This window comes from Primulina tabacum, chromosome 17 (genome assembly GCF_025594145.1).
Source record: "Primulina tabacum isolate GXHZ01 chromosome 17, ASM2559414v2, whole genome shotgun sequence".
Taxonomy (NCBI): Eukaryota; Viridiplantae; Streptophyta; class Magnoliopsida; order Lamiales; family Gesneriaceae; genus Primulina; species Primulina tabacum.
In genome coordinates, this window is record NC_134566.1 from 30,985,528 (window position 1) to 31,047,237 (window position 61,710).

General features: G+C 39.3%; 8 protein-coding genes across 10 annotated transcripts; 4 read left to right on the forward strand and 4 right to left on the reverse strand.

Annotated features, from left to right (window-relative positions):
- The first annotated feature begins 1,180 nt into the window (after window positions 1–1,180).
- On the forward strand, window positions 1,181–8,351 carry LOC142530392 (uncharacterized). The gene is made up of 12 exons (XM_075636216.1): window positions 1,181–1,655; window positions 1,898–2,101; window positions 2,307–2,452; window positions 2,574–2,842; window positions 3,333–3,421; window positions 4,683–4,830; window positions 4,904–5,343; window positions 5,503–6,014; window positions 6,095–6,155; window positions 6,239–6,511; window positions 7,353–7,614; window positions 7,794–8,351. The coding sequence occupies exons 1-12, from the start codon at window positions 1,269–1,271 to the stop codon at window positions 8,132–8,134; spliced, it is 3,132 nt and encodes a 1,043-aa protein (XP_075492331.1). The 5' UTR covers window positions 1,181–1,268; the 3' UTR covers window positions 8,135–8,351.
- A 637-nt stretch (window positions 8,352–8,988) lies between these two features.
- LOC142530393 (14-3-3-like protein 16R) lies at window positions 8,989–10,903 on the forward strand. Its single transcript, XM_075636217.1, has 4 exons — window positions 8,989–9,565; window positions 10,011–10,133; window positions 10,369–10,485; window positions 10,571–10,903. The coding sequence occupies exons 1-4, from the start codon at window positions 9,089–9,091 to the stop codon at window positions 10,619–10,621; spliced, it is 768 nt and encodes a 255-aa protein (XP_075492332.1). The 5' UTR covers window positions 8,989–9,088; the 3' UTR covers window positions 10,622–10,903.
- Window positions 10,904–12,051: 1,148 nt separating this feature from the next.
- Window positions 12,052–14,247, reverse strand: LOC142531549 (histone H3.3). The gene is made up of 5 exons (XM_075637725.1): window positions 14,119–14,247; window positions 13,490–13,561; window positions 13,312–13,388; window positions 13,142–13,232; window positions 12,052–12,458 (listed from the first exon to the last, which is right to left on the reverse strand). Exons 2-5 carry the CDS (start codon window positions 13,559–13,561, stop codon window positions 12,288–12,290), a joined length of 411 nt encoding a protein of 136 aa, XP_075493840.1. The 5' UTR covers window positions 14,119–14,247; the 3' UTR covers window positions 12,052–12,287.
- A 1,203-nt stretch (window positions 14,248–15,450) lies between these two features.
- LOC142531548 (mechanosensitive ion channel protein 2, chloroplastic-like) lies at window positions 15,451–22,537 on the reverse strand. Of its 3 annotated transcripts, none has more exons than XM_075637723.1 (13): window positions 22,387–22,535; window positions 22,225–22,284; window positions 21,650–21,807; window positions 20,517–20,640; window positions 20,265–20,362; window positions 20,074–20,187; window positions 19,224–19,281; window positions 18,664–18,813; window positions 18,424–18,534; window positions 17,997–18,164; window positions 17,764–17,877; window positions 17,130–17,186; window positions 15,451–16,554 (listed from the first exon to the last, which is right to left on the reverse strand). In XM_075637723.1, exons 1-13 carry the CDS (start codon window positions 22,519–22,521, stop codon window positions 15,763–15,765), a joined length of 2,139 nt encoding a protein of 712 aa, XP_075493838.1. In that variant the 5' UTR covers window positions 22,522–22,535; the 3' UTR covers window positions 15,451–15,762. The 3 variants fall into 3 exon arrangements, with proteins under 3 accessions (XP_075493838.1, XP_075493837.1, XP_075493839.1); XM_075637722.1 differs by having other exon boundaries at window positions 22,225–22,290; window positions 22,387–22,530; XM_075637724.1 differs by lacking the exon at window positions 22,225–22,284 and having other exon boundaries at window positions 22,387–22,537.
- A 5,815-nt stretch (window positions 22,538–28,352) lies between these two features.
- Window positions 28,353–33,653, forward strand: LOC142531430 (MLO-like protein 8). The gene is made up of 15 exons (XM_075637541.1): window positions 28,353–28,861; window positions 29,850–29,907; window positions 29,994–30,178; window positions 30,390–30,506; window positions 30,649–30,709; window positions 30,810–30,898; window positions 30,998–31,072; window positions 31,157–31,245; window positions 31,348–31,397; window positions 31,495–31,535; window positions 31,613–31,786; window positions 31,895–31,930; window positions 32,022–32,098; window positions 32,195–32,255; window positions 33,057–33,653. The coding sequence occupies exons 1-15, from the start codon at window positions 28,736–28,738 to the stop codon at window positions 33,465–33,467; spliced, it is 1,650 nt and encodes a 549-aa protein (XP_075493656.1). The 5' UTR covers window positions 28,353–28,735; the 3' UTR covers window positions 33,468–33,653.
- Window positions 33,654–34,041: 388 nt separating this feature from the next.
- Window positions 34,042–37,811, forward strand: LOC142530769 (kinase-interacting protein 1-like). Its single transcript, XM_075636583.1, has 2 exons — window positions 34,042–34,436; window positions 34,958–37,811. Exons 1-2 carry the CDS (start codon window positions 34,343–34,345, stop codon window positions 37,576–37,578), a joined length of 2,715 nt encoding a protein of 904 aa, XP_075492698.1. The 5' UTR covers window positions 34,042–34,342; the 3' UTR covers window positions 37,579–37,811.
- A 348-nt stretch (window positions 37,812–38,159) lies between these two features.
- Window positions 38,160–41,694, reverse strand: LOC142530770 (protein ecdysoneless homolog). Its single transcript, XM_075636584.1, has 5 exons — window positions 40,476–41,694; window positions 39,930–40,262; window positions 39,179–39,312; window positions 38,839–38,990; window positions 38,160–38,594 (listed from the first exon to the last, which is right to left on the reverse strand). Exons 1-5 carry the CDS (start codon window positions 41,588–41,590, stop codon window positions 38,421–38,423), a joined length of 1,908 nt encoding a protein of 635 aa, XP_075492699.1. The 5' UTR covers window positions 41,591–41,694; the 3' UTR covers window positions 38,160–38,420.
- Window positions 41,695–53,094: 11,400 nt separating this feature from the next.
- Window positions 53,095–54,651, reverse strand: LOC142530690 (uncharacterized). The gene has a single exon (XM_075636505.1). The coding sequence runs from the start codon at window positions 54,649–54,651 to the stop codon at window positions 53,095–53,097; it is 1,557 nt and encodes a 518-aa protein (XP_075492620.1).
- Between the last annotated feature and the right edge of the window lie 7,059 nt (window positions 54,652–61,710).

Consider the following 61,710-nt stretch of genomic DNA (forward strand, 5'->3'; position numbering starts at 1 on the left):
GCAGAGAAGAACTTGAGTTCTAGACTCAATGTTGTAAAAATCTTACTCCAAAAATAAAAAGAAAAAATTGATGTAATTTGGAGACTCGAAGAAATTACTATCAAGATTTCATAATCAATAATATAGTATAGACAATATAGATATTAAATTAAATGAATTATTTTTAAATTATTATCTAGTTGATTAATATATACCACTTAGCATGAATTAGATCAAAATATCAATTGCAATCGTCATATAGGATGTTTAAAAAATAGTAATTAAAAAGTTAGAGATCAATGTTATTTTACAATAATAATAACATAAAAACTCTCATGAGACCGTATCAGGGCCAATTTTGTGTAACACATCTCCGACTCGACCCAAATTTTATGCAAAAAATATTTTTTTTCATGAAAATTTTAGGATCCGGTCGACCCATATATTCGTGAGACCATATAATAATAGATATACTAAAAAACTTTGGGAAGAGTTTATATGGATGGTTTAAAACGCTGACTAAAGAGATATTATTATTTGTTTGCTTTTAAGTGTGTACTATCCCTCATACAACTTGATCAATTTTGAAGGTATGAGGTTGTATGTATAATATGTGGCTCCTGAGAGATTGTTAGATGAAAGGAATATGGATGAACTCATCTCACATCGGAATTAAGAGATTCTAAAACTATTTAAACATGAAGAATGTAGAGTTGAGAATATCTTAAAAAGATTTGATAGATCATACTATGAGATAATTATGGCATAAGTGACCGCTGGAGTTTCTGAGGATGGTTGACTTGAGATAATTATAAGATAAGTGATCCATAATAAGTTTTTCAAGATGCGTGCGAGTGAAAACATAAACTCATTGGAATTATCTGTCATGGTACAATAAGAACAATCGTCAAATCGGACCGTCCTTCAAGCTTCATTGCTGTTGAAAAAACAAATTCAGTATACAAAAACAGTTTCTGAATTTATTCTCTCCCAAATTTAAAAAATATTATATAATTCATTTACATTACTTTTTTCCTTTATTACAGAAAACAAATAAATACCATCAAGATTTTGAGTTAAAAATCTAGTAAAAAATTAAGCCCCAAAACACCTGAATGGGCCTGGATTCACAGGAAGCCTGCTTGTGCTTGGTCCAGGATAAATCTAAATTCACGGCCCAATTATTCCCGCTTCAAAAAACCATTTCAAATACAATAATATCATCTTCCGCGCAGAAACTTATTTCAACGGAAATCCAAATCTATACAACAGAAAATCTCCACAAAAAGATGCCATTGGTAAGGGAAGAATCTGAAGATCAGCTGCAGCAGTGTAAATTATCGTTAAAAATTGCTAAGGTTTTGGATGAGGCTCGGATTTCACAAGCCACGCACACCCGTAAGCTCAGAGAAATTGCAGATCTCCGATCCTCAAGCCCGTCGATTGAGTTATTCGCCGCATTTTCCAAAGCAATAACCCCTCTTTTCAATTTTCACCGCCGCACAGCATCTGCAGACCGTATCATAAAGTTCGTCGCCGTTTTTGCTTGCTCGCGTAGCGCGAAAGATGCGGCCAGCTGTGATGTATTTCTGGAGAATTTTCTGCGGTTTCTGATTGTGGCTTCTGGCGCGGCTAATAAGACAGCCAGGTTTAGGGCTTGCCAGATTGTCTCCGAGGTTGTGCTTTATGCTTTTGGTGTTGTGCCTTTTCTTATTTTTGGTGCATGTTGAGGAATATGAGTGTTGTATGGGTTTTTACTTCTTTTTGGTTTTGGAAAAGATCCGATTGTTTCAGGAAAATTGGGAAATTTTTGTTTCGGGAAGTACAAAGATATATGGAACTGGGATTTAACAGTCGATTTTGCTATTTACAGTTTACTTCGAAAAGAGGATAATTTTGCGTAGTTATTCCTTTCTAGATCATTATGCGGTTGCCGGATGATGCAGAAGTTAGCAACGAACTTTGGGATGAGGTGATCGAATGCATTAAATCACGTGTGGCTGACAAAGTATCAGCAGTTCGAACATTTGCTGTCAGGGCTCTTTCACGCTTCGCAAATGATTCAGAAAATAGAGACATTCTTGATTTGTTCCTTGAGAAACTTCCTCTGGAGCAAAATGCTGTCAGTTATTTTCCTTGTTTTTGTTTTTACTCACCTGACTGATGCACTTCTCTTCACATTTTGGAGGTTCACTCATCTAGTTAGGACATCCTGTTGAACCTAAAGTTATATTATCATTATTATTTAAGAAAATTCTATTAGGCAAATTAGCCAATTTCTGTTCAAATTAGTTGCTTTAACGGTCCTTTTTGTTGCATTTGCTCAGGACGTTCGTAAGACTTTTGTGTTGTCTCTACCACCTTCAGGCGACACTTTGACGAAGATAATTGATTGCACTTTGGATGTGAATGAGACAGTAAGAAAGGCGGCTTACTGTGTTCTAGGTAGTAAATTCCCCCTGCAGAGCCTCAGGTGAATCAATGGTTTACTCTTTATAGTATCTTATTCTTTTGTTTTTGCTCTTAGAGTGAAAAAAAATAATAATATGTCAATGCCACATTACTTTAACTATGATTTTATAATTTTTTTACAGCATCAAGCTCAGAACTGTTATTCTACAGAGGGGTCTTTCTGATCGCTCTCCAGCTGTTGCAAAGGAATGTTTGAAGTTGATGAAAGATGAGTGGCTTGAGAAATGTTGTAATGGAGACCCTATAGAACTACTTAAATATCTTGATGTAGAAACCTATGAATCAGTTGGGGAGTCTGTAATGGTTGTACTGCTGAAAGAAGAATTGATAAAGTTGCAAGATGGGCAAACTATTCGCAAATTCTTAGCATCAGTGGATGAAGGAGCAGAAGGTTTGTGCGGCCTATATTTTGGCTTAAGTTTGAGTCCTATGCGGAACTTGGAACCCAAAAAGCCTTAACAATCCCTTGTTCTTATTTGGTTACTTATAAATTCATTGTGAATCAAACTTCTGCTTTAGCAATCTTAACCTCCAAAAGAAACGGATACCTTCTAAATTTGTTTTTCATTTTATTTAGGTGACAAAGTTCTTAAACATAATACTGTGGGTCTTTGATGAAGTACCAGGAGCACAAGTTTGAAATTGGCTTTAATTCAAATTGAGTAGTGTTTCAGATGAGTATGTGACTGAAATTGCTAACCCTTGTAGCTTGCAAATTAAAACATATGTGAATTGTCTGTGACAGTTCAATGGACAAAAGTTAAATTTAGGAGTTTTTTTTTCTATGTTTTTACTTACTAATTCCACATTAATGCAAATATAGCTGAAAGTTAATTCCATTTATGAACTTCAGCTTTTAAGGTTTTCTATTTGAAAAGCAGGACAACATCAACAATCTATTGAGCTAATGGATTCTGAGGTTGCTCTGTTTTGGAAAATGGTCTGTAAGCACCTACAGGTGGAAGCACACGTAAGTAGTTTCCCCAAGTTATTTGCTCAAAATCATAATTTTTTAAACTTTTATGACTGCAAATTATTGGCCTAGGCTTAGGAAATTCTAAGTTTGTAAATGTAAGTTAACCTTATCTTTTCCATTTTGTTTTATTACATTTTGATCTATGTTCTCTTGTTGTAATGCATAGTTGTATTTCCCTGAAACCACCTTAACAATAGCGGAATTTAAAATTTTTAGACTAGCGTCTTGAGAACAATCAATTTGCTTTTAACTTAGGCAAATAATATAAGCAACGTGCATCGTTCCATGCGTGAAAAGAATTATACCTTACAATGTCTGTCATGGATGGAATGCCAGTCTAGTCTTCTTTTTTCCAACCAACTGCTGAGCTTTGCACACGAACTTAAAGAATCCACCTGGAAAATAGAGGCACCAGACAATATATGTATTTTAATGAAAAAGGATATTCGACCTCGCGTAAAAAATATATGATACTGTGCATGACACCAAAAATGAGATTGAATTTTGTTAAAATCTTTCTTGAAAAATGCAAGTTTCTGTGGCTAGGACTCTGGTTTTTGAGGCCGAAAATATTCACTATATTTTTTTAATACTTTTTTAATATTTATGTCTTCTATTGGGTATATCTAGTGTATCCCATTTGTTTGAAATGTGACTCACCCTTAATTAGAGTTTAATTGGAAAATGTTATAGAATATTCTCTGATCTAATGGCATATCTTTCTGGCTTCTGAGTGCCATTGCTGGAATCTTGTTTCTCATGATGCTACCACTAAATTTTTTTGTTTTGTCATCTAACTGATTTCACATGGACGATGAAAAAGGTTACAAATTATGTGTTTAATAGCCTAAAAATAACACGTTTTGTGTGTAAATGTAGCTGGTTGTTGACAACCATAAACTGCATGCTGGAGGTTAAAACTAAAGCTAAATGTTCCTCCTCCAATTGCATTATATTTATTTTTGGAGGCACGGGAACTTGCTTCATCGGCCGGTCAGTCTACGAAATCATATGGCCAAATGCTGTGACATGGCATAAGTTCTTTATAGTAGTTGATTATATTCTGGCAGCAATTTGTTGGGATGTTGTTCGTATACAATGGATTGTTTGAGCAAATAAATTGGTTTTGAGAAGGTGATGCTCTTTTTTACTAACTGTACGCCAATGTGGTTAAACTGTCGCTATTTTTAATAAATTGTTTTGAAGATCTTCGTCTGTCAATATTGTATCAAGATTTCTGTTGATGTTCAATCAGACTAAAGGTTCTGATGCTGCAATGACGATGGGCACAGAATCAGCAGTATATGCATCCGAAGCTTCAGATTACAATGACCTCCTGGACAGGATTCTTCCTCCTTCCATTTCTGAGTATGTTCAGTTGGTTAAAGCACACATTTCAGCTGGTGGGTGAAACATACAATTGCTTGAATTCCATTGAATTTGTGCCATATTTTTTATGTAACCCGATCCTTACAGGTTCAAATTATAGATTTGCATCCCGGCAGCTGCTACTGCTTGGTGCTATGCTTGATTTCTCTGATTCTTCCAATAGAAAGGTGGCCAGTGATTTTGTTCAGGATTTGTTGCACAGACCCCTTGATCACGAATTGGATGACAGTGGAAACGAGGTTGTCATCGGAGATGGCATCAATTTAGGAGGGGAGAGAGATTGGGCTGTTGCAGCTGCGAAATTGACAAAGAAAGTGCATGCTGCAGCGGGAGAGTTTGAAAATGTTGTTCTTTCAGTGGTTGAAGAACTTGCTCGACCTTGCAGGGAGAGAACAGCTAACTGCAAGCAGTGGCTGCACTGCCTTGCTGTGACTGCTCTTCTATTGGAGAACACAAGTTCCTTCCATAATATGCAACGAGGGGCCATTACTGGTGTTGAAATTCTCCACTCTCTATTGCTTCCTGGGGTATATTTTTTTCCCTTTCTTGAATTCCCTTAAGATTATTTAAGTAAATTCTCTTATGGTTTTACAGTTTTTGAGAGGAAAATTTACTTTTTCTAGAAAATCTGCTTATTTTGCTTTTATTTCTTGATTTTTGTATTTACCTGGTTTTGTTCAGAGCAGGCAAAAAATGTTCACTTGGATGTCCAACGGGCTGCTATTAGGTGCCTTGGTCTTTTTGGGTTGTTAGAGAGGAAACTATCAACAGATCTCATAAAACAGTTACGGTGTTCTTTTGTCAACGGTCCATCTACCCTTACAATAATGGCTTCTAAGGCTTTGCTTGATCTTGGAATATGGCATGGTGTAGATGCAATTGATACATCAATGAACTGTAATATGTCCTCGCAACTCCACCCCGAAACGCCCCCAACTCCGGTTAAATTATGTGATGGATTTGATGAGCTGGGTACTGAGCTGCTTGATCTTTTATATGTGGGGCTTGAGAATCATGATTTGGGTGCTTCTGTAGATGTTGAAGAAAATATATCAATTCAAGGCATTCTAGGAGAAGGTCTAGCTAAGATTCTTCTTCTGAGTGACAAATTTCCAGGAACATCTGTTTCAACACATCATTTGATTTTGGCCAAGCTCATCAATCTGTACTTTGGTAGTGAGAGTGGGGTGCTTCAGAGGTACACCAGTTCTCTTTTCCTGATTATCTTACATGAACCTGTACATTGTGTGGATCAAACTAACCACTTCCGTTCCCTAGGTTGAAACAATGCCTATGTGTTTTCTTTGAGCATTATCCCGCCCTTTCGGCGAATCACAAGGTTTGAGTTTCTACTTAGTTGAGCTTATTATAATTTTCTAATTAATGCATTCATTAAAAAATGCTCCACTTTTGAAATCGCAGAAATGCTTGTCTAAGGCTTTTGTGCCAGTTATGCGTTCATTATGGCCTGGTATCAATGGAGATGCCTCGGGATCTACAGTGATGGTTTCCAACATGCGTAAGCGTGCAATACAAGCCTCACACTTTATGCTGCAAATGGTGCAAGTTCCTTTGTATGCAAAAGAGATTGCCACTCCGCATGATAATAATGATGGAAATCAAGATGGTGGCAGAAGGCCTACCCTTGATCTGGAGAGTGGAGAGGAAGGGCTTGCGATGCGCATTGCAGTAGAGGTATACATGTTCAATAAAAAATCTGAAATACGAAAGAATCACTTTAATTTTTTGATTTGCAATATTTCCATGTTGAAGATGCCATTCAATTATACCTAGAGGTTCATCGGTCATATTCACAATATGGAGTAGTATCTCTATAAGGTTCTTGGCAAGGAAATATGATTGTTCTTGAAGCATGCTTTTCTAATGGCCCTTACATTTCATTACACCTGTTTTTGTTGCTTGATTATCTCCTACAAATGGACATCCATTGAGTTTATGAATTTGCAAAATTCCTGATCTTGCGGACCTGGATCTTTGGAGCAGTGTAAGCTAGCATTTTATCGCTAAAAATAACATCTTAGAATTTATATTCCAATTGCAAAATGGATTCTAACAGCTATTTAATCATGGTAGTCAATTCCAATGATATAATGTCAGTTGTGATTGAATTGATGGATTTGAAACGATGGTTTCAAATTTAAGATCTCAAATTACTTGACTTGTTTGATCGGACAAAATTCAAGTGAATTTGAAATACATTATATGTCAAGTTAAACAATTTTATTAATTGTTGTAGTGAATTTCAAATAAACGCAACATCAATGTTATTTGAAATCTATTCATCCACTCTTTCCCCAAATCAAATCCTTTCGCCAAATCATATAAATCAATCCAAAGGCAACCTCCTTTTTTCTTCTCTCAATTTGTTGAGTCTTGTCTCATCAGTATCTTTCCTTGTTTAGGTGTATCTGAGCCCATTATAAAGTGAAAACAAAGGGGATGCTGCTTTTTTTTAATACCATGATGCTGCTCTTAGTATTTCATAATAAACTCTTTATTCCTACCATAACTATAGGTAGCAAACTTCAATCCCAAGAAGACGGCTGCTGAGAAATCATACCTTTCTGCACTATGTAGAATACTTATCTTGCTTCATTTTCGGACGACGGAACAAGATGCGATAAAGCTCATGCGGATGCTTTTAAATCGTATAATACCATCTATGGCAGTTGAAAAAGATATCTTCAAGGAGTTGAGGCAGATGGCTGAGTGCCTTCGGGCGATAGATAGCAACCAAGATGAGAGATTGAGTCCCGAGCAGGCTCATCTAATTCTAGGTAATGTTTTATTCACTTTTCATTCAGAGGTGCATTGTCGGATTGAATTTGCACGCATGCAATTCTATGGAATAATCATAAAGATCCAACATATTTTATAGTGGGAGAATGTCCCAAAATCTCATTCAACCATTTATAAAGTTATATATAAGGTCTCAACTTCCTGCCTTCTTAAATAGGAAAACTGGAACTGGAAATGAACCTTGATGAGGGCGAGTCTATAGTTATGCCACCAACTCCGGCACCACAGTCAACTAGACGATCCCGTCCCAGGAGACGAGCCAGGGACGCCGAAGAATCCTCCTCGAACGATGAGCTTTCTCCTGCATCTGTAGTTTCTACAAATCTTGCTGCAATGAGCACTCGCTCGCAAAGGGCAAGCAAGACAGTAGCTCTGACAAGGATGACAGCCAATAGAACGAGAACAATTGACGAGGATGGCGATTTCGATACTGAAGAGAGTGATGAGGTAGCTGGATCAGAGGTGACATCTGAAGATGACCCTGAACTTATTAATTAGTCGTCTGTAAGTGCACTAGTGTCAATTGATGTAACTTTTTTTAGCACATCATTTGTTGAACTGAGTTAGCATGGATGTTGATTCTATGATCTTATCAGCGCATACACACACAGTCCTGTCGTTATGAATGTAAGCCATTTTGGCTTTGATAAAAAGTTGTCTCATGATCTTGGATCTTTTATTGCACAGGGCAATTGCTTAAGGGGCCATGTGCTGATCTAATATCTCTTAATGCAACTCTGCATATTGTCATTTCTAATTGAAAGAAACATGTCATAACCAGACATCCCCAAACCTGAAATTTTGTCATGTGATTTGATGCTTGGAACATTTTTTAATCCAATTATTCTTTTATAAGGATAAATAAAGGCAAGTCTTATTGATATCTTGAATTTATTGCATTTATTTACTTTTTTTAATTTTCAATTTTTCTATTATTTTCTTAAAATTTAAAATAACAAAAACTTGTATGAAACGGTCTCACATGTCGTATTTTGTGAGACGAATATCTTATTTGGGTTATCTATGAAAAAATATTACTTTTATGTTAAGAATATTACTTTTATTGTGAATATCGGTAAGATTGACCTGTTTCACAGATAAAAATTCGTGAAACCGTTTCACAAAAAGCTACTCAATATTTTTTCTGAAAAATAATTCTTTCTGATGTTAAAATAATACCAGAGAGGCATATCTTTAAAAATTGGGTACTTTTTTTTAAAATATATGTGGCCAGGTGTAAACACTAAAATCTTCGAATATAATCAAATTTTTTTAAAACACGCGCACTCCCACACACAGATAGATATATATATATATATATATATATTATATATATATATATTATGATTGATAGTTGAAACAGTTGGTATTATTGACTCTCACCTGGTTCGTTGAATTTGGAAGGGAAGAGAAATAATTCATTCATCTCGAAATTTCCGTGCGCTCAAATTGATGGCGCCTCAGCGGGAGGAATACGTCTACAATGCCAAGCTTGCTGAGCAAGCCGAACGATACGAAGAGATGGTTGAATTCATGGAGAAAGTCGTCGTCGCCGTTGAAGGTGATGAACTCACCGCCGAGGAGCGTAACCTCCTCTCCGTTGCATACAAGAATGTCATCGGAGCTCGACGTGCCTCGTGGAGGATCATTTCTTCCATTGAGCAGAAAGAGGAGAGCCGCGGCAACCACAGCCATGTCTCTTCGATTAAAACCTACAGATCTAAGATCGAATCTGAGCTCTCATCAATTTGCCATGGAATTCTGAAGCTACTCGACTCCAAACTCATCGGATCTGCTGCCAACAGCGATTCCAAGGTTTTCTACTTGAAGATGAAAGGAGATTATCATCGCTACGAGGCGGAGTTTAAGACTGGATCCGGGCGAAAAGAAGCCGCAGAGAACACGCTGTCTGCTTATCAAGCCGCTCAGGTTAGTCCTTTTATTTTGGTTTTATGTTGTGTTTTAGGAGAAATACGGAAGATCTCGCGCTCTATACATCAGCAGAGTTCCAAGTTCTTGATTGACCAATGCATAGTTTTTTATTCTATTTATTTGCCTATGTGGTGTTTGGAGTTTGATCTCAGTCACTTAAACTTTTTTGGTTTTCATGGCCTTTAACCGATCTATTGAGAGGGAATTGTGTTTATTTTGCTTCCTTTTTTGCGCTGACAGAGGTTGGGAGTACAACTTCGTGTATCTGGTTGATTTAACAATTGAATTATTTATGAGTGTGATTGAGCTATTGAATCTGATGCATATGCTGCACCATGTTTCGCATACCTTGATTTGTTGGATGATATGTAAAATCGTTTTGGATGAGCTTCCATTTCATTTTTTGATTTGCTAGTTCTTTTGGTTTTATGTTTGACTGCAGGACATTGCTACTGCTGAACTTACCCCAACTCATCCCATCAGGCTTGGGCTGGCGCTCAACTTCTCAGTCTTTCACTATGAGATTTTGAATTCTCCTGAAAAAGCTTGTAATCTGGCAAAACAGGTATGCCAGAAACTTCATGTTCATCCAATATACTTTAATGAACTGTTTAATAATGACGAAATAAAAGATTTATTAGCATAAATATGAATACAAATGATTATTAGTTTACGTTTCACCTTAGATGTAGAATTTCCACATATAAGGCGTTCACTTGTCATTTGCGGCGAAGGGTAAGAGTCTCATTTTGTATGATTCTGATGACTGTGGTTTTGGGTGATGTTTACTTGTTTCTAAGGCCTTTGATGATGCTATTGGTGAGCTGGACACACTTGGAGAGGAATCATACAAGGATAGCACTTTGATAATGCAGCTTCTCCGTGACAATCTTACTTTGTGGACTTCGGATATGCAGGTAGTTTTTTCTGTTACATGTATGTCTACCTATAATAAGGGATAGAAAGAACTTACCTGTTGATCCATTTATTGTCCTGATATAGGATGATGCTCCTGATGAGATCATGCTGGCATCGAAGCCCGACAAGGAGTAGCCAACTTTCTGAGGTGTAGGATTTGGTTTTGTTTTCTAACCAAATACGCTGCTGGTTGGTTGTTTGTAGCTTCCTAATAATCTTCTTTGATGAATTTCAGTCAGAGGAATTTGATGTGCTTTAAAACCAAACTAGAGTATAACACAACAAAATAATTGTGCTAAATGTTTGGAAAGGACTTTAATATCAGTGGTGCATGTTTCAGTTTCACCACTGAGGGTTGTAGATATATGCAATCCATTTCATTGACATTTTGCCATGAATTTTGAATTGTTGGTGCTACCCTCCTGGTACAGGGAGTCTCAGGGATCATTGAGTGGTCTCCTCCATTTGTTGCGGCTTACAAACTGCCATTTTGAACCGTGCAACTAGAACTCATCGTATGCGACCGCCTTTTTATTTGCAACAAAGATTTACAGTTTTTATTTCAAATGATACTCAAATATAGGGACGTCAACGTGACATGTTTGGTCAAATTTGAGACGGCTGTGTCTCACGTTACACCCGTTCTGTGAACGTGATGGATCCACTTTGAATTAGAGTCATAACATTATATTATTTTTATATTTTATTCGAACAAAACATAATTTTTTACAAAATAATGAATAAATTATAATACAAATATTTTTAAAAATAAAAAAAATACGAGACATATCGAAAATTAGCAAGTATAATAACCAAAATAATTATACAAAATAATTTTTAAAAAATCATCTTCCAGTGAAAGAAGATTAAGTTTGGAATGATTGAATATACTTGTGAAATCATATTTATAGAATAAAAATTATTCGTATATGATCGTTACAAATTTTAATAAAATAAATATGTAGATGTAAATTTTATGATAATAATATGATATATATAATGTTAATCATATTTAAATAATTATATATATCACATCGTATTATTATAATGAGATGTAATGAATTTTTTATATATAATACTGTGACATTATAAAAAAAATATATATATAATTAATATATAACAAAATAAATAAATAATAACACAATAAAACGTTAATAATATGTTAAAAATAAAAATTTACCATAAAAAATAAAAATCTCAATCTCATTTAATAATTTTATTAACTGTAGCACACACTCCGTGTCCATAAAATATAAAAATAAATTCAATAAAGTTTCATAAAACTATACAAAGATACAATCGACTGTTCTTTGGTTAAAAAAAAAATTTGAACGATTTTGAATGAGGAGATGTATTATTTTGAGTTCGTAACAGAAAAAATTGGAAAAATATTTTCAAAATACATCTAAAATTAAGTGTAAAAATAAGAAACAAATTAAGAGCAATTTCAAAATGTTGGACTGTGGAGAGCTCTGACATATTTTTAATGATTTATAGCAAGACGGTGGGAGATTATTTCATAAAAAAATGAACCGCTAAATAAAACACACAACTCCAAGCGCGTATACAGTCCAACTAAGTAAATTCTTGAAAACGTATACCATGCAATACTGACAAATCCCAAGTGTTGCTCAACAAACGATTAACAAAGGCGTCAACAGAAAGAAATTATCAGAAAATTCTCCAAGTTTATGGGAACCTGTCTTCTACTAGAGTCTATTATGCGATGCTGGGACACAAACGAAATTAAAGAAACCAATTAACCACGACAGCCACATTCCAAGAAGGCGTTTACACAAACCTAAGCACGCTCCCCTCGGATTCTGCGAGCAAGCTGGATATCTTTGGGCATGATGGTCACTCGCTTGGCATGAATTGCACACAAGTTAGTGTCCTCGAACAGACCCACCAGGTAGGCCTCGGCAGCCTCCTGGAGCGCCAAAACTGCATGGCTCTGGAAACGGAGATCAGTCTGCAACAAAAAAATCAGGGCAATCAGTCAAACCCAGAGCATAAACAACAAGCATTTTCATCATGATTATGGATGTACACAAATCAATATGCTCGCGAGCCAATCAAAGCTAGACTCGGTAAAAAAGCTCATTCGAGATCGTATGTCAAACCTATCCAACCGAGCTCGAGCTTAAGAATATCCGACCCTAAGCTCGCGAGCTTGTTCTCCAGCTCAACTAGTTCGTTGGGTTTTGATTGTACAATGATAACTTGCGTTGCCCCACATCGAATTAGAGTATAAAGGAAATGATTGAAAGAATATAAAATGATGAACATATCCCCTTAAAATTATCATATCTTATTTGAACTTTTGGCTAAGAATGGTCAACGGGCTCATAAACAAACCTAATTAACGAGCTCGAAAGTTATCTTATTTAACGAGCTCGAAAATGAGCCAACTTAACGAGTCGAGCTTGAGACAAACTCGTTAAATATGATAAACGAGCTATTAACGAGTCGAGCTCGAGTTATTCATGAGCTTAATTAATTTAAAACGAGTCGAGCTCAAACCTCACGATAAAATCTCGAAACGAGCTTGAGCCTATATATAACTTAAGTGAGTCTAACTCGAGCCTAATACTGTATGGCTCGGCTCATTTACATACCTACTCATGATAGTTTAACATAGAATATTAAACCAACCTTGAAATCTTGGGCAATTTCACGAACAAGCCTTTGGAAAGGTAACTTCCTGATCAAAAGCTCGGTACTCTTCTGGTACTTACGGATTTCACTATAACACGACATCATCGTGAACATCAACAATTGAACATGTACATATTAATTACCACATAACACAAGGAGTAACCTACCGAAGCGCAACAGTACCAGGGCGGTAACGATGAGGCTTCTTCACTCCACCGGTGGTGGGGGCCGACTTTCGGGCAGCCTGTACGTAGAAATTGTACCCGATGAGCGAAATATATCACATTATGAAAAAATAAATCAATCCCATAATCTAATTGTGTGTCCTGTAAGTAATGTAGGAACCTTGGTAGCCAATTGTTTCCTTGGGGCCTTTCCTCCAGTGGACTTACGAGCAGTTTGCTTGGTACGAGCCATCTGCCGGTAAAAAAAAACACTTTCTTCAACACATGCACATTAAGATGCTTCGTTAGTCCGGAAAATCTATAGCCATGTGCTTCTTCGGATGAATTTGAGAAAATTGTAAACTCCCCCGAAGTGGAAGTGTAGTTTTATAGAGGTTAATAAATTTCTTAAAATATCTTCATATTAATCAAATTGATCACAAGAACATCCAATAATTATCGCAAGAACCATTGATAAAATAGATTACAACAGAAACGAGACGCGAAATCTACGTATGGGAGGGGCAGTTACGATACGAAGATAAAATCTGATTGCATCAAAAACCTAGCCCAAAGCCATGAAAGCCCTAATTCAAGTATTACTACCGATCATGAATAACTCCGAAAATTCTCAATGCTGACAAAAAATACCACCAAAATCAAATCTAATAGCTCCAGGGAAAAGGAAAAAAAACAAAGCACGACAACATTAATATTGAGCATCTATACAACAAAAACGCCATCATATATATGAAAAATCAAAATAAATTCGACAGTTGAAACAAAAAAGAGAAGAAGATAAAGATCAACCGGTATTCCTTTTCTCCCGAGGAGCGAACCAAAGTAGCAGAATGGTGGAGATTGATGATCATATAATGAGGGCAAAGAATCCAACGGTATCGAATGTGGTAAATTGTGTTTTCTCCTGATAAGTGAACGGCAGCCGATGTAAAGTTATGGAATGACACGGATCGACAAGTGTTGTGTTTATTTAAGGTTTCCAAAACGCAGCCGAAGAAGCTTTACGAATTTGAGAGTTTTTAATCAAATTTTTTAAAATTTTAATATAATATTATTTGTACCGAGCCAAATAAGCGTTAAAATAATGTCAAAATATAATAATAAATTTAATACATAAATTTAAATTAGGGAAACAAATGAGATCTGTTTTTTTCACGGAAAGAATTTCACATAGTCAATCACAACTTTGACCTTTTTTTTATTGTTTATAACTAAACTAACATAATTATTCTATGTTATATTCGAGTATTTTTCTTCTTATAATTATAATATAATCAAATATTAGTTTTTGGATCATCAATATATCAATTTTAATAAATATATTAGTGACTCACATGATCTAATGATATTAGAATACGAAAAGAAACACTAACACAGACTACCCAGATTGGATTCATTTTACTCCTTAATTCATGCTTAAGCTCACTCAATTGTTTAAACAATGGGGAGGGGAACTATTGCCAATTAAACATAATCTCTCGTATTATTCTTTTTTAATATTAATTAATATTAAAAAAATTATTTGATGGATATTGTCTTGTATACTGCCACAAATCTTCCATAATTTTCGACACTTTACTGTTAGATTATCTTAGTTTCGTATTGAACAATTCGCCCCACTTCGATTTGATTTAAATGAGACTGGTTAGTTAGATTATCTCTAATTCATTATGCTATTTTGGTAAAAAAAATTAACTTCAAAATAGTATAATTCTTATATCAAATACAAAACTTATCTTCAACCCATTAACACTAAACTCTACAAAAAAAATATCTATTTTATTCGCTCAACTAATTTATTCCACAAAATTATTTATTGACAAGTTATTTAAAATATCAACTTGTTAATATGTTTATAATTTTTATTCAAATAAATATAGAATTATAAAAAGAATAAATAATTTAATTATTTATAGGATAAATATATTTTATAAAATACATACAAGTTTATTAAAATTAACAACTACAAAAAGCAAATAAAAACAAAAATAAAAAAAATTTCCAAAGCCACTCCTTCAACATAGCGCAGAAGATAGCACTGCATGGGAGCAGAGAAACAGATGCGATATCTTAGCGTAGAAACCCAACCGGGTCTGGGTTGAAAATGTCGGCCACGTTGAATTCAACTAGTAAAAAAATATTTATTGAAAACAACAATAATTCAAACTCCTGAATCCCTAATTATCGAACTCATACAAGTCGATCTATTTCCAAATACATTTCCACCATCGCGAATGAAAGATTAGAAAAGAATGTTTGAACAAAGCTCTGCCATTGATGATCCACTCAACATAAAACTTCATGATGGATCCTCAAAATAATAATCAGTTAAGAGGAAACATTATGTACAGTGTCACGCCCTTGCACTATTAGCCTTCATCTGTGATCCGTAAAAATGTCAACCGTGCATAGTGTATAAGAAGCCAAATACCATTAGTTTTGCATATCTCGCCGATCACCTGGCTCGTTCGATGGCTTAGTATCAATTTTTTCCTTTTCAGCCACAGGAGAACCATTTCCACTACGTTGTTTAGCCAATTCCTTTGTATCTTCAGAACTTGGTCGTGGAACCGTGTCCTCTTCGATAGGGAGGGTCCTCTTTGAGCCCTCCAATGCAACGCCAAGAAGTATATTCTCTTCTAGAGAAGGTTTGCTCACAGGTGGCTGGTTATTTTGTGGTTTAATGTCCTGTTTTGGCTGCGAAGCAACTGGCACACTGTCAAGTCTCTGGCCACTTGACGACTCTTGTAATAAGACTGAAGAACCCTCCTGCCCGACTTTTTGGGCATCCTTCTTGGGTTTCTCGTCTGTTTTTGGCACAGGCACTTGTCCGACTTCGACATCATCTTTTGACATTTGATTTTCCTTAGGATCGCTTGACATAGTTTCTCTGGATTTTGAATTAGTGTTCAAAGGTGTTTCACTTTTAGCATCCACTTTCGTATCAGGTGTTGACCTGGCTGTGTCCTTGCTGTCTTCCTCTGCGTTTACTTGTGTGGATCGAGCCTGAGGTGGTTTAATCTTATCTTCCCCGTTAATTTTATAAGAGGGCTCCAACAAGAGTAATGCACGGTTAGCTGCTGCTTCCTTGTTAAAATTAGAGTCGGCAAATGATACATTATCCACGTCTGCATCAATATATTGTTTCTGAAACGTACGGATAGGAGTGGCAAGTCGAGCTCGATGGTGCCTAATAACCCTGAGTAGGTCAAGAAGAACAATTTCCTGTTTCTCCAACCAAAAAACAAGTTAAGTTCGGAGATTTAAACATTTACATGACAAAATTGGCTATCGAAAATAAAACCAATGTGAAATAAAAATTTTAAGCATAAAATCTGGTTGCTGCTAACAAATTTTCTGAGAGACATGGCAAATGTTTGACCGCATGAATGATACAAATGAGTACTCAAACTATCAGAATCCATGCTTCATCTCTTCAGTACGTCCTAACTTATATGAGAAACAAAGCACCTACATGAGACCTTAGCATTTAGAAACACAAAACACCTGTATCATGACCACTAGCCGAGTTCCTCTGGAAGTGGTAAAGTTCACCGAAACAGACATATATCCTACTAATGCAATCTAGAGATTAGAAGCTAGACACAGAATAAAAAAAGAACTAATGCTGGGATGAGTTGGTTTGGATACAAAATCATGAGATTCTACTAGAATCATATCTGCGATACCCATGTAATGCACAAAGCAATGACTGAACAAACAATCCACTTATTGACCAAGATAGAAGGTATGCCATATTGCAGAGGGAGTACAGTGCAAAAATACGTATCTATTCTCACCTTAACACACAGATATTCTTCAAAATGTGAAGTTTTCACAAAGCATGACACCAAGATCTGTATTTAGAACAAGTGAGATTGAATAACCAAGGAAAAATACCAATTATCACAAGATACGAGGATACAACTTAAACTGTGGTCATGAGAAAATTTGTTTATATGACAAACATAATGCCAACGAACAAGTCATACAAACTCTCTCTAAAATAAAATTATTTTAATAACTAGTAAAAGTTATATTCTCTGAGAGCAGTTATTCAGAAGACACGTTACAGGTATTCAGAAGACACATTACGCTGATGGCCATGAAAATGTTAACAGTGTCCACCATGGGGAATAAATATAGCTTTTATGACCAAGCATCACAGTTGGTGATAGAATTACCAGAGCTTAATAAAGATTTAATGATAAAGGCTGAGTATGTAACAGCTGTTGTTGAGAATACAGAATTTCCTTTTCCTTTCATGTTTTCCTTTTTCAGGAGGGTATGGAATGGGAAAGTATAAATTTTCTCACGAATATTCAACGGAAACATAAAATTAAATAGATATTTAATGAGACTCAACAATAAGTTAACAATCATTCTTTGAGTGAAATGGATAATATATGCTTTTACTCAAGAATAAGAGCTGACCAAGAGGGCCTGATTTTCAGGATCAATACTGTCCAAGAATACTCTTCTGTGCAATTTCTGCTGTTCCACTTGAGGATTCTTAGCCAAAACCTTGCGCATGTCGGCCACAATATTCTGCACCAAGAGACATGAAAAAATGTGATATATTAAAGCGAAGTATTAGAGGAGGAAGACACATGTTTTCAGCAACATTCATTGATATAGACAAACGAGAGAATGATGAAGATGCTGACATTGATTTTGCTAACATCCAAGTGACTGATGGCCAGGTGGGTTTTAATACGCCAATGAGTTCTTTGGCTAAGATTTCTCACAACATTCATAGAGAACTTATGGTTTGGTATGTGGACAGCCTCACGATCATCGGCTCTGACAATTGTAGGTGACCACCATCCCATATGCTGCAAAGTTAAAATTCAAGGACATTAATGAATAAAAATGTGCAATAAACATTGATAGTGATAGTGAGGAAACAAGACAAATGAAATTAATTTTGATCATATGATGACAAATAAATTATGTCCATGTTCGTTCATCGTGGATAGACATTGTCTTGATCACATACAACCAATTCCTCCCATGGACAAACTATGCTTTCAAAAACATTACTTTTCATCTGCCATATTATCATTTTATCTTAAAGAAAGACCAAGCACTAACCTCAACTATCCCAGAAACTTCATAGCCATCAATCTTAATTTGTATCCATTCGTTCACAACAAATGGCCGAGTTGCTTGTATCATTGCACCGGAAAGGAAATTCGTGAAAATCTGTAATTAGGCAATTAAAAAATGGGTTTGATTGAATCCTAAGAACAACTGAAATTGAGATTAAATATGTTCATAAAAAGGTGAAAATTTTAAATAAATTATGATAAATATTCAAGCGGTAAAACACACCTCACGTCCAGCAAGCGTCAACAAGACAGTACCAAGCCCTCCAGCTGTGAGCCATTTTTGGGTTGAGAAACCTAACAACTCCATGAATAATGATGCAGATGCAACCCATACAGATGTGTAAATAGCTTTGCCAGCAAACTGGAAGCCTATCTGCACAAAGAAAATTATTTAACGAGGTTAATCTTCAGAAGATAGTTATCGAAGGCACATGCTTGGTGCGCCTTAAACTCCAGGGGTGGTCTAACTGCATGGATGTGCCGATATTAGAATGGGTATGTTCATTCCTCCATCTCTTCACAAATTGTAACTTCCTAATCCCATGTTTTCTTTTTTTCTATTATTTCTGTCTTTCCCCCATCCTCTCTTGGATCCCACCAACGGGTATGGGTATACCGTCTATGAGAAAAATGTCATAAATCACACCCACATAAACAGCTCATGCATATGAAATAAAATATGGAAAAAATGATAAAAAGCAAATAGGAAACAACTTAACTAGCTATCAGTTGCAAAACTGAAAACAGAATACCATTTATGTGAATGATGGAGTTGGAACATACATTATTAGCATCGGGGGAGCCGTTAGTCTCCATAATTTTTTGAGCTTGATGAATCACACTGCAGAATGATACCAAGATGCTTAGTTCTTCCAAGAAGTGCATGATATAAAGTGTAATACATAAAAAAGAAAGAAATTGTCGTTGAAGAACAAACTGATAGATGTGAAATCAAAAGCAACAAAGCTTTAGAAAAATAATATTCATATTCAATAAGGAGATGAGCAGATACAGTAAATTTTCCTCATACAAATGAAAAAAAATAATTCAAATGTTATATGCGCTAGAAAGCCAACAAAATGCAGTGGATTCATTAACTCGAACAATGCCCATAATCATTCCAGGTAACTGTTTAGGTTATCTAATACTAAATGTGAAAAAAGAAGTTACTAGGGAAAAAAAAGATTTAAGATCAAGAATGAAGGATTTCTCACCGTCGCTCCCTGTCCCAGCCTCCATTTAATTGGTTACTTGATATCGACATATAACTATTACTATTTCATACCGTTACTAATGTGTGCATCAAATATATAGATAACATGTATTGTATGCAGAAACATCTGCATGATTTTGATGTTTGTATGCCCTCGTGCATATATATACACAGATTGATTCCAGATAAATTTGTATATCAACATGAGGATACTCAAGAAATGCATGTATAACAATGTTGCATGATTGTGAATATGTCTAATGACTTAAATTTTACAGTGAGAAACGTCAAGGAACAAAAAATGAGAACATCAATTGGGGATAAATATTTGAGCTTAAGTGCTTACGATATTTCTAATCTCAGAGGAAACAATAAGGCAAATCATCAGACCAGCACATTAGCCCAAAAATAGAAATTCACCTTGACAAACAGTATGCAAATGCCGTGACCGTTGATAATGATCTAACAAAATTTAGGAGTCGTAGCTTCACAATTTGACCAGCCTCTGTGTGAAGGACCATTGGATCAAGTGCTCTGTAAGAATTCACTTTCATTCAGTTTATTATGCGTAATTGAATTTTTCGCTTTTTCTTCAGAGAGAGAATACCAACCTGCAGATGAAGATTGTTCCTGCCCATAAAAACAAAGGCCGAACATAGGAGGTTGTTACGTACAATGTGCTACTCTTTTTCCAACTGCTGTCACTTTTCTGCAAGTCATTGGTAATCTGATAAAATTCACTTCCTAATTGATGTAAAAAAAACTCAGTCTCAACAAGACATTACTTTATCAGTGAATGAAATGGCCAAAAGGAAACACGGGAACTAAAATATGAAGACAGTTGAATTCACAAAAACATGTACATTCAAAAATATTTTCCTTGTTTGCTGCACGAGTGGCCCAAGTCCCCATATTGCAAAAATGACAATACCAACTGCTGAAGCCAATTCGATCACAAGAGGACTTCCTTGCAAATTCTTAAATGGTCTGGAAAACACCAAGAGAAAAAATGTCCACTCATGAAAAGATTGCATAAGACCAAAGAGGAGGAAATATCATCCATCACAAGATTGAATCTAAAACATTCAGGATTCTTATTGTAATTTTATAATTGCAAGCTGACGGATGTACTTATATACCCTGACAATAACATATATGATCGTGTCACATACATATTTTCGAAAACCCCATTTATGGTTCTGTTCAGTTTTATATCTTTATGAAGTTCATTCTCTGCAAATTCGCAGAACATATTTAAAAGCTAAGTGTGAAAGAATTAGTTCTTCTGCTAAAGATTACTACTATATTACTGTTCTTCAAGAAGTATTCACAAACTCGCCAGTTTCCCGTAATTCATTACCCAAGATCTGCTGTTTGAAGAAATACGATCGTTTCATATTTGATGGTATTTCTATGTACCCATTAAAGCAAATGAAAATAATCGATCTTCGATTCAGCAATTTTAGACATCAAGAATCATGCCACTGCACGATTCTCATATTCTCTTGCTATGGATTCACTTGAAAGCAACTATGTGTGTGTGTTTGTGTTTATTTTCGTTTCAACTGTTTGTCTGTGAAAGCAAGCTTCCTATTTCAAGACATAAATCAGATCAGGAATCTGTTTGGAAGGTAAAAATGATCGTGTAGAATAGAAACAAGTAAATGTTCAAGAGAAACTCGATAGACTAGGGGAAAAAAACTTTATCATTAAGATGACTAAAAATTAAATTAATAAATAATGTTTTCTTCATGTGTGTAATTCTTTTGATTAAACAACCGGAAAACAACGTGGGTACATACTCGCCCATTAAATTATTTGACCACATTATGGTTATTTACAGATCACCTATGTCATGTGCACATATATGGAGAGGACCCTGTTCATCTTAATCAAGTGTTCCAGTTGTATAGCATATTACTGTAGCAACTAGTAAGGTAGTAAACTTAAATTAATATTTCCTGACCATGATAACCTGCCAGAAAGAAGCTATTACCGTGCTAAAGTTAGCGTGGCGTTCTTCAAATAGGTGATGTCCAAAGAGGGGCCTGGATTTAGAGAACATTGGCACTTAAACATGTGATATCTACATGGGATGAAGGGTACTCGTCTATCTATTCTCTTGGAAAAATTTCTACTCCAAGAAAATTGTTTCTGAAATACAAAATCAAAAAACAAGACAAGTCATACCAAGAAGAAAGCTTGAATGAACAGACAAAATTTCAGCGGAACACAATATTTTAAAAAGAAAAATCCTCAATAAAATTCCTTACTAAGTATTTAGTTTAACAGAATTGACAAGTTATGTTGAGAAATGGTGGCTCAGTTCTTTCTACAAAGAAAATGCACACCACTCCACACGCGTACCTTAATTTCAGCATGACTGAATAAACATAGGGGAACTATTGACTTCTCCAACGAAGGAATTAGCATTTCCAGAATAAAATACTACAATTGATATCAACACAACCAAACGCAAAATAAATAAAAAAAAAAGCATAATTCCTCTTTTTGGGAGGATTTATCAGGACTCGGCACAAAATTCGAATTCGCAAAAACATGAAACCATACAAATGAAATTGATGACGGATCAGTTCTCCCTAAGCATAATTTTCCACTAATCTTCGAATTCTGCAGCTTGAAATGGATAAATTACAGAAGTAATTAAAGGAAAATCAACGTAATCGAAACGCGAAAATGCATTGAATAGAACCATAAGATTAGCGTATTCACCCACGGTCTTCTGCCTCGCCCACAGTTCCTGCGAATTCCGAACTCGACAGACGGTAACACATAACCCGCAACTGCCATTTTTTGGATGAAAACCGCAAAGTTTTCTGTACAATATGACCAAAGGGGTATTTTCATGTCATTTTTTCCAACGGAAAATATATCGTTAAGTCAAATTATATTATAACTATCATAATTTTAAATATTTATCTTGTAAAAAATTATAACTAAGCCAACTATCTGAAAAATAAATATTAGTAATTATACATAAGAAGCACATATTTATTTATTATATTCGTAAATCCTTGCACGCAAAGTGTACACATAATTTTTATTATAAAAATATTATTTTATATATAATAAACTTTTGTGTCAAATACCAGTTTAAAATAATTTGTAATTTATCATTAATATTTGAATTTACATTTGATTGTATTTTGCTTTATATTTTTGTAAATAATAATGATATTGTGAGGAAGGGGGTATTTTGGTGAAAAAAAAAAGACAGTTGACTCATTTAACTAACCATATATTTATTTTTATTATGTAATAAGATTTTAGAATATGTGACACATAGTTTCAAAATTATATTTTGATTAAGATTTGATTATCTCTAGTGATAATAAATCCTCCAAAATAATGGACAAGAAAACAGAAAATAATAAGTGATCAAAATAAGAGTATGTATCTTGTAAGACGGACTCACGAATCGTTATCTGTGAAACGGTTCAACCCTACTAATATTCACAATAAAAAATAATACTTTTTCATGGATGTCTCACAAGATAAGAACACACAGAATTTTATTAGGTTTGGATTTGAATAATCATACATTCAAACATCCAAAGTTCAGAATTACAACCCCGACTGAATCTACCACCGTAAAAATGAGTTTACAATATTCAGATTCTCACATAAAAAATGTACAAAATCTCTCAGCACAGCAGCAGGATTTTACAAGAAATTGAGACATAAAAACCATTAGATATCTCATTAATGAAATGGTGCAATCTTAACTTTCTATTTCAGCATATAGAGGTAGGAATAATTTTCACAAAGCTCCACCTTGACTCTGATATGCAAGTACTTGGATTCAATTAGAGTTCCCTTACGCATTCGAGACAAGTACTCCTAAATTTTGAACAAACTCAATGCATCTTTGAATTTGCTTACTAGAATGACCTTTGTCAGCTAGTCAACCGGATTAACTTTATTGTCGATCTTCTTCACACTTCCAAGTTGTCTTGAGATGATGTTCTCATACAACGTAGCATCACATCAATGTGTTGCGTTCTTTAGTGAAACACAACATTTTTTTTTTATAAATAGATAACACTTTGCGAGTCACATAAAATAGTTTCACATTTATGCTCAAATCTCATTTCTCCAACAAATCCTTTAATCCATAAATATTCTTTTACTGCTTCTGTAAGAGAAATACACTCAGTTTCGGTTGTCGACAATACTACCACATGTTGTAGGCTTGACTTCCAACTCACTACATTTCCTCCAACATTAAAAACATATCCACAAAGTTGTCTTTTTTTGTCAAGTTCAGCAACAAAATCTGAGTCACAATAGCTATATAACTTCACAAGTTGAACGTGCCTCGCCAGAGTAGAAAAGTTTCAGTTTAGAGATGCCTTTAATAATATTAGTAGTCAGTTAACAGTCTGTCAATGCTCTTATTTGGCTTACTCGTGAATCTACTAACTAAACCCAAACCATAGGCAATCTCCGGTCTAGTTGACTCCATTGAGTACATCACGCTTCTTACTACATTTGAATAAGGTACTGATTTCATATGTACATATTCTAATTTAGCTTCATCCTCTTTAATTGAAACCAACTTAAAGTGTGCGCTAATTGGTGTACTGACACTTTTAGCATCTTTAATTCCAAAAATATCAACAATTTTATTTATGTATCCTTTTGAGATGGAGTTAAGATCCTCGAGTTTCCGGAGGGACAATTTCCATTCCTAAAATTCATTTTGTTGGGACAAGATCTTCATATCAAATTCAGAATTGAAAATCCTTTTAAGCTTCTATTTCCTTCAATTATTTACATGCTATGAACATATCATCTACATAGATCCTTAGATACAGGAAAGAATGATTTGGTAGCTTGGAATAATAAGCACAAGTATCATATTTGGACCTATGAAATTCTTTTTGCAGTATAAAATCATCGAACCATCGATACCACTGCTTGTGGATTGCTTAAGCCAATAAAGAGATTTTTGGAAAAATGCAGACTTTTTCGGCTTTTTCTTCTTTCACAAAACCCTTCATTGAGTCATCTTCAATATTTTCGTGTAAGAAGGCGGTATTGAAATCTAATTGCTCCAACTCCAAGTTTTGGATTGCAGTAATCAATCGCCAATAAAACTCTAATTGAGGTGTGTTTAACAACAAGAGAAAAAACTTCATGGTGGTCTAAACTTTCAACTTGGGAAAAGCCTTTCAATACTAATATAGCTTAAATCCGGCAGCTTCTACCCATGGAATTCCTGGCTTGCGTTTAAAGCCCATTTGCTACCAAAGTTTAAAACCTAAATAAATATATACATATATTCAAAATATCAATTATAGCTATATATTTTTAAAAACAAAACAATGAATTATATTATTACTAAAATAATATTTTTAACAAAGCCCAAATTATCAAAATTTTAAATTTCGTAACCCGGCCCTTAACCAGCCACGAGCAAGCCTGTTAAAAGTCGGGATTTTCTCGACCTGGACTGAATCCGACGCGTGGCCAGGTCTACTCCTACTCACCCAAACCACCAGAAAACATGGTCCGGGTCATCCACATCGCGCAAGCCGATATAAATGGCAGGAACTGCACGCCTATGGCAAATTTTGTATAATTTATGTTGTGCACTTGTGGCCCTAAACAAAGGTCATAATGTAGGAACGCACCACTGCGGAGCGCGGAGGACTAACTTAGCTCTGCAATATGTCCCACCTGAGTGGATGGATTTTCTATATAAGATTGGTTCTCTGTTCTGAAAGCTTTGTCTTGAGTTTTACTCCTTGGATGATAGTTAAATCACGACATATATATATGCATGATATTGGCAATATGATTTGCTTTGCAGTTTAAGCGACTCCAAAACCAGGTGTCCTTGCATGCATTATCGGGGGCATGATATATATAGGCCGGCTAACTTAATTTGTATAAAGCTTGTTCGAAGACTTTTTAATCAATTTATATTGGATAAAGATAATAAATATATCATTGATTTTGAGTTTAAATTTGGTATAAAGAAATTTTTGGAATAAATATAAAGATAAATAAAAATAATTATATATTTAAGTAGAAAAGAAAAATCGCATAAACGCACAGAAAAAGGTAAAATTAATTGGTGATAAAAGGAATAAACTTTGATTTAAATTTGCAACAACATTTTCTCATCTAAAGGCCATAGAACACAAGCGAGCCGGGTGAAATATTATCTGCATTAGTCAAGATCATTTAAGAAATGAATAAATAAGAAAAGGCATAAGCAAATTTTATTTTGAAATAGATTGAAATGGCATAATGTATTATAGTTTATTTTCTATAATTACACATAATTTATCATAGTTTACCCTTCAATATGAACATCCTAAATGAACCTCCATGAACTATGATCATATCTTTCTTTCGTAGATAAAATAAATTTTATACCAGACATGACATGCCAACCATATATATATCTTGATCCAAGATGTGCCATATGATACATCTTAACTTTTATCTAACAACTTCAAAATATTAAAAAAAATCTAGAGTCATCTAAATGAATCCGCAGACTGGTCGGCCTATATAACTCGTCATTTGGCGAGGCGGGTTGAAAAATTATCAATTCAACCTGACTATTTGGCGGGATGGGCTGACCCACAACCCATCATGACTATCATTTAACATGTCGAATAATTGTCAATCCGACACACTTATTTAACAGGATAGTTTGAAAGTTCATTAAGGCTCCGTTTGGTACGTGTGATGGGATAAATAAATGATTAGTAGTTAGAGTGATTAAAAAATGAGATATATGGATTAATAGTATGGTGAGATAAATAACATGGTGTTTGGTATGATTTTAAAATGATGGATTAATTTTGTAAATTTTATTACAATGACCAAAATGTCCTAAGTGTTAATTAATATATATTTTAAAATAATTGGATAGATAATTAAATATTTATAATTATAATTTACATTTATTAAAAATTAATTTAAATATATTTATTATAAATATATTTGTAAATATACATTTACTTTAATAATTAAAATAGCAATAAAATTTTTAATGTTAATGTTAAATAAATTTTAATAATAATTACAATATTATTGTTTTTTAAAATAATTATAAATATTCTTAAAATAATTTGATAGAAAATTAAATATTTATAATTATAATTTACATTTATTAAAATTAATTTAAATATATTTATTAGAAATATATTTGAAAATATTACGGTAATCATTAAACAAAATAAAATATTTATTTTCATAAAAGAATTAATTAACAAAATTAGAAATTTATAAAAATTTAATTTAAGATAGATTTGCATTACAATTTATTTTCTTTAAAATGATTGAAAATAATAAAAATATATGAAATTAATTTATAAAAAAATATAATAAAAATTTAAATATTATATTAATTTATCATTATCACTATTTAAGAATTATACATTATCACACAAATAACATAAATAGTGAGGGCTTTCAATCATAATCAAGGGCCTCCATGCTAAATTAAAAATGAACCAAACATGAGATAAGGAATGATTATTTAATAATCATTCCCTTATCATGGCTATCAAACATAGCCTAAGAGTAGATATTGAAAACTTGATATCAACCAAAAGAGCAATTCAAAAATAGGTCCGAAATCTATACCCAGTGAGAAAAGTTTGCCTTGGTCACGAAAACTCGGTGTCCCGAGTGTTTTGCATCCAATGCCACATGAAAGTTTCCCCGCAAAGGAAGCTTAAAAAATTTCAGTAAGTTTTCAAAATTAAGAAAGAAAGAAAGAAAAAATCAATCAATAAATAAAAAATTCCCTCCAAGTTGACCAAACAAATTGGTATCTGCACTTGGTCTAACATCCAATTAGTCAACATTTTTCAGTCAACCACAGTTATACGTGTGCGGTATCTCTCTCTTATTTTGTGTTTTTCCTACTTTTTAAATTAAGGCGGTTTGAATTAAACTGCAAATTCAACCCCGCAAGGGTATATAAAGAATCCCACGTGGAGATATATTAAATTATATTAATATAAAAACCTTAATTAAGGGCCATCCTAAATGCCTGCCATGTTTTTTTCATCGTATGTATACACAAAATTGATATTAAATATTATCTATTTGTGGTCCAGTGTTATTGATATTAAATATTATCTATTTGTGGTCCAGTGACATTGGATCAAATTATGACAAAAACTTATGTGAAACGATCTTACGAGTTATATATTGTGAGACAGATATCTTATTTGGTTCATCCATGAAAAAATATTACTTTATGCTAAGAATATTACTTTTTATTGTGAATATCGATAGGAATGACCCGTCTCACAGATAAAAATTCGTGAGACCGTTGCACAAGATACATACTTCCAAATTATGTGGCCATAGATACTAAAAAAATAATAATCAATTTTAGATGAATAACATGGTGCATTCTAAAGTAAAATTGATTTTTATCATATTGATAAAGGGAAATTTAATTTAGTAACAAAATAATGTATTTTGAAATAATGAATTCTTTATTTCAGATAACATTATAATTAATTTTTTTTTTAAAAATATATATTTCAAATGATAATGGTTACCGATTGAAATTTGTGCACATGCTGTAGTTTTTGACAGGTGGGGGGAGGGGGGGAGTTCTACGAATTCAAAGAAGGGGTACTGTTGTTTAAGTAAAATTTTCTTGCATTGATTTGATTTATTCAATCGTCGGACGAAGATGGTCTAAAATGGATAACTGTTAATCTGTCTTCTTCACTTCATTTATCTAAGAATAACCACAGATATTGTGTGTAATAATTCATTATAAAAAGAGCTGTCTTGTCTTGTTTTACTTTTCTTAACGGTCTCGGTCGGACACGTTGTCGAACTAAATTCTACGTTGAAATATCTCAAGATCAACGAAGATTCAACCGAAACTTAGCATTAATAGCCCATAAATTCTTCACAAAATTCGGGTATCATTCAATATCACATAGAATCACCTGGCGCCAAGGCAAATAGCTGTCTTCTCCTTCTTCCTCAGCTCCAATCAAATCTGTGCTTTCGGATTTTGTCTTCGGTAATTAAGGGATCTGTGTTGTTTCGGTAGATAAGAAAATAAATGTCGAGTACAACCGGAACCCCCAGAGATCTGGATCAGACTCCAACATGGGCTGTTGCAGGTGTGTGTGCGGTCATTATAGTAATCTCTATTGGGCTCGAAAAGCTTCTCCATAAACTTGGAACGGTATGCAGCTTACTTCACTTGGTCTTGTTTTTCTCTTTTTCTTTTTTTAAGTATCTGATTATTACTCTTTAAGTAAGTTTATGTTTTGGGTTTTCCCAAATTTTCTTCTTGTTTTCGTTTGGAGACCAAACATGAATATTACGTTACATTTAATGACTAAATTCAAAGTCAAGTTACTTTCTTTGGTCGCTTTTATGGGTACTTATTTTACTATTTTCTTACTTTTTGTGGAGAATATTTCATGGTATCATCGATCATGTTGGTCTTTTAGAACTGTCTTAAAATAGCATATATATGTGATTCCTGCTAAAAGCTTCTTAGATGAAAGTAGAGGACCCATTTGGTGTTACTTTCTTCTCAAAGCTAAGTGAAATCATATTTTCTTTTAATTTTTTAGGAACATTGGAAGGAGTCCGGAAGGTTTAATCTGTCGGATCGGTGCTATTCTGATTCTTCGTTTGTGTAGATATGTGGTTAACTTCTTCTTTGATGTATTGTAAAGAATGGAGATGTGTTTGGAATTGATAAAATAAGCAATGATCATACTGTTGTGTTTGTCTTGCATGAAATGTTCACCTGACTTTGATATATTAAAAATACTTGATCATGATTGTTACATCAATCTATGTGCAAACTCTAAAATTTAGTTAAAAGGAACGTAACTATTTTGATAATTTATTTTAGATCTCACTAGCTACTTGTTAAATTAAGTCCTTTTTCGCTTGATTCCTTATACTCTGTAGCAAAGCTGCATTCAAGTCAGGCCCTGATTTAGATAACCATTCCCCATTTTATTAAAAATCTTCCATTTTAGATTTATATTCTAGTTTTGCTCCTCCTAAAAAATTATGAAAATGGTTGATTAAAAATTATGTCCCCTCTGATAATGGAGTCCTGGCTCAGCCCTTATCTACTACCGTCTACATCAGATTGTTTGCTTGTATTAAAACCCGTCCTTGAACATAACACGATATACTGCTATCTACAGTGGTTGACAGATAGGCACAAGAGAGCCCTATATGAGGCATTGGAGAAAGTTAAAGCCGGTAATTGTCCTTTGTCCCTCCCCACCATCTCTAATATGAAAATAATGTTTCTTGATTTATAACTTTGCTTCTTTTTCCAATGGCAGAGTTGATGATACTTGGCTTCATCTCCCTAATCCTTGTGTTCACTCAGTATCGTATTGCAGCCATATGCATACCAGTCAGTGTTGCTGACACCATGTTGCCTTGTCCTGCGCAAACTCCAAAACGTAGACTGTTGTTTAATGAGCGTAGAAATTTAGCAGCGAAAAAAGAGCCTAAATGTAAGGAGGTAATTATTGCTTTCAAACTCTTCAAATCTTGCTATTTTTATGGGAGAAACTGTTGCTTCAAATCAACCATTGTCACAGTTCTTGGATTATATAGCTAGATTTTGCTCTTCATTAGAAATTTCTTAATGAGATTTCACTTGTATTTTTCTTCAATACGTAAGATACAGGTTGAACGAGCTTTTGGCAACATTAACGTAAATGTTTTAACAGGGACGTGTACCTCTTATTTCTGTAACTGGACTGCATCAGATTCACGTCCTTATATTCTTTTTAGCAGTCCTGCATGTCGCTTACTGTGGTATTATTATGGTCCTCGGAAGATTTAAGGTAATTCTAACTTCCTTAACAAGATCACTCTTGCACCTTTTGTGAATAACTTTATATGTTCTGATAACCTATTGTAGCCTCAGAGCATAGTTTGCTATATATTTATTCGAAACTTGAAAGATTGACAAACCTTTCGGTGCAGACTCGTCGCTGGAAGCAATGGGAGCAGGAGACGTCATCCCACAGCTACGAGTTTTCTAATGGTATGTCATTTTATTTATATTATGTGAACATTTCTTATAGATTTTGAAATCTTATTTTAGTTCCTCATTCCTTAGGCAATTTAACTGTGAAATTTGACAGATAGTTCAAGATTCAGGCTTGCTCATGAAACCTCTTTTGTGCGGGCGCACACCAGTTTCTGGACCAGGATTCCATTATGGTTTTACATTGTAAGATTTAGATTACATTGTCGTCTTAAACTGCAATTGGGAGCATGGCTTAGTTTGGACCACACATTAATATATAATTTTTTCTATATTTCCATGCAGGGATGCTTTTTTAGGCAGTTTTTCCGGTCTGTCAGCAGATCCGACTACTTGACCTTGCGCCATGGATTCATTACTGTAGATTTCACATCTTCGTAATTTACCTGTTTGTAAATGTCTACTGTGTCCTATTTAAGTTACGAATTTTACCTGCTGTTTTAGGTTCATTTGGCACCCGGAAGTAAATTTGACTTCCAAAAGTATATCAAAAGGTCACTAGAGGATGATTTTAAGAATATCGCCGGAATAAGGTGACAATACTTGCATGCAGTTAAATCATATGAAATTCTTGTATCTCCAGATTAAACATAGGTGACTGGCTGTGATTTATCCGGTTGTTTATATGATTGCAGTCCGGTGTTATGGGCATCATTTGTTGTGTTCGTGCTCCTAAATGTCAGCGGTAAGCCAGTTGCAAGTTGTGTCCCTTTGTTTCCCCCCGTTATTGCTATATTTAATTCATTCGTAACATGTCTCTTTTACAAATTTGTCGAAATCAGGGTGGAAGACATTGTTTTGGGCATCCTTAATTCCTTTAGTTGTAAGTGTCCTTATTCTTGTCATTATAATAATTTCAAGTTTCTGAGAAAGAATTCCTCATCATTTAACTTTCTCCAGATAATCCTAGCCATTGGCACAGAGCTACAGAGCATTTTGACTAAAATGGCCATTGAGATCAAAGATAGAAGCGCAGTGGTTCAAGGCATGCCTCTTGTGCAAGTTTCGGATAGACATTTCTGGTTTGGTAGTCCTAAGCTGGTTCTACAGCTTTTACATTTTGCGTTGTTTCAGGTATTACCTTGGTTGACAAAGAACTGTCCCATATCTCAAAATTTAAAATAAAATAAAAAAAATCACTATAAGTAGTTCTTTTAATCGTTTGAATCATTTTTTTTGCAGAATACCTTCCAAATAACATACTTCCTGTGGATTTGGGTAATGGCTCTCCTCGAGTTATTTACTTATATTGTATTAAATTTCCCCTTGCAAAATCATTAACGTAAAGAGAATTTTTTCTCATGCACAGTATGAAGATGGTATTTCTTATTGCTCCTACAAAGATAATGGCGATGTGGCCTTTGTAATAACAAAACTTGTTTTGGGGTAAGTCCTAATTCAACATTTGCCACAGAAGAAACAATGGTTTTATAGGAATATGTTAAAAAATAATAAATTTACTTTTGTTGTCGATAATTTCAGGGTGGCACTCCTATTCTTCTGCAGCTATATTACACTTCCACTATACGCCCTTGTTGCGCAGGTACCGATACCATTTTATTTTTCTTGGTTGATGTTAGGTTCTTATTACTAAATCGTAGTGTTAATGCAATTTTTCTGGCATACATGGCTCTAGTTGTAATAATAGAGACAAGATATCGGACTAGGTATATGATATTCATTATTTAGATAATGATCCTGTGAACTCAAGAGGTGCCTCTCTTGTTCTCGTACCATTTTGTTATTCCCTCAAGCCTACTATACAAAGGAGATAATATGCCCTGTTGGTAATTTTTTTGCATCTGTTTTCAAATTACGAAAATAGTTACAGAAGTTGCCATAGAAAATCACTGTAGAGTCTCGTCTGCATGGATCCTTGTGCCATAAACCAGGCATGACACATATGTACATTCAAGATAATCGCTTGATTGTGTTCATCTTTCTTTCACTATTTATTCTTCATGCAAGAGCAGAGAACCAAGATTTATTAGACAACAATGCAGTAGAACCTTTCCATCGATCATCCGACCTCACTTGTGTTCGGAAGAAATGAAATAGCTTACGTTTGGATTGAGTGACATAAAATCAGGAGTTTGATTTTAAAGTTAATCTAGTTGTTTGGATACTTTTGAAATGAAAGATTCAGTTTTCATTCCTCTAAATCTAAGCTTTTGCAAGCATAAATGTAACGAATTTCGACTGCACCCAATGTTTGCGTCTGTTGAATTTAAGTTCATGCCCTTCCCCCAAATATATTAATGAAAATGAAGCTTTAGTCTTCCTGCTTCAACTAACATCATTTTATAATATTGACCACTTCAACTATTTCTTGGCTGAAAAACAGATGGGATCACATATGAAGCAATCCATCTTCGACGAACAAACGTCCAAAGCCCTTAAGAAATGGCATATGGATGCAAAGAAAAAGCATGGAAAACAAGGAGGACAGGCATCAACACGAATTCTAGGTGGTGGAAGCCCGACATCTTCTTTGGGTTCGATATTTAACTCAACACACAGCAGGCTTCAGAAATTCAAAACTACCGGGCAATTGAACACGACCGAATATCAAGACTACGACGGATCTGATCATGATCAACATCACTGGTCTTCTAAGTCAGGTGCGGCGTCCAGCTTAATTATAAGAGTTGATCGTGATGATAATAAAGAAGATGAGGTGAGTGTACATAGTCATGATGGACCAGAAGATAGATCCGCGGACTTCTCATTTGCGAAGCCTGCCCCAAAGAAGTGAATCGAAGATAAGTCGGCAGTCTCGGCTTGGTAAAAACTGGTAGTCCGGTGTATTATTTTTCCCATCAGTACAATGTAGTCTGGTTTTCATTCATTTGAATTTCAGATTTCTGTAAATATATCAGATGACAGAATACAAAAAAATAATGGGAGTTTCTCGTGTTAATGTTTATAAAACTTTTGGTTCTTTTTTTGGATAAATTTTTTTCTCCAAGTAGATACTTCAGTTACGTGTTCTAATAATGTGCGAGTATATATAGTTATATATATTGAGTAATTAAGCGACATATTTGTTCCCTTTTATACTCTTTTATATACACACTTTATTAGTATGTTTCTTTTCGTTTGTTCAATTTTCGGCAAACTTTCTCACTTTCATGTGCTAAAATTAAAAAGATTTGATATTTAAAAATATCTTGTCACACGTTAAATTATTTCAAAAGTAAAAGGATGGGGGTGTAAAGTGCAAAGGTGACAACTTCTTCCTAGAACAGCAAGGAATGCCAAGCTGTCTGAGGCCAGTGGACGCCACGCTGTTTACCATAGAAATTGCCGAATGCTTTGTCTTTCTTTATGTTCTATTTAGTGAATGGCCCAACACCGATATTGGAGCAAAACAACCTCTTCACCAATCAATCTGTCCTATGGTGTTTTCGTTCAAAATCTCAACGTTCTTTTGTCCCAAAACCAAAACTGAATTTTCTTTTCTTTTCCTCTGGTTTCTTGGAAACCCTTTTTCCTTCTTCAGTCTTGAATCTTGATTTAGTGCCATGTGAGCTGTTTAACTATATATTTCACAATATATAGTTAAATATATTATTATTAAATAATATAACAAGCACGAATTTTTTTAAAAAAATATATAAATTTGGAAAGATGTTGCAGAAAGCTGCAAACAATGCATACTCATGGTGGTGGGCTAGTCACATTAGGACAAAGCAATCCAAATGGCTGGATCAAAGCCTTCAAGGTAAAGTAGCAGGTGTTTGATTATTATCATAATAATTCCTTCATAGTTCTATGGAGATTGATTTTATTTTGCAAAATTCTGATGCAAGATGCTCTCGTTTTTTGTGTTTCACGTACGCATTATTACAAACTTTGCAATAGAGATCTACCGTGTTAATATGTTAGCTCCTTTTCTTTTTGGGAATTGGATACACAATTTGATATACATGAGCATGAAGATTGTATTGGAGATGCAGAAAATAGGAAAAAAAAAAATTAATCTTTTTAGGGAATGTCGACTGATTTGCTAATGATTTTAATATTGTTAAAACCTCTCATTTCAATCTTTAAATTATGGCCCCGATTATGTTAAATAGTAACAGGAGTTAATATACCAGAATCTTTGGTTTGAGTCACCTGGAAGAGATTATGATGAAATCATTTGTGTTACGATCACATCAATTACATTTTCATGCGTATCAAATGCATTATTACGTGACTTGGAGATTAGAAGCAACAATGATATGATATGCTACACTGCAGATATGGAAGAAAAAGTGCAGAATATGCTTAAACTCATTGAAGAAGATGGAGACTCCTTCGCCAAGAGAGCTGAGATGTACTACAAGAGGAGGCCAGAGCTCATCAGCTCTGTGGAGGAAGCCTTCAAGGCATTCCGAGCGTTGGCCGATCGTTACGACCTCTTATCCAAAGAGTTGCAAAATGCCAACCATACAATAGCAACAGTTTTCCCAGAACAAGTCCAGTTTTCTATGGACGAAGATGATGAATCTGCCATGGCGAAAGCAGTCAAGAATTCTCAAATACCGGGAATGAATACAGGTAACGATGTTCCAAAAGTTCCTAAGGCGCCAGTCAAAAATTTAAAAGGGTTACTAACAACTGCTTCAAAGCAACTGCAATCTGAGAAATTATCAAACGCCAGTAAAACTGTTCCAAAATCTGGCTTGACCGAGGAAGAAGCTGTTGAGGAGATTGATAGACTTCAGAAAGATATTCTATCCTCGCAAACCGTTAAAGAGTTTGTTAAGAGTTCATATGAAAGTGGGCTTGCGAAATATTGGGGAATCGAAAACCAGATTATAGAAATGCAGCAGAAAGTGTGCAGGTTGCAAGATGAATTCAATGTGGATGCGGTCATCGAGGACGATGAGGCAAGAAAGTTGATGGCTGAAACAGCACTTAAGTCGTGTCACGAAAAGTTGTCTCAGTTGGAGGAGAAACAAAAAAAGTCTGTCCTAGAAGCCAGACAGGAACACGCTAAGATAGAATCTGCTCAAGAACGCCTTAAATCCCTGAGGCACGAGTATCTGTTGGAACAAATTGATGATGATGACAATGATGCTAAAAGTAGACATGTCGATGATAAGTCGCAAAGCTCAACTAAAGAAGTGGTCAAGGTGATACAAGAGTTCGAGGGTGCTGAGGTATCAATAGAGAAAGTTAGAGACGAATTGGATATGGGATCAATGGAGTCTCTCACAGTGACAGAGTTGGTAGAAAAGATTGACAAACTTGTCAACAAGGTGATAACCTTAGAAGTTGAGGTGTTGTCTCAAACGGTTCTTATTAACACGCTAAAGACTGAAGCAGATGATCTGCATGCGCAGATTTTGGTTTTGGAAGAGGAAAAAAAGACACTGGTGGATGGAACACACATTTTGACCACCAGGTTGAAAGAAATGGAGGAGAAATTGAAAAAGCTTCAGGAACTAAACAAGAATGTTGAGAGCCAAAACAGCAATCTGCAAATGAACTTTTCAGAAGCCCACAGTAGTCTTGATCACCTGTCCGATAAATTAAGTAGCATTAGGTCAGATGAGGAGTCCGAGGAGACAAATTCATCGCAAGATCAGGAAAATAAGCCAAGTCCAGGTGGTGCTGAAAAATCTAATAGTGCTTCAAAAACAGAAAATGCGGGGGATGTTAAGGAAATGGATACGACAGTTGTGGGTAATGGTTTGACTAAAACAAAAGTCACATTTTCGGAGCAAAAGCCGAAGGAACTCGTTCTTGTGGATCATTCAGATGATTTTCTAAATGCTCAAGGGAAAGGATCAACAGAAAAAGAAGAAGAGCTAAATTGGCAGCAGATGCTCTTGAGTGGAATGGAGGATAGAGAGAAAATTCTACTGAAAGAGTATACGGCGATTCTGAGGAGTTACAAGGACATTAAGAAAAAGCTCGGTGACATGGAGAAAAGAGAGAGAGAGGACCAATTTGACATCCTATTGCAAATACGAGAGCTTAAGAATGGTATAGCCAAAAGGGACGGAGAAATTCATCGTCTGCGCCAAAAGTTGAATATACCTCAAGAAAATGACATAAATGACGATAGCACTCAGCTATGTGAACCTGAATCAAAAACCATGAATTCAGAAGTGGAAGAAAATACTTCTACAGTCAAAGAAGATGTAAAGTCGGTTTTCATATATAGAACTCCATCAATTTGTGCTGTTGAAGAGAAGCTTCGTACAAACATCGATGCGATACTGGATGAGAACCTTGATTTCTGGTTAAGATTTAGCACCGCCTTTCATCAGATTCAGAAGTTCAAAACCGAAGTTCAAGATCTGCAGGATGAAATATCGAAGCTTTCAGAAAAAAAGGTCCAAGTGGGAAGTGTTACCGGTGAGCAAAAATCAGAGGTCCGGCCAATCTACAAGCACTTGAGAGAGATACAGATTGAACTTACCGCTTGGTTGGAGCAAAGCGTACCCTTAAAAGATGAGCTGAAACGCAGGTTCTCATCATTGTGCAACATTCAGGAGGAAATCACGAAAGCTTTGAAGGAGGGTGTTGAAGAAGAGGAAATCCGATTTAGTAGTCATCAAGCTGCAAAATTTCAAGGCGAGATTTTGAACATGAAACAAGAGAATAACAAGGTTAGAGAAGAGCTACAAACTGGATTAGATAATGTAAGCACACTTCAACTTCAAATAGAAAAATCGCTAAGAAAATTGAACGAAGAGTTTGGCATCTCTAGCGATCAACCACAACTGAAGCAAGCCATGAGCAGGGCGAAGATCCCTTTAGGTGCATTTATCTTCGGAACGAGACAAAAGAAGCAGAAACATTCTATATTCTCCTGTATGCATCCGACTAGAAGATTCCATCTCCAAAGGGGTGGTGTACCTCCCTGAAATCTTCTACACTTGATAAATTTTTTTACTTGTTCATTTGTTGTCCAGTTCTTTTTACCTCGTGATCAATGTAGATGACAATGTATTTACCCTTCTGTTTCCTGTGTTTCAAGCAAGAATTGCTTGAGCTGTAAACTATCTAGTTTTACAGGTGTGTAAAGATTTTTATCGTGTTTTCTGCCGGTTGGTAACCCGTTAACGAACTAAATATTTTCGGTCCCCTTTCTTCAAGTACCTTGTACTTGTTTACTTTGGAAGTTTGGTAGTTATTTTGTCTCTCTATTCATTGAATCTTTCTAATAATTCAATTACAACAGATTGAAGGGAGAAAACATAACCCAATAATTAAATTTCTTAATTTTACACCAATGAATGTATACATAATCACTCTGATGCGTACAACCCACACTTGCGTGGACCATAATTTTTATCAAATGAGTCAACATTAAGCTCTCGAGCTCTATAATTGGAAATTAAAACCCTCGTGATAATCTTATTTTGAGTAAGATCAAAGATAAATCCCGTATATTTAGATCAATGATGTCAAATTAAACAGTTTTCACATCAAAACATCGGAGTGAGAGAATTTAAACACACATTGAATGCAGGGTCAATAACTCCAAAATGAAATGAAAGACAATGGAAATTCATTTTGGTTTTAGGATTAATCACGATTTGTTTGTCCTTTAATTACTCCTATAAAGTATACATCGTAACAAAATCCTCTTCAAATATTTAAAATTTGTCATATTATCCCCTTGAGAGCTCCACTTTGATAGAGGTACATCACCAGGTCTCACCTTACCACATGAGTTGCTAATAACTTCGGCTCTGGGAAATGTTTATTTGTCTTTACCAGCTTCATCAGGCAGTTTTACACCCATTAGTCCAAGAAGGTTTGAAGCAGGGCCGGGAAGTCCTTCTTGAGATGAAACGGACTCGAGCAAATTCTTTACTAGGTTGAAATCAACGTCCACGGGAGTGAACTCCATCTCATCGCTCACACCCGAAGTTCCCTGCACATTCAAAGGGCATGTTTATTCCATCATGTTAGAGAAATAATGGATTTTAATAGCAGTAAATGTTTCAATTTTTAAGGGAATCTGCAAAACGCTCAAGGCGTACATCTTCGCGGATAATCCTCAATTAATTCTTTATCAGTAGTGCATATTACAGAAACGACTCGGTCTTCGGCAACAAATCAACTACGCATATGGATAAAAAATTGTGCAGATGATAAAATAATTTCTTGATCACCACCTCATCTTTCTTTCTTGAAGACTGTTCCTTTGCATGTTCAAAAGTTTTGTTCAGCGTTGTGGTTTTCAATTCCTGGTTCAGGGCATCCGAATAGGAATCCATGAAACCCTCCCCACCATCTTCAATGTCCTCTGAGTGGTCCTCATAGTCATCTGCATGTTACACTCTCTATCAGATAATATCCTCAGACCCCGTGGTACAGAAATATGACTAAAACTGGTTAGGATAAGTGCGAGGCAATATAATGGGATGTCAGGAATTGAAAAAGAGTTAAAAATCAACATAATTATGTTTGCAAATGTAACACGTCCCAGTTCATAAGATGAATTTGAAAGATTACCAAAATCCATGTCTGATATAGACTCTTCTTCGAGATCAACATCACTTCCATCATCTTTAGAACCAGGCACTCCCATAACCGACTCTATGTGCTTCATAAATTGATCCGCATCAAAATCCAAATCTTTTAGTTTTCTGATAAAAACAGAGTAAAAGATATTAAAAGATGATGCGTAATGTTGACCAGTTCTGCGGTTTGGAAATATATGTACATGGACAGGTACAAAGAGAACCTTAAGTAAAATTCGGCATCTAGAGCACATGGCAAAAAAACTGAAATCGGCATAAATTATAGGAAAGTACCTTCAGTTTACAAAAAGGCTGCGAAAAAAGCCACCTATATTTTTACTGCTTCATTTTACTTTCACGAGAATCCGTAAATTTCCATCATTTCAACTCTAGTTATCCACCCGGTTCCCCCCCTCCCCCCAACCCCACAAATGAAAGGACAAATTTTGACAATGTAGGATCGCCTTTTATCCAAAATTCCAAATTATGTTTATTATAATCATATCTTCAGTAGCTAAAGAACCAAAACAGAAGTTAAAGTTGCAATAATCAAATTTTTGTTACTGGATGTAGAGACTGACGAGCATGCATATGCACTGGTAAAAAGACCAATACTCAAATTTGTCTCATAGTTGCCCAAAACACTAACGGGAAGGGGGCCACTAGTTTCCACCTGGAGATGAGGAAAAATGAAAGTAAAATCATGACTCCAAAAGGCAAATGGAAAAATGTGGACATGTTACCTGTCCTCAGGAACCTCGGCTCCTTCATAACTTGAAATTTTTTTAACAAATGCATCCATCGATTTAGTGATATCCCCAAGATCATAGTCGTCAAAACTTTTGTCCAAATTTCCATCCTTCTGCTCTTTCAAGGTGTGTTTCTTCTTCCGTTTCAAATCATAGAATTCCACCTCCTTTTGCCTCTCCTGGAGGGCAGCATTTAATTCATCTTCCCCACCATACAGCCACGAATCATCATCTGATTGAGGAAGCTCCAGACCTTTGAAATCATCCACCGAATGAGGAAGAGCAAGTATGTCATCTATGCATCTCACGGGAGCATTCAACACTTCACTGCAGAAATAAATACATGCCACATAAAAATAAGGTTAATACATACAGAGAGAGAAAAGAAACCTGTTGAAAAATAAGAAAAACATAATGGCATAATTCACACACATAAAATTAGGCATATGATAACTTATCACTACTCTAAAGGGCCAGAACTTAAAACCAATCAACTTTTAACAACAGAGGACAAATCAAAACAGAATCGACGCAATATACCTGGCTCTACCTGGCAAAAAACTATTCTTGTAATTTTCCTCAGCATTTTCTAACAATCTCTTATATTCTTTCGACCCCTGCAACAGCCCTTCAAATAGCCCACTCCTCTCCAAGCTCTCCCTATAAACCTCCCAAGTACTCCCCTTCCCTTCATCGGTTTGTTTCTTCCTCAGCTGATACATCATCTCGAACCCACAGGCGATCTTCATCCCCAGTTCCGCCTCCACATACTTCCCCACATTGCTCCTGTCAGGCATAGGATAGCATCGCGGCGCCTGAAACCTCTGCTGCACCAACTGCGCATACATGGCCCTAGGCATCTTCACAACCACCTCCACCATCTCTTCCTCCTTCCCATTGGGCAAAAACTTCTCCATTTTTACCGCAAACTTCATACCGTCGATATCCCTGTCATAGAACCCCTCCACAGCAAACGATACCAAGCTCGGCTCTTTCCTCAACACCCACGCTACAGACACGGGGACTGCAATTCTTACTCTATGAACGTTCCTGTAAGCATGCTCCGGATACTGCCCAATTCTCTTGCTCAAATGAAACTGAACGGCATCCGGTGCCATCAAGCTGGGATCATCATCTCTGCTCACCAAAACCCGCAACGACTCCTCCAAATCAGGTGTGCCTGGAAGAATGGATTTCGGAATTATATGTAGTAGGCCGCGGCGGATGAACACGCGGTTCAGAGAAGTATCTGGATTGAGCCATTTAGGGAGGTGGAAGGCGGACTCGATGAGCAAGAACTCGCCGTCTGAATCCCAAACTCGGATAGAAAGATTAGGGAAGGTCCTGGAGATGTGGAACAGAAGGTAAACCACGAACCATTCGTCTTCAAGGTTGTCACCGAAGCGAAGATGGCCGGAGAGATGCGGAATTGACGGAGAACTGGATAATGAGAGAGTAAAGGGTTGATGTTGCCATATGTAAGGGGCTGTTAGCGGGTGAATTAGGTCGGTAATTCGGCTGTGGAGAGATCCAAGTTCGGCGGCAGAGGTGGCGGCGGAGGAGTCCGGGTAGATGGAGTAGAAAACGGTGTCGTCAGGGGGCCGAGTGGCTTTGAGAGAGAAGATTGAGGAAGAGGACGAAGCTTCTTCTGCCATAGCCGTAGGTCCGTCAATGGCGACCAGCTTCGGCAGTTTATGTTGGTGTTTTCGGGAACGGTTTCGTACGGAAGAAGATTCTGGGTTTTGAAGAAGAATCCTCTCTGCAGCTGGAGAATGGGCTACTTTCACTATACAGATCTGGGCTGTCGTTAAGGCCCAAAGGGAACCATAATTATTAATATAAAAACCAAGCCCGTCTATGTATCTGGCCCAATCCTCAAATCTTGGAATATACGGGGTGGGCCTTTCAGATCTTTAAAATTAAATTAAAGCAAAGAAAATGACTCAAATATGATCATGCATAACGCACATAATTTGACTGAAGTTTGAAATTGGTTTATAATCTTTTTCTATTAGAAAAAAGTTCGTGGTGTCTACATACATGTACACTGTCACATCGAGCTTATAATTAGTATAGTCAAAAAAATAAAAATAAAAGACTAAGACCGAACTTAAGAAATAAGAAATCGAAAATTTCCCTATAAAATTTAACTGAATTTATTTCTTGAATGGGCAAAGCTATACAATAATAATAAGTTCGTTAAAACATCATTTGATATAAAATATTAGTTGCTTACGTATATTTGTTTAATTTAATGTTTTTCTTAAGTTATATGTCATTATTTTGATTATTATTCCTACATCGTAAGTTCATTTCATAAACCAAACCGTGTTTAATGGATTAAGCTCGTGTTTAATCAAGTATAAAAATTCCTGAGACGGTCTCACGGATCAATTTTGTGGGTCAAATATCTTATTTGGGTCATGAAAAAATATTACTTTTTATGTTAAAAATATTATTTTTTATTGCGAATATCGATATAGTTGACTCGTCTCATATATAAAAATTTGTGAAATCATCTCACGAGATATTTACTTTTACAAGAAGATGTTGGAATCAATCCAGGATGATTAAAGAATACAAAAATCCCGAATAATAAGATTACAAGCGAAGATTTTGTAATTTATATAACAACGTAATGATTCTCACCTCAATATTTTGTCACGTACGGTAGCCGAAAGAGACACAAAACGCACGTGTGAGTCCCACCTAATTAGTAATTACCGACTTAAAAGTCAAAAGATACGACGCACGTGACACCCAGTCAACGGTCAAAAGGTTATAATTATTTATATTTACATTTGCAGAGTAAATAATTAGTTCCCATTCTTTAACCCTCAGATAAGAACAAACGGTACAATTTAATCAAATCCACACCGTACGTTCTCCTTTATTGGGATGGTTAAGTTGATTCTGTTGACCAATATGAGCCGTTGATTGCATGTTACTACTAATTAACAATAATCATATATGGGTAATTAAATAAGTATTTATGCATAACTTTGCAATTGAATGGGAAACCTAAGCGTTTACTTTTACAGATGGTTAAAGTTGATTATGTAAAACAGAATGATTATGTTCATATTTTATAAAGAAAAATTTACTCATGACATAAATATCATAAAATTGATTTATGAGACATTTTTAAATGATTTTTGTGATTTTAAATTCATATATTGTTTGAATAAATGTTCCATTGAAAAAAAAGAGATCGCTGAGGCAATTTAATTTGGCTTACTTTTTTGCTAAAAAAAATAGTTTGGTCGGTTTTAAATTTACTTTTATTTCGAATCCTAAATTTGATATATGGGACAATACGTAAGGAGGATGTCTCTTGTAAGACGGTCTCACGAATCTTTTATCTGTGAGACGGATCAACCCTACCGATATTCACAATAAAAAGTAATACTCTTAGCATAAAAAGTAATATTTTTTCATGGATGACCCAAATAAGAGATCCGTCTCACAAAATACGATTCTTGAAACTGTCTCACACAAGTTTTTGTCATTAACAAGAGATTATTGCACTTAGATTCAATGAACTTTACATACGAGCATTTAAGAAATTTCCCCTAATAAAAGGTATAATTCAAAATCGATCCTAGAAAATATTTAATTCGCATAACCACACGTGTTGTACAAAATGTAGACTTTGTTTTCTGGACATGCCATTAATTTGTTGAGTTTGCATTCTTCTTTTGGAAGCATTTATTTTAAACATACATATTTTTCTTTATGTCACGGGAGAAAGATACAAGATAACATTAAAAAAAGGGGTAATAATTCAGCCAAAAAAAAATTAAGCAAGCAAGGATCTATTTTAATAATATATATTATAGTATATTAAATTAACTTGATAATAATAGATTATATTATACATAAAGACAAAGGGAAGAAATGGTGAATGTGAACAAAATATATCACTTTCGTCCGAGAGGCCACGTCCTCTGGCGCAATCCACCAAACTCCACATGGACCCCTGCCTTTTCTACTAACATGACTCAATTTTTAAGTGTATATATATATATATATATATAACCGTATGTCTATCGTACATCGAAGAGATAACATTCAATATCGGTTGTGATTATCGGTTGTGATGAAATATAAAAAAGTTATATATATAATACGTGAGTGTCACTATATCGATATTCTGATATATATATTGATGTTGCTGAAATCGGTGATGCTAACTAGGAGGTCGGATCTTCACTGGTAGAGCTCGGATAACACTCTAGGAGGGGGGGTTGGGGGTCAGATATTCGCCTTGGGAGCTCGGATCGGACACCTCGAAATCAAGAAACACAAACAAGAGTGTTAGAAGGGGGCCGGAAGGTTGTTCCGGCGTAGCCCCTCCGACGCTCAAGTCAGAGAATAGAAAACTGAGAGAGTAATGTGCGTGTTGAAAGAATGTGAATATATGAATCCATTAAAACAATGAACGGAACCTGGTATTTATAGGAGAACAACAGAGTCCTAGTTTGGTAGATTTAGATCCTCAGAATCTCCGAAAGATTTGATTAGATATTGCACCGGATTTGGTTTAGATATTGTGTCAGATTTGATTAGATCTTTAATGGGCTTTACCTTTCTGGGCTTTGATCTTTGTGGGCTACGCACCTAACGTCTGAGTTAGAGCTCTCGTAGGTATGAGCCCGCCTGCCGCCAGGACCTTATGGGAGCTCGGCCGAGACGTCTCCAATCGTCTCGACTTCGCAGCTTTGGAGGTTGGCTCGGCTCCATTTGGGGAGGTCGGCGCGGGAGATCGGCTAAACTTTCTGGATCGACGGAACTGCTGATATGGGAGGTCGGCTGGGATGACCTCCCCCGCTCTTCTGAGTACTGGGCTTCCAACGAAATGGGCCATCGAGAGCGGGCCGAGCCCATCGTCCATCCGGGGGTATCACGAGTCCCCCCTCAAGTCGAGCTGACGTTGAAAACCAGAAGCTCGTAGTTGTATGAGCTCCCGGCGGCCTATGATTACTTTGAGCTCAAAACCATTGAACCGCGCTGAGATTAAGATGACCGAGTGACTGGGTGAGCTGACGTTACAAACCAGAGGCTCGTAGGTGCGTGAGCTTTCGGTGGCCCTTGGCTATACTGAGCTTAGAAGTTTTTAGGCTGTGCTGATCTTTCGTGACAACGTGCTGGTTGTCCTGATGTGAGGGGCAAAACCTCTAGCCGAGCTGAGTCTTTGGCTTCTTTGACTGTCCTGAGCTGTCAGATGAATTTCCTAACTGAACCGTTCTGCTAGGTATGGCTCTTTGCTATGCTGAGTTGACATATTTCTGTTTGAGCTGAGCTGAGACCCGCGGTCCCTAGCCACATTGGATTAGTCATTCTATGACCTGTTCTGAGCTTTGTGAAGGGCTGAGGCGCGTCATTTTTAGCCCTATAGGCTCCCGACCTAAATATGAACCGTCACTGCCACCTGTCAAGCCAACGGCTAGTTGCACGTTTCTCGAGAAGATCCAAGCCGTCCACATCGCCCGAAATCGATGGTCCGATCTTCTCAAGGTCCCTCTATAAATACCATCCAAACCCCACTCGATCAAACTTTACATTTCGATCTCCTCACCTCGGCTCTGACCCCCCAAAGGAATTCTCCTTTTCCTACTTATTCTAGCTCTCCCAATCCTCAATAGGTATTTTTATTATGGTCTCCCCCAATTGTTCTTCCCTGTCGACCTCCGAGGGGATCTTCCGAGAGGTGGATCAGTATGATCCCCACACGGAGGTCGTCTCGGGGTCAGGTGTGTGTCCCGAGGCTCCGGGGGTCAACCCCCGGTTCGTTACTGGTGATGATGGCGCAGCCCTGAACCAGCTCAGTCTCAGCCACCCCATGGAGCCGATCAGGACGTCTGATCCCTGGTTTGAGCTCCACCCTTCGTGGCTGGATGCCTCGAATGAGCCTCGCATCCGAGCTCTCTCTTATGCCCCCTCTGATTATAATTTTATATTCCCTCATTCCGAGGAGAGGGCGAACAACCCCCCTTCTGGCTATTACACTTTCTATCAGGACCAACTAGAGGGTGGACTTCGATTCCCTCTACCCCATTTCTTCCAAAAGCTCAGCCAATTCTACCAAATTCACCTCGGCCAGTTTACCCCCAACGCCTTCCGTACCTTGTGTAATTATGTAGTTCTTTTCAAAGCCTTAGGTTTCGAAGTTGACCCTATTTCCTTCTCCCACTTCTACCTCCCTAAGAGGTCAGAAGAGGGTCCCTTCTACTTCTCAGCTCGGCCAAACTGTCAGTTCTTCGAGGGGGCCCCGAGTTCTAACAAATATTGGAAGAACCACTTCTTCTTTGTTCAACCCTCCGATCAGTGGGACATCTGTTCCCAATAGAGGGTTGTTCTCCCCGAGCTCCCCTGTCCCATCTCGGACTTCCGTAAGAGTGAGGCTTTTCTGGGGCCCTTCGGGGCCATCCGGGGTCGGCGTTTCCATACCCCCATCCTTCTAGCTGAGGACCTCTTGCGCTACTATGGGCTCAGATCGGCCAAAGTCATTCCCAAGGGCGATGAGGGTATGGAACTCAGCTCGTCCTAATACTCGCAAAGATTTTATATATATATATATATATATATATATATATATATATATATATATATATATTTTTGACACGTATATTTATGATAGATCTGACTTCCCCTTTATTTTTTACTTGTGTTAGCAAGTAGAGTCATGAATGCCCTGATCCAAAAGGTTGCAGCCCGCAAGAGGCAACAGGCCAGCTCGGATGCTGTGAGCAAAGGCAAGGTTGTGGTTGCCGAGGCTAGTACTGAGGAGGTCACTGTGGTGGCCGTTACCGAGGCTCTGGAGGCTTCTCAGAGTGCACCCTTCAGGAAGCGCCGTGCCCCGGGCACCCCTGGCCCAGTGGGTCAGTCCGGCAGCAGCGGGGAGCTTGGGCCTTTTCAGAATGAGGCTGTGCCCCTGCGTCAGTTCAGGCCGGACCCTCGCTCCAAGGTCCTCCGTTGCAGATCCAACCTCTACGACATGTACCGGGATGACCTCCGGAGAATAGGGTCGGGGCCCACTTCCCTGGCTGGAGCCATGCTGCGGGACGTCGTCTCGCAGGCTGATGCCGACTTCCTTGAAGAGCTCAATTGGTCGGAGCTCGTCTCTAGGTCAACTTCTGCCAGCGCTGAGGTGATTATCTCTCTTCTCTCTCTCCTTTTTTTTTTTTGACCGCTCCCTTTGTTCAGGCTGCCTTACTGAATGCCGAGGTGGCCTTCCGGGCCACCAATTTTCGGAAGCAATCCTCCAAGGATACGAGGGCCTTCCAGACCACCTCAGCCGAGCTGGAGAAAAAGTTGGCTGACCTTATGGAGGCCCTGGAGAAGGAAAAGGCCAATTCGAAGAGGCGGGAGGATGATATGTGCCAGGGCTTTGCAGCGGAGGCCCTGAAATTAAAGAATGAGCTACGAGTGGCGAAGGTCCGACTCGAGGCGTCTCAGGAGGAGATTAAAGCTGCTCAGGAGGTTGCCAAGGTCGCTCTTGCCGACCTAGAAAAGGGGTCTGAGGCTTTCAAGGAGGACTTCCTGAAGTCCGAAGAATTTGCCCTTACCGTTGCTGAGAAGGCCCTTGGCTTCATATACGTAGGTTTTGACGGTGCTGTAGCTCAGTTCAAGGAGGCTGGTTACCCTCCGGAGGGATCCTCAGCCGATTTTCTTGATGCTCAAAAGATTGTGGATAACCTCCCCCCGGAAGTCTGAGTAGCTAGGGGCTCCCCACCCCAGGTCCTTTTCATTTTTATTCCCTTTATCCTTGTAATGAATATTAATGAAGACTCATTTCATTATTTCGTCTCTTGTGAGGTTAGCAAAACGCTTAGGGAACAATAACCTGATGACGCCCTGATAGAGATCGACCGTGCTTTTGGAGCTCGGCCTAGAACTTGATAAAATCAATTTAGTGAAATCACTCTGGGCCCTAAGAGATCGGCCCAGAACTCAATAAACTAATAAACCAGTGAGGTCACGCTGAGAGAGATCGGCTGGGCTCCTGGAGCTCGGCCTAGAACTTGATAAAATCAATTTAATGAAATCACTCTGGGCCCTAAGAGATCGGCCCAGAACTCAATAAACTAATAAACCAGTGAGGTCACGCTGAGAGAGGTCGGCTGGGCTCCTGGAGCTCGGCCAGACACAATAAAATAGTAAATCAATGAGGTCACACGGAGAGAGGTCGGCTGGGCTTCTGGAGCTCGGCCCGACACAACAAAATAATAAACCAATGTCACGCTGAGAGAGGTCGGCTGGGCTCTTGGAGCTCGGCCCAACACAACAATTGGTAAGATAAAACAGCGGTGAGATCGGCTCGGCCATGGGAGCTCGGATCGGACACAATAATATGCCGTGAGAGATGAGCTCGGCCCTAGGAGCTCGGCATAATACTTGGCGACCACTGAACCGTAAAGTTTATGCCGAGCTGAGGTGAGCTCTGGGCTCCTGAACTGTCTGAGGGTGAAAACCTTTTTCATACTTGGCGTAACAAAGATGAGGTGAGCACTGGTGCTCCTGAGATGAGATGAGCTCTGGGCTCCTGAATTGCTGAGGGTGAAAACCCTTTTCATACTTGGCGTAACAAAGATGAGGTGAGCACTGGTGCTCCTGAGATGAGATGAGCTCTGGGCTCCTGAATTGAGATGAGCTCTGGGCTCTTGAATTGCTGAGGGTGAAAACCCTTTTCATAATTGGCGTAACCAAGATGAGGTGAGCACTGGTGCTCCTGAGATGAGATGAGCTCTGGGCTCCTGAATTGAGATGAGCTCTGGGCTCCTGAATTGCTGAGGGTGAAAACCCTTTTCATACTTGGCGTAACCAAGATGAGGTGAGCACTGGTGCTCCTGAGATGAGATGAGCTCTGGGCTCCTGAATTGAGATGAGCTCTGGGCTCCTGAATTGCTGAGGGTGAAAACCCTTTTCATACTTGGCGTAACCAAGATGAGGTGAGCACTGGTGCTCCTGAGATGAGATGAGCTCTGGGCTCCTGAATTGAGATGAGCTCTGGGCTCCTGAATTGCTGAGGGTGAAAACCCTTTTCATACTTGGCGTAACCAAGATGAGGTGAGCACTGGTGCTCCTTAGATGAGATGAGCTCTGGGCTCCTGAATTGAGATGAGCTCTGGGCTCCTGAATTGCTGAGGGTGAAAACCCTTTTCATACTTGGCGTAACCAAGATGAGGTGAGCACTGGTGCTCCTGAGATGAGATGAACTCCGGGCTCCTGAATTGAGATGAGCTCTGGGCTCCTGAATTGCTGAGGGTGAAAACCCTTTTCATACTTGGCGTAACCAAGATGAGGTGAGCACTGGTGCTCCTGAGATGAGATGAGCTCCGGGCTCCTGAATTGAGATGAGCTCTGGGCTCCTGAATTGCTGAGGGTGAAAACCCCTTTTCTGCAATAATAATAATTTCTAACACAAAATACATAATTTTATTAATATATTTGAATAAAGCATTAAAACCTGACGTCCTTGCATCGAAAGTAAATGACATAAAAAACTAAAGCTTCTAACAATATCTAAGCATAATATTTGCGGAGGTGATAAGCATTCCATGGCCTCTTCAATTTCTTCCCTGCCCAGTCTTCTAAGTAATAGGCACCTGAGCTAAGCTTATCCACTACTTTGAACGGTCATTCCCATCTTGGATCGAGCTTTCCGACCTTCTCTTCTTGAACTTTCTTCCAAACTAGGTCTCCAACCTGGAAGCTCTTCTGAATGACCTTCTTATTGTAAGACTGGGCTATGCGTCTCTTGTAAGCTTCCATTCTTATGGCCGCAGCTTCCCTCTTTTTTCCAGGAAATCCAAGTATGCTGCTCGCCTCTCATTGTTTTGCTCATCATAGAATATTACGCGAGGGGTCTCTTCACTGATCTCCGCCGGAAGCACGGCTTCATTTCCATAGACCAGGCTGAAAGGCGTCTCCCCCGTGCCTATCTTAGGAGTAGTCATGTATGACCAAAGCATGCTGGGGAGTTCCTCCACCCAATTACCTTTTGCGTTCCCAAGTCTGGTCTTCAGGCTCTGCACTAAGGATCTGTTAGTGACTTCCACTTGGTCATTGCACTGAGGGTAGGCCACAGAGGTGAAGTGCTGCTGGATCTTCATCTCTTTACACCAGGCTTGGATCCGGCTTCCTTGAAATTGTCTTCCATTGTCAGATATCAACTTCCTCGGGACCCCGAACCTGCAGACAATGTTCTTCCAGAGAAATTTGAGTACCTCATTTTCAGTTATCCTAGCCAAAGCCTCAGCCTCCACCCATTTTGAAAAGTAATCTATAGCAACAAGCAAGAACTTTTTCTGAGCTGGGGCCGTGGGAAAAGGTCCCACAATGTCGATCCCCCATTGGTCAAACGGGCAGGCTGCCACAATACTCTTCATTAGTGTCGCCGGTTGATGTTGGAGTTTAGCATGACGTTGGCAGCTGTTGCATGAGATGACGATGGCTAGATCGTCTTTTAACATAGTGGGCCAGAAATATCCGGCCAAGAGTGCCTTTCGCGCTAGAAAGTAAGATCCCAAGTGATTTCCGCAACAGCCTTCATGAATCTCCCTTAGCACATAGTTAGATTGCTTGGGACCCAAGCACTTGAGAAGAGGCCGAGAGGCTGACCTCTTGTAAAGAGTTCCGTTGACCAGTATAAACCGAAGGCTCCTTCGCTTCATCCTGTATGCCTTTTTTGGATCTTCGGGGAGCACTCCATCTTTCATGTAATCCAATAACTCGGCGCGCCAGTCATTGTCTTCGAGCTCAGGAGAGGGGTAGTGCAAAGGACTTAGTTCTACTTGGACCACCACCTCTCTTGATTTCCAACTGTGGAGTGAGCTTGCCATTTTTGCGAGGGAGTCGGCTCCCTCATTCTCCTCCCTGGGGATCTGCTTAAAACCCGGTTCTGTAAAGAGTTTTTTAGCCGCCTCCACCGCTTTTACGTATTCTATCAGTCTTTCATTCTTGATATCATAGGATCCATTCATTTGGTTGGCCACCAGCTGAGAATCAGAGAAGATGTGGACCCGAGCAGCTCCGACTTGCCGTGCTGCTCTTAGACCCGCTAAGACCGCCTCGTATTCTGCCTCATTGTTGGATGCCCTAAAGTCTAGTCTCACAGCTAACTTTAGTTCATCCCCTTTCGGAGAGATCAATAACACATCGACTCCACTGCCTTCATTGGTGGATGAACCATCCACATATACTTTCCAAAGATCTTCTATATCAACATGCAAATTCTCAGCAAGAAAATCGGCCAAAGCTTGTGCCTTTATTGCGGTCCTGGGTCCATATTGAATGTCATATTCTCCCATTTCGGTGGTCCATTTCACCAACCTTCCCGAGATATCAGCATGAGTCATTATCTTCCCGAGAGGACTGTTAGTGAGGACCATAATGGGGTGAGATAGAAAGTATGGCCTCAGTCTTCGAGCGGTTGTGACCAAAGCCAGAGCAAGCTTCTCCACAACTGTATATATGTGCTCCGCTCCTTTGAGGGCATGAGAAATGTAATATACTGAGCTTTGTTCGGTGCCTTTCTATCTGACCAAGACTGAACTGACAGCCATCTCAGTGGCCGAGAGATAGACATATAATGGTTCCTCTGAGGCTGGCTTGGCTAATATGGGGAGCTCCGCCAAATGCTTCTTTAGATCATCGAATGCCTTCACGCATTCTTCATCCCACTCGAACTTCTTAGCTTTCCTGAGAACTCGGAAGAAGGGCAGATTTCGATGCGCCGCTCTTGAAATGAATCGAGACAAAGCGACGATTCTCCCGGCAAGCTTCTGGACCTCCTGGAGATTCCCAGGAGGTGTCATAGATTGAATAGCTTTCACTTTCTCAGGATTGGCCTCAATTCCTCTTTCCGTTACCATGTATCCAAGGAACTTTCCACTTCTGACCCCGAAAGTGCACTTTTGGGGGTTGAGTTTTAGCCCGTAAGATCTTAGAGTGGCAAAGGTCTCGCGGAGGTCCTCTATGAGATCGGTTGAATTCTTGGACTTTATAAGAATATCATCCACATAAACTTCCACATTTCTTCCGACCTGAGCTGAGAAAACTTTGTCCATGAGCCTTTGATAGGTGGCTCCCGCATTTTTTAAACCGAAAGGCATCACCACATAACAGAACGTCCCTTCGGAGGTGATGAAACTCACTTTGTCCTGGTCTTCCTCTGCTAGGGGGATCTGATGGTATCCCTGATAGGCCATCCATCAAACATAAGTACTGATAACCTGCGGTCGAGTCAACCAGTTGGTCTATCCTAGGCAAGGGGTAGCAATCTTTTGGACAAGCCTTGTTAAGATCTCTGAAGTCGACGCACATTCTCCATTTTCCGGAGCTCTTGGGGACCAGGACAACATTTGATAGCCATGTTGGGAAAAAGACCTCCCTAATGTGCCCTGCCTTAAGGAGCTCGTCTACCTGTTCTTTTATTACTTTGTCCTTCTCGGGACCAAAATGCCTTTTCTTCTGTTTGACTGGCCGAGCTTCAGGAAATATATTGAGGCGGTGTTCCATTATCCCGGGGCTGACCCCACGGAGCTCTTGTGAGGACCAAGCAAATACATCAAGATTAGCTTTCAAACAGGTCAGCAGATCATGCTTAGTTCCGGGATCAAGATCAGCCGCCACTCTGACGCTCTGTTGGACCCCTATTTCTACTGTTTCTGGCTCTTCTTCTGATGTGAGCTGAACCTCTTTTTTGGAGGTCACATTTGGTTGGGTCACAATCATCCCCACCTCGATCCGAGCTCTTTTGACTTCCTGCTTTACCTCATCTACATAACAACGTCGTGAGGATTTCTGATCTCCCCCTACGACTCCCACTTCATTCCCCACAGGATATTTCAGCTTTTGATGGTAGGTGGAACTTACAGCTCGGAAATCGGCCAGGGAAGGTCGGCCAAGTATACCGTTGTAAGAAGAAGGGGCATCCACCACAGTAAAACATGTCATTTTGGTGATGTGGTGCGGTCCCGTCCCTAAAGATAAGGGGAGCATGATTTGTCCAATAGTTTGGACCGCATGTCCTGTGAAGCCAAATAAAGGCGTAGAGATATGATCAAACTCGAAACCTTCCACCTTCATTTGGTCCAGGGTTCTTTTGAAAAGAATATTAACTGAGCTTCCGGTGTCAACAAAGATTCTTGCGACGTCAGTTAGCAACGGTAAAAGTGACTAATAAGGCGTCGTTATGAGGCGCCACAACACCTTTCAGATCATCCGGCCCGAAGCCGATGACGGGGTCGTCTTTGGGGGCAAGGTCTAACCCCAGACTCTCCAATCTCCGCCCATGAGCTTTACGAGCTCTGCCTGAATCTCCGTCGGTGGCGCCGCCCGTTATCATATGGATTATACCTCTGGTCGGATCATTAGCAATCTGCTGGACCTGAGGTCCTTGATGTCGCGGGGGGTCATCTCGACCCCCTCGGTTGGGTCGGTTCTCCCGGGGTTGTGGCCTCTGATTCATCCCAGGAGGTCCTCGATCCCTTCTATCATCTCGATACCTTCCTTCTGATCGGGCTAAGAGGTTCTTCATGTGAGGGTCTCTTTGCATGATCCTTTGGACCTTTTCACCCAATTTCTGGCAATCATTCGTAACGTGACCGTACTCTTGATGGAACTCACAAAACTTATCTGAGGGAGGTAAACGCGACCCCTTTTCGACTTGTTTCGGGCGCTCTAACTTCCTTCTTTCGTCGCAAATTGCCATGGCTCTTTCCAAGCTCATGGCCAAGGGGGCATAGGGGAAGGGTCCAGGACCTCGACCCCTCTCCTCTATTCTCTCTGCAGGCCTCTTCCTGCTCGGCTCCACTTTCTCCTTCCCCTTATCCTTATCGCTGGGTCGAGTATCCACTCGCCTTTGCCTCTGTGTGTCTTTCAGGTTCACATATTTCTCAGCCCGACTCAGGAGTTCATCATAACTTTGAGGGGGTTTCTTCACCAAGGAGTTGAAAAATTGTCCCCCTCGAAGCCCCTGCGTGAAGGCATTTACCAAGGTTTCTGTTGTCGCGGCGGGGACCTCCAAGGCTGCACTGTTGAACCGCTTAATGAAGTCCCTCAATGAATCTGCATCTCCTTGTTTCAAACTGAACAATCCCAGGGAGGTCTTCAAGTATCTCTTGCTTGTGGCATACTGGTTTATGAAGAGGGTGCTAAAGTCCCGGAAGCTGGTAATGGAATGTGGTGGGAGCAGATCGAACCACCTCTGAGCAGGTCCTACCAAGGTGGTAAGGAAAACCCGGCATTTGACCCCGTCTGAGTATCGATGGAGAAGGGCGGAATTACTAAACCTCCCGAGGTGTTCTTCAGGGTCAGTACTCCCATCATAATCTTTAATAGTTGGCTGGCGGAAGTTAACGGGGAGGTCCTCATTCAGTATTTCGGGAGAGAGCGGGCTTTCCTTATCCAGCATAGGAGGTCGACCTCCCATCTGCCTGCCAAGCCTTCTGACTTCCTCCCATATGGCTTCTAGATGTTCAGGAGGAGGATTAGGAGGTTGTTGCGGTGGTGGTGATGGGGCTTGATTCCGACGGAGGGCCTCGTCCACAGATCTGTTAATCAACTGGGCCAGTTGGTCTAAGCTAAGATCAGCCATTCTTCCTCCTTGACCCCCTCTGGGACCTCGATTATTGCCTTCGGTACCTTGGTTACCACCTTCATGGCCTCGACCCCCTGCGGGGCCTGTTCTTCTACCTGTTCGTCCCCACATGCCTACGTCAGTTTTTCCCACAGACGGCGCCAATTGATGTTGCTGAAATCGGTGATGCTAACTAGGAGGTCGGATCTTCACTGGTGGAGCTCGGATAACACTCTAGGAGGGGGGCTTGGGGGTCGGATATTCGCCTTGGGAGCTCGGATCGGACACCTCGAAATCAAGAAACACAAACAAGAGTGTTAGAAGGGGGCCGGAAGGTTGTTCCGGCGTAGCCCCTCCGACGCTCAAGTCAGAGAATAGAAAACTGAGAGAGTAATGTGCGTGTTGAAAGAATGTGAATATATGAATCCATTAAAACAATGAACGGAACCTGGTATTTATAGGAGAACAACAGAGTCCTAGTTTGGTAGATTTAGATCCTCAGAATCTCCGAAAGATTTGATTAGATATTGCACCGGATTTGGTTTAGATATTGTGTCAGATTTGATTAGATCTTTAATGGGCTTTACCTTTCTGGGCTTTGATCTTTGTGGGCTACGCACCTAACGTCTGAGTCAGAGCTCTCGTAGGTATGAGCCCGCCTGCCGCCAGGACCTTATGGGAGCTCGGCCGAGACGTCTCCAATAGTCTCGACTTCGCAGCTTTGGAGGTCGGCTCGGCTCCATTTGGGGAGGTCGGCGCGGGAGATCGGCTAAACTTTCTGGATCGACGGAACTGCTGATATGGGAGGTCGGCTGGGATGACCTCCCCCGCTCTTCTGAGTACTGGGCTTCCAACGAAATGGGCCATCGAGAGCGGGCCGAGCCCATCGTCCATCCGGGGGTATCACGAGTCCCCCCTCAAGTCGAGCTGACGTTGAAAACCAGAAGCTCGTAGTTGTATGAGCTCCCGGCGGCCTATGATTACTTTGAGCTCAAAACCATTGAACCGCGCTGAGATTAAGATGACCGAGTGACTGGGTGAGCTGACGTTACAAACCAGAGGCTCGTAGGTGCGTGAGCTTTCGGTGGCCCTTGGCTATACTGAGCTTAGAAGTTTTTAGGCTGTGCTGATCTTTCGTGACAACGTGCTGGTTGTCCTGATGTGAGGGGCAAAACCTCTAGCCGAGCTGAGTCTTTGGCTTCTTTGACTGTCCTGAGCTGTCAGATGAATTTCCTAACTGAACCGTTCTGCTAGGTAAGGCTCTTTGCTATGCTGAGTTGACATATTTCTGTTTGAGCTGAGCTGAGACCCGCGGTCCCTAGCCACATTGGATTAGTCATTCTATGACCTGTTCTGAGCTTTGTGAAGGGCTGAGGCGCGTCATTTTTAGCCCTATAGGCTCCCGACCTAAATATGAACCGTCACTGCCACCTGTCAAGCCAACGGCTAGTTGCACGTTTCTCGAGAAGATCCAAGCCGTCCACATCGCCCGAAATCGATGGTCCGATCTTCTCAAGGTCCCTCTATAAATACCATCCAAACCCCACTCGATCAAACTTTACATTTCGATCTCCTCACCTCGGCTCTGACCCCCCAAAGGAATTCTCCTTTTCCTACTTATTCTAGCTCTCCCAATCCTCAATAGGTATTTTTATTATGGTCTCCCCCAATTGTTCTTCCCTGTCGACCTCCGAGGGGATCTTCCGAGAGGTGGATCAGTATGATCCCCACACGGAGGTCGTCTCGGGGTCAGGTGTGTGTCCCGAGGCTCCGGGGGTCAACCCCCGGTTCGTTACTGGTGATGATGGCGCAGCCCTGAACCAGCTCAGTCTCAGCCACCCCATGGAGCCGATCAGGACGTCTGATCCCTGGTTTGAGCTCCACCCTTCGTGGCTGGATGCCTCGGATGAGCCTCGCATCCGAGCTCTCTCTTATGCCCCCTCTGATTATAATTTTATATTCCCTCATTCCGAGGAGAGGGCGAACAACCCCCCTCCTGGCTATTACACTTTCTATCAGGACCAACTAGAGGGTGGACTTCGATTCCCTCTACCCCATTTCTTCCAAAAGCTCAGCCAATTCTACCAAATTCACCTCGGCCAGTTTACCCCCAACGCCTTCCGTACCTTGTGTAATTATGTAGTTCTTTTCAAAGCCTTAGGTTTCGAAGTTGACCCTATTTCCTTATCCCACTTCTACCTCCCTAAGAGGTCAGAAGAGGGTCCCTTCTACTTCTCAGCTCGGCCAAACTGTCAGTTTTTCGAGGGGGCCCCGAGTTCTAACAAATATTGGAAGAACCACTTCTTCTTTGTTCAACCCTCCGATCAGTGGGACATCTGTTCCCAATAGAGGGTTGTTCTCCCCGAGCTCCCCTGTCCCATCTCGGGCTTCCGTAAGAGTGAGGCTTTTCTGGGGCCCTTCGGGGCCATCCGGGGTCGGCGTTTCCATACCCCCATCCTTCTTGCTGAGGACCTCTTGCGCTACTATGGGCTCAGCTCGGCCAAAGTCATTCCCAAGGGCGATGAGGGTATGGAACTCAGCTCGTCCTAATACTCGCAAAGATTTTATATATATATATATATATATATATATATATATATTTTTGACACGTATATTTATGATAGATCTGACTTCCCCTTTATTTTTTACTTGTGTTAGCAAGTAGAGTCATGAATGCCCTGATCCAAAAGGTTGCAGCCCGCAAGAGGCAACAGGCCAGCTCGGATGCTGTGAGCAAAGGCAAGGTTGTGGTTGCCGAGGCTAGTACTGAGGAGGTCACTGTGGTGGCCGTTACCGAGGCTCTGGAGGCTTCTCAGAGTGCACCCTTCAGGAAGCGCCGTGCCCCGGGCACCCCTGGCCCAGTGGGTCAGTCCGGCAGCAGCGGGGAGCTCGGGCCTTTTCAGAATGAGGCTGTGCCCCTGCGTCAGTTCAGGCCGGACCCTCGCTCCAAGGTCCTCCGTTGCAGATCCAACCTCTACGACATGTACCGGGATGACCTCCGAAGAATAGGGTCGGGGCCCACTTCCCTGGCTGGAGCCATGCTGCGGGACGTCGTCTCGCAGGCTGATGCCGACTTCCTTGAAGAGCTCAATTGGTCGGAGCTCGTCTCTAGGTCAACTTCTGCCAGCGCTGAGGTGATTATCTCTCTTCTCTCTCTCCTTTTTTTTTTGACCGCTCCCTTTGTTTAGGCTGCCTTACTGAATGCCGAGGTGGCCTTCCGGGCCACCAATTTTCGGAAGCAATCCTCCAAGGATACGAGGGCCTTCCAGACCACCTCAGCCGAGCTGGAGAAAAAGTTGGCTGACCTTACGGAGGCCCTGGAGAAGGAAAAGGCCAATTCGAAGAGGCGGGAGGATGATATGTGCCAGGGCTTTGCAGCGGAGGCCCTGAAATTAAAGAATGAGCAACGAGTGGCGGAGGTCCGACTCGAGGCGTCTCAGGAGGAGATTAAAGCTGCTCAGGAGGTTGCCAAGGTCGCTCTTGCCGACCTAGAAAAGGGGTCTGAGGCTTTCAAGGAGGACTTCCTGAAGTCCGAAGAATTTGCCCTTACCGTTGCTGAGAAGGCCCTTGGCTTCATATACGTAGGTTTTGACGGTGCTGTAGCTCAGTTCAAGGAGGCTGGTTACCCTCCGGAAGGATCCTCAGCCGATTTTCTTGATGCTCAAAAGATTGTGGATAACCTCCCCCCGGAAGTCTGAGTAGCTAGGGGCTCCCCACCCCAGGTCCTTTTCATTTTTATTCCCTTTATCCTTGTAATGAATATTAATGAAGACTCATTTCATTATTTCGTCTCTTGTGAGGTTAGCAAAACGCTTAGGGAACAATAACCTGATGACGCCCTGATAGAGATCGACCGTGTTTTTGGAGCTCGGCCTAGAACTTGATAAAATCAATTTAGTGAAATCACTCTGGGCCCTAAGAGATCGGCCCAGAACTCAATAAACTAATAAACCAGTGAGGTCACGCTGAGAGAGATCGGCTGGGCTCCTGGAGCTTGGCCTAGAACTTGATAAAATCAATTTAATGAAATCACTCTGGGCCCTAAGAGATCGGCCCAGAACTCAATAAACTAATAAACCAGTGAGGTCACGCTGAGAGAGGTCGGCTGGGCTCCTGGAGCTCGGCCAGACACAATAAAATAATAAACCAATGAGGTCACACGGAGAGAGATCGGCTGGGCTTCTGGAGCTCGGCCCGACACAACAAACTAATAAACCAATGTCACGCTGAGAGAGGTCGGCTGGGCTCTTGGAGCTCGGCCCAACACAACAATTGGTAAGATAAAACAGCGGTGAGATCGGCTCGGCCATGGGAGCTCGGATCGGACACAATAATATGCCGTGAGAGATGAGCTCGGCCCCAGGAGCTCGGCATAATACTTGGCGACCACTGAACCGTAAAGTTTATGCCGAGCTGAGGTGAGCTCTGGGCTCCTGAACTGTCTGAGGGTGAAAACCTTTTTCATACTTGGCGTAACCAAGATGAGGTGAGCACTGGTGCTCCTGAGATGAGATGAGCTCTGGGCTCCTGAATTGAGATGAGCTCTGGGCTCCTGAATTGCTGAGGGTGAAAACCCTTTTCATACTTGGCGTAACAAAGATGAGGTGAGCACTGGTGCTCCTGAGATGAGATGAGCTCTGGGCTCCTGAATTGAGATGAGCTCTGGGCTCCTGAATTGCTGAGGGTGAAAACCCTTTTCATAATTGGCGTAACCAAGATGAGGTGAGCACTGGTGCTCCTGAGATGAGATGAGCTCTGGGCTCCTGAATTGAGATGAGCTCTGGGCTCCTGAATTGCTGAGGGTGAAAACCCTTTTCATACTTGGCGTAACCAAGATGAGGTGAGCACTGGTGCTCCTGAGATGAGATGAGCTCTGGGCTCCTGAATTGAGATGAGCTCTGGGCTCCTGAATTGCTGAGGGTGAAAACCCTTTTCATACTTGGCGTAACCAAGATGAGGTGAGCACTGGTGCTCCTGAGATGAGATGAGCTCTGGGCTCCTGAATTGAGATGAGCTATGGGCTCCTGAATTGCTGAGGGTGAAAACCCTTTTCATACTTGGCGTAACCAAGATGAGGTGAGCACTGGTGCTCCTGAGATGAGATGAGCTCCGGGCTCCTGAATTGAGATGAGCTCTGGGCTCCTGAATTGCTGAGGGTGAAAACCCCTTTTTCTGCAATAATAATAATTTCTAACACAAAATGCATAATTTTATTAATATATTTGAATAAAGCATTAAAACCTGACGTCCTTGCATCGAAAGTAAATGACATAAAAAACTAAAGCTTCTAACAATATCTAAGCATAATATTTGCGGAGGTGATAAGCATTCCATGGCCTCTTCAATTTTTTCCCTGCCCAGTCTTCTAAGTAATAGGCACCTGAGCTAAGCTTCTCCACTACTTTGAACGGTCCTTCCCATCTTGGATCGAGCTTTCCGACCTTCTCTTCTTGAACCTTCTTCCAAACTAGGTCTCCAACCTGGAAGCTCTTCTGAATGACCTTCTTATTGTAAGACTGGGCTATGCGTCTCTTGTAAGCTTCCATTCTTATGGCCGCAGCTTCCCTCTTTTCTTCCAGGAAATCCAAGTATGCTGCTCGCCTCTCATTGTTTTGCTCATCATAGAATATTACGCGAGGGGTCTCTTCACTGATCTCCGCCGGAAGCACGGCTTCATTTCCATAGACCAGGCTGAAAGGCGTCTCCCCCGTGCCTATCTTAGGAGTAGTCATGTATGACCAAAGCACGCTGGGGAGTTCCTCCACCCAATTACCTTTTGCGTTCCCAAGTCTGGTCTTCAGGCTCTGCACTAAGGATCTGTTAGTGACTTCCACTTGGCCATTGCACTGAGGGTAGGCCACAGAGGTGAAGTGCTGCTGGATCTTCATCTCTTTACACCAGGCTTGGATCCGGCTTCCTTGAAATTGTCTTCCATTGTCAGATATCAACTTCCTCGGGACCCCGAACCTGCAGACAATGTTCTTCCAGAGAAATTTGAGTACCTCATTTTCAGTTATCCTAGCCAAAGCCTCAGCCTCCACCCATTTTGAAAAGTAATCTATAGCAACAAGCAAGAACTTTTTCTGAGCTGGGGCCGTGGGAAAAGGTCCCACAATGTCGATCCCCCATTGGTCAAACGGGCAGGCTGCCACAATACTCTTCATTAGTGTCGCCGGTTGATGTTGGAGTTTAGCATGACGTTGGCAGCTGTTGCATGAGATGACGATGGCTAGATCGTCTTTTAACATAGTGGGCCAGAAATATCCGGCCAAGAGTGCCTTTCGCGCTAGAAAGTAAGATCCCAAGTGATTTCCGCAACAGCCTTCATGAATCTCCCTTAGCACATAGTTAGATTGCTTGGGACCCAAGCACTTGAGAAGAGGCCGAGAGGCTGACCTCTTGTAAAGAGTTCCGTTGACCAGTATAAACCGAAGGCTCCTTCGCTTCATCCTGTATGCCTTTTTTGGATCTTCGGGGAGCACTCCATCTTTCATGTAATCCAATAACTCGGCGCGCCAGTCATTGTCTTCGAGCTCAGGAGAGGGGTAGTGCAAAGGACTTAGTTCTACTTGGACCACCACCTCTCTTGATTTCCAACTGTGGAGTGAGCTTGCCATTTTTGCGAGGGAGTCGGCTCCCTCATTCTCCTCCCTGGGGATCTGCTTAAAAACCGGTTCTGTAAAGAGTTTTTTAGCCGCCTCCACCGCTTTTACGTATTCTATCAGTCTTTCATTCTTGATATCATAGGATCCATTCATTTGGTTGGCCACTAGCTGAGAATCAGAGAAGATGTGGACCCGAGCAGCTCCGACTTGCCGTGCTGCTCTTAGACCCGCTAAGACCGCCTCGTATTCTGCCTCATTGTTGGATGCCCTAAAGTCTAGTCTCACAGCTAACTTTAGTTCATCCCCTTTCGGAGAGATCAATAACACATCGACTCCACTGCCTTCATTGGTGGATGAACCATCCACATATACTTTCCAAAGATCTTCTATATCAACATGCAAAGTCTCAGCAAGAAAATCGGCCAAAGCTTGTGCCTTTATTGCGGTCCTGGGTCCATATTGAATGTCATATTCTCCCATTTCGGTGGTCCATTTCACCAACCTCCCCGAGATATCAGCATGAGTCATTATCTTCCCGAGAGGACTGTTAGTGAGGACCATAATGGGGTGAGATAGAAAGTATGGC

Excerpts from the sequence above, each read along its gene's own strand:
- LOC142530392 (XM_075636216.1), top strand. The coding sequence starts at position 1,269 with ATGCCATTGGTAAGGGAAGAATCTGAAGATCAGCTGCAGCAGTGTAAA. Across the intron at positions 5,344-5,502 it reads ACTCTCTATTGCTTCCTGGG|GCAAAAAATGTTCACTTGGA; the intron begins GTATATTTTTTT and ends TGTTCAGAGCAG. Across the intron at positions 7,615-7,793 it reads GCAGGCTCATCTAATTCTAG|GAAAACTGGAACTGGAAATG; the intron begins GTAATGTTTTAT and ends CTTCTTAAATAG.
- LOC142530393 (XM_075636217.1), top strand. The coding sequence starts at position 9,089 with ATGGCGCCTCAGCGGGAGGAATACGTCTACAATGCCAAGCTTGCTGAG. Across the intron at positions 10,134-10,368 it reads CTTGTAATCTGGCAAAACAG|GCCTTTGATGATGCTATTGG; the intron begins GTATGCCAGAAA and ends CTTGTTTCTAAG. Across the intron at positions 10,486-10,570 it reads TGTGGACTTCGGATATGCAG|GATGATGCTCCTGATGAGAT; the intron begins GTAGTTTTTTCT and ends GTCCTGATATAG.
- LOC142531549 (XM_075637725.1), bottom strand. The coding sequence starts at position 13,561 with ATGGCTCGTACCAAGCAAACTGCTCGTAAGTCCACTGGAGGAAAGGCC. Across the intron at positions 13,389-13,489 it reads GGAAACAATTGGCTACCAAG|GCTGCCCGAAAGTCGGCCCC; the intron begins GTTCCTACATTA and ends TTCTACGTACAG. Across the intron at positions 13,233-13,311 it reads CCTGGTACTGTTGCGCTTCG|TGAAATCCGTAAGTACCAGA; the intron begins GTAGGTTACTCC and ends GTCGTGTTATAG.
- LOC142531548 (XM_075637722.1), bottom strand. The coding sequence starts at position 22,521 with ATGAAAATACCCCTTTGGTCATATTGTACAGAAAACTTTGCGGTTTTC. Across the intron at positions 21,808-22,224 it reads ATCCGTCATCAATTTCATTT|AAACAATTTTCTTGGAGTAG; the intron begins GTATGGTTTCAT and ends TTTGTATTTCAG. Across the intron at positions 17,187-17,763 it reads CTGAAAATCAGGCCCTCTTG|ATCTTGGTGTCATGCTTTGT; the intron begins GTCAGCTCTTAT and ends TTCTAAATACAG.
- LOC142531430 (XM_075637541.1), top strand. The coding sequence starts at position 28,736 with ATGTCGAGTACAACCGGAACCCCCAGAGATCTGGATCAGACTCCAACA. Across the intron at positions 30,179-30,389 it reads AAGAGCCTAAATGTAAGGAG|GGACGTGTACCTCTTATTTC; the intron begins GTAATTATTGCT and ends ATGTTTTAACAG. Across the intron at positions 31,246-31,347 it reads AAGAATATCGCCGGAATAAG|TCCGGTGTTATGGGCATCAT; the intron begins GTGACAATACTT and ends ATATGATTGCAG.
- LOC142530769 (XM_075636583.1), top strand. The coding sequence starts at position 34,343 with ATGTTGCAGAAAGCTGCAAACAATGCATACTCATGGTGGTGGGCTAGT. Across the intron at positions 34,437-34,957 it reads GCTGGATCAAAGCCTTCAAG|ATATGGAAGAAAAAGTGCAG; the intron begins GTAAAGTAGCAG and ends GCTACACTGCAG.
- LOC142530770 (XM_075636584.1), bottom strand. The coding sequence starts at position 41,590 with ATGGCAGAAGAAGCTTCGTCCTCTTCCTCAATCTTCTCTCTCAAAGCC. Across the intron at positions 40,263-40,475 it reads TTTTTGCCAGGTAGAGCCAG|TGAAGTGTTGAATGCTCCCG; the intron begins GTATATTGCGTC and ends TTATTTCTGCAG. Across the intron at positions 38,595-38,838 it reads CTTCAAGAAAGAAAGATGAG|GGAACTTCGGGTGTGAGCGA; the intron begins GTGGTGATCAAG and ends TTGAATGTGCAG.
- LOC142530690 (XM_075636505.1), bottom strand. The coding sequence starts at position 54,651 with ATGTGGGGACGAACAGGTAGAAGAACAGGCCCCGCAGGGGGTCGAGGC.